At 47.9% G+C, this 72,089-nt stretch overlaps 1 protein-coding gene across 1 annotated transcript; it reads left to right on the top strand.

Moving 5' to 3' along the window:
* Window positions 1–17,010: 17,010 nt before the first annotated feature.
* Window positions 17,011–65,743, top strand: LOC142494381 (secreted frizzled-related protein 2-like). Its single transcript, XM_075598929.1, has 5 exons — window positions 17,011–17,344; window positions 62,418–63,001; window positions 64,161–64,330; window positions 64,678–64,770; window positions 65,211–65,743. The coding sequence occupies exons 2-5, from the start codon at window positions 62,718–62,720 to the stop codon at window positions 65,516–65,518; spliced, it is 855 nt and encodes a 284-aa protein (XP_075455044.1). The 5' UTR covers window positions 17,011–17,344; window positions 62,418–62,717; the 3' UTR covers window positions 65,519–65,743.
* Window positions 65,744–72,089: the final 6,346 nt, after the last annotated feature.

Raw genomic sequence — 72,089 nt, 5'->3', positions numbered from 1 at the left:
ATTATTAGGGGGTATTTTGTGTATAGCGGGGGGTTATTATATAGTGGGGACACTATATTGTGTGTATTGTCGAGGGGGGATGTTATTGTGTGTGTATTGTGGGGGGGAATTGTATGGGTAATGAGGGGGGTGGGATTGTGTGGAATTGTAATTGTGTGTGTGTGTGTGTGTGGCCAGGGGAAAAGGGTGAATGAGTGGGAGGAGGGGGGGATTGATGGAGATGGATTAAGTTACAGGGGGAGTCAGATGTAAGAGAGGGGTAGGTGGGGAAGAGTAAGAGATTGAGGGCAGGAGAAATACATGGGAAGAGGGGGTGAGATCAAGGAGATATGAAAGAGGAGGGGCTCGCAAGATTGCCGATAAGTGGTGTGAGGAGAATCGGTGGAAACTCAAGTCCTGGGCCGTGGGAAAGCTGTCAGCGGCCCTGATGAGACACTCCAGTCCCACCTCCAATGTTTTGAATGTCTGGGTGAGTACCTGTAAGAATAAAAGTCTATTTTTACCTCTGGAAATATATCCAGTGATATTTTGGTTTTTCAAGTCCTCTATGGCGTTCTATCCCAGCTAGGAGATGTTCTATCCCAGCTGGAAGGAGATGTTCTATCCCAGCTAGAAGGAGGTGTTCTATCCCAGTTAGGAGGCGTTCTATCCCAGCTAGAAGGAGGCGTTCTATCCCAGCTAGAAGGAGGTGTTCTATCCCAGCTAGAAGGAGGCGTTCTATCCCAGCTGGAAGGAGGTGTTCTATCCAAGCTGGAAGGAGGCGTTCTATCCCAGCTAGAAGGAGGCGTTCTATCCAGCTGGAAGGAGGCGGTCTATCCCAGCTAGAAGGAGATGTTCTATCCCAGCTAGATGGAGGCATTCTATCCCAGCTGGAAGGAGGCGTTTTATCCCAGCTAGATGGAGGCATTCTATCCCAGCTAGAAGGCGGCGTTTTATCCCAGCTAGATGGAGGCGTTTTATCCCAGCTAGATGGAGGCGTTCTACCCAGCTGGAAGGAGGCGGTCTATCCCAGCTAGAAGGAGATGTTCTATCCCAGCTAGAAGGAGGCATTCTATCCCAGCTGGAAGGAGGCGTTCTATCCCAGCTGGAAGGAGGCGTTCTATCCCAGCTGGAAGGAGGCGTTCTATCCCAGCTAGAAGGAGGCGTTCTACCCAGCTGGAAGGAGGCGGTCTATCCCAGCTAGAAGGAGATGTTCTATCCCAGCTAGAAGGCGGCATTCTATCCCAGCTAGAAGGAGGCGTTTTATCCCAGCTGGAAGGAGGCGTTTTATCCCAGCTAGAAGGCGGCGTTTTATCCCAGCTGGAAGGAGGCATTCTATCCCAGCTGGAAGGAGGCGTTTTATCCCAGATAGATGGAGGCGTTTTATCCCAGCTGGAAGGAGGCGTTTTATCCCAGCTGGAAGGAGGCGTTTTATCCCAGCTAGAAGGAGGCGTTTTATCCCAGCTAGTTGGAGGTGTTTTATCCCAGCTGGAAGGAGGCGTTCTACCCCAGCTGGAAGGAGGCGTTCTACCCCAGCTGGAAGGAGGCGTTTTATCCCAGCTAGAAGGAGGCGTTTTATCCCAGCTAGAAGGAGGCGTTTTATCCCAGCTGGAAGGAGGCGTTCTACCCCAGCTGGAAGGAGGCGTTCTACCCCAGCTGGAAGGAGGCGTTCTATCCCAGCTGGATGGAGGCGTTCTATCCCAGCTGGAAGGCGGCATTCTATCCCAGCTGTTTCTGGCTTCCATAGAGGACTTGAAAAAACAGAAATATCTGTAGATTTAGTTCCTATTTTTTGTATTTTGTAATAAACAGAAAGGAGAAAGCAATACAAAACCATGATATTCCTTCATCATTTTTATAAACAGCACCGTGTGTATACTGTCGGGGTTCCTGTTCCACTCTCCCTTGGAGTAAACACGTCTGGAATTTAATATTTTCCTTATTTAAAATGTAATCAGTAGCTTTCACAAATTTGGCTCTAAACTCCATTTTTAATTGCCTCTGCGTAAAACACCCGGCAGATTGTAATAACCTATACACTGCATAGTCATGAAGTGATTCATCAGATACAGAAATGAGAACAGCCCTCGCTTGGAGTCCTGCAAAATCTATTTTGCATGCACACAAAACTGAAGTGGCGTAAAGCAGATGGACCGATTTTTTATTTTAGTGTCAGATCCTTAGGCAAGTCCCATTTATCTCCTGTGCCGCAGACATCAGAATTGGACTGTAATCTCTGCAGAACAGGGATAGCCATGTACACTCACGGTGTAAGATTGAATTGTACTATTATTGCTGTAGGATTTCAAAACAAAATCCAATCTACAAAGTACAAGGAGGGGGACAACAAAAAGGGAAAATATCCTGCAACACAAGCAATCCCCCCCCCCCCCAAAACGTAACCCATTATCCCCAAAACAGCATTAACCATAGTACTCAAAAATAGAGGGGGTTCTAAAAACAGTGAAAAGTACAATAATATTATTAATCACAAACATTCTAAAAAACAGAGATGGAAAAAATGTGATTTAAGTTTCCTAAAAAAAGAATTCTTGGTTCGAAAATGATATATATTATCCCAAAAATGTGAAAGTCTTGATCAAGTGGTCCCATAGTTCCCACGGTTGCAATCACACCTGTTCACAAATCTAAAGTGATAGGGCAATTAAAGTGCTTTTGCTTCACAGTCATTGAATCCCATGGAAACTGTGATTATTCTGTGTTATTAGTAAGCAAAATAAAGCTGCCCATTTCTGTAACATAACAACTTAATAACCGAACAGTGTCGGACTACCCATGACCCGTGATCCCACCTTTCTGGCGGGATAACCAGCTCAGCAAACATGATGGATTCCCAGGACACCTCCTCTCCCCAAATCACCAATGCATTAAACAACCAATGTCCCAGGCCCTCGGCCTGGCTACACCTCTTAAAACCCCTGTAAGCTAATCACCCCAACCAATTCCGTACTTTACCCCCCCCCTTTTTTTCTTTTCTTGTTGATGCTCTTTCCTTTTTTTTTTATTCATTGAGCTTGCTCACCATGACCAAATAACACCTGCTCACAAACAAAGTTTTTTTGTTTTTTTATTTTTATGGATTACAAAATGTAAGTAGTTTCAGGGAGTCTTTGGCCCTTAAGACTGTGGAGGAACCCAATGTGGCTCGGGTAGGGGTGTCATTTTATTCATTAACCCCTTGAGTGAAAATGAGGCGTCCTGGCACTCAAGGGGTAAATGGCTAGTTGATGTATATTATAATATGTATTTTAGTAATCTAAGTTACGTTTTATTTATATTTGTTCAATGGCCTACAGCCCTATTGGGTAGGAATATATGAATCCATTTAGTATGAATAATACAAAGGTATACAGAAGCACTCTCAAAAATGATTACAAAAACAAGAAAAGACTAAACGCCGGTGCAGACGCGAGCCCATCACTGCCCCAATGTTCCAAATTGAGGCCAATAATAGCATCATATGGAAAAAGATGGAGGCACACGAGTAATAATGCAAAATTGCTGTGGTTTACAGCCTATTACTACTAGTAAACCACAGCATTTGCATTATTGTAAGGCCTCAATCTTTTTCCGTATTATAAATCCATTCGTAGACCTTAGTGGCCAGCTAGCCATTGGTTGCCTGTGACAAGCTGGCTACTTAAGGGTTAATACATTGAAATGCTGTCAAATATTTATATAATGTACTTTTTTTTTGGAGAGGGGGGGGTTGGTTTAGGTTATCTTGACTTTGTATATAGTGAACGTTCTATACATAGGCGAAATGGGCTTAATAGTTGATAACTCAACAATACTTTGAGCGGTAGCTGATGTCGGGTTTTAGCATGGGGAAAAAGGATCTTGGGCTTGGTCCGAACTGGCTACTGCAGCGCCCGCTATGGCGGGGACAAGAGCCGCCCCACAATGGGGCCGGGCTCGCTGCGAGGGGCGGCCGCCGCGCTGAGCCGACAGTTTTTCCAGGAGTCAGGAAAATTGAGATTTGACATAGCGACGGAGAGCAAGGCCACGCCACCTGGAGGTTCAGCCAATGAGGGAGAACCCGCCGGGTGACGTCACGGCCGTGCCCCCCGTCACTCCTCAGCCACGCCCCACCTGTCTTTCCGCCTGCAGCTCACTGCAGACCGGGGAACTCGGCTGGACATGCCGCCAGCCTAACGGGCGCGTGTGCAGCGCAGGCAGCGGGGTCGCAGCCTTAAAAATATCGCTGACCTTATTGCTGTGGTAAAAAAACTGTTATCGCCACTTTACTGAATAGGTCATTAAATATAATTGATGTTCAACACTGATAACGCCAATTTGTTTTTTCATTTATCCACCCTCAGTGAATTTAGGCTTATGTGTTCGACAAATCGAAGATTGTCACGGGTGCCAACTCCTAAGACATATTTCTTCCCATCACCAATAAATAAATTGGGTTTCTAAATACCTGTGGAGCAGGGTCCCCCCTGGTCCCCCTTAGGGTGAGGTCCCAGTCATCACTGTGGACGCGCGCCCGGCGGGGGGGGGGCCGCAAGTGCAAAGCGCTAACCGCGATCTGCGGTGTGAGGGGAGAGAGGGAGACTGCAATGGGAGGGGGCGTGGTCGGGGTTTTGCGGGGGCGTGGCCATGACCTCACGCGGCTGGTTCACCCTCATTGGGTGAACCGCCGGTGGGGGCGTGGCCACGCCTCCGTCGCAAGTTCCAAACTCAATATCATTAAGTTAAACAAAACTGCCAGCACGGCGCGGCTGCACCTTCAGCGGGAAGGTGCGTACTAGGCCCAGCCCCATTGAGGGGCGGTGCTTATACGCACAGCGCACGCCTCGGCATGCGCTGTAGCAGTCCCTGGGACCGCAGCCTTACCCTTGCTCCGGTGGGGGCTGCTGTTGCGGGCGATCGCGTCGTTGGGGGCTCCCGGCGGCGTCGGAGGCAGGGCGCCGCCATCTTGGTTGTGTCCGCACATGCGCAGATGCGGCGGCCATTTTGGTGTTGGAGAAGTGGCAGCAGAGGCGCTCCATACTGCAGGGACGGCCCACTGTCGCGCATGCGCAGTTGGCGGCGGCGGCCATTAGAAGTTCGCACATGCGAAGTGCAGATCGCGCACTCGGCCCCAATGCTAAAGAGGCCCCTGGGGACCTACAATTCCCAGCAGCCCCAGGGGCTGGAGCACATGTGATGCAACAGTAGCCAATAGGGCTTAGTGCTTCCCCTGCAGGAAAGGATATATTGTTGTGTGCTGCAGTGAGTGAGTCAGTTGAAGCTGGGTCACAGACAGGGGAGGGTGGGTATGTGTATGGAGCCAGTGGCTCATGCACTAGGCCACACATACCCCTTAGGCCCCAGGTCACCCCAGCTTGTGGTTACTACAGGGACTCCCCTTAGATAGGGACAGGGTCCTGTAGAACCCAGACAAGTGAGGGTCCAGCCAGGAAGAGGAATATTCTGGCCAGTGATTGCACTGAATCACTCTCTGCAAGCGCAGAGACCGTCATATCCATCCGGGTGGGATCGCCCCGGAGGAGCGTCGTGGAAGGCATCGTGTCTGCGGGGCCTTTGCGAAGATTGTCTGCTGGTCCGAGTGCAGGAGCGCTCGGCAGGTAACCCTACACCTAAGTGCACCATCTATAACATCCTCATACTTATGGGCCGCGCGGCCACCAAACACTTGGGGTTTGGGTGTGGGACAGTGAACACAGTGTGGGGACACGGTGGAGGGTTGCGCCCTGCGTTGGCGCTTTGGGTAGTTGTGCCATTAGTATTATAGAGTTTATAGAGTGAGAAGTGTATGCATATTGTTACAGTAAAGATCGTTGCTATTTTACATCAAGTGTATGTGTTCATTTGAATGTGTCCTGTGAGGAACAACTCCCGCTCTGCTGGGAGCCATCGCAGCTGGAGGCGCTGCACCATATAGTATTGTTCCAGAGTATATACCCCAGGCTCTCACTGGCGGAGGCTCAGGCCTCTTGTGAGCCAATGTAACGCTCGGCCTGCCCACAAGCCAGACGAGACCCCAGGACTGAGGTGGAAAGGGTAAAACCACACACCTAGCAGCAAACGGGGGCACGGCCGGAGAGTGGTAGTAGCGTAGGTGGTCCGGGTAACAAGAATGTAAATGATACCGTACTTGACAGCTCCGGCGTAGAAGGGTTAAGTTCGTATGCCAAGGGTCGTGGATTGGAGAGGGCAGCGTAATCGATTGTCCGTAAGCCTGGGTCGTGGAGTGGAGAGAGCAGCGTAGTAGTTTGTCCGTGTGCTGTGTCCAAGGGTTGTAGAGGTCTGCAGCGTAGAAGTCCAAAGCAAGGTCCAAAGGGTTCCAGAGAGCAGCGTAGTAGAGTTCAAAGCAAGGGCCAAATCCAGGGAGGTCAGCAACAGCAGACAGCACCAAGGCCAGGCAACAGCAGACAGCACCAAGGTACAGAAGCTATGCAGAGCAAAGAGAAAATAGAGAAGAGGGATTATATAGGCGGCTGGGACCAATCAGAGAAAGGGGAGTGACGCAGGAGCGGCCTGAAGAGGAACTTAATAGGAGAGCAGAGTGAGGACGTTTGAAACCAATGGGAGTGAGGGGAGGAACAGAGGAGTGAGCAAGATAAGGCCCAGATAGAGGAGAGTTGCTAGAGGCAAAGAGAGTGGTCAGAGTAAGGGGAGGGACGGACAAGGGAAGGGACAGAAGGGAAGGAGGACCTGAGAGGCAAGACAGATGGGGAAGGGGCGTGCCGGGCATGTGCATGATGTCCGAAGAGGCGGAGCATGGGGAAGGTGAGTGAAAAAACGAGTGACGCCGCGGTCACGACTCCTCTAAACAGCCAAACGCATGTAGAAAAGTAAAAAAACTTTATTGATCAAACAAGTGAACAGCCATAGTCATCCTCTGACGCGTTTCGTCCGTGTCACGGACTTTTTCAAAGGGGCGTGCCGGGCATGTGCATGTGCCGGGCATGTGCATGATGTCCGAAGAGGCGGAGCATGGGGAAGGTGCACCGGAGGATCCAGGAGCACAGAGAAGGGGAGGAGCAGAGGGACGGACAGGTGAAGGGTCAGGTAAGAAGGGAGAAGCAGGGAGGCGGAGCTGACGGGACCTGAGCGGCGACACACAAGGAGCGTGTTCCGCGCCAGCGGAGGCGGAGTCAGGCGCCAACCAATGGCGGCTTGGGTGCGTGTGCCCGCCCGTAGGGCTGACGCGCGTGGGCAGGAGGTGCAGGGAAAGCAGCCAGGAGCGGGGAAAGCCGCCGGGGAGCCTGAATGGCCTGAGAAAAAGGTAAGTATGCGCTGGACACGGGTATACCCGCAGCGCGAATCCTTACAGCCTAACAGGTAAAGCACCACACCAGGTAATACATATAGGATTTCCCTCACATGCAACCTATCTGAAGTTGGGGGGGGGGGGAGGGAACTGTGTTACACCAATAAATAGATATTTGTAGAATGTAAGTTCGTATGTATTCTAATACAGTGTTAAGCTAGATACCTACATCATACCTATTTTCAAAATAAAATTAAAATATAGTAAATGCTGCCTTAATGGAACTATCTCCATAACTTTCTAATAAATGTGATAAAGATATCGGCGCGCATTCAGACGTATCTCGGCTAGAGAGCCTTGGGCCTACGTGTTTGGGCCAAGCCGGGACTGTCCTCAGGAAGCCCAGAAACGCGTAGGCTAACGGCTCGAACTGAATGTTATAATTTAAATGTTTAAATAAAGTATATTTTTTAAGATACTTCTGAGTGTCCGCTGATATTTTTATCACTTTTTGCATCTAGACCACTGGGAACTGATACTTATCAGTGCGCCATCAATGTAAAATGATTTATTTTTTTAATAAAAGAGTGCATTAATTCTCACGCTTATTGTCTGATTTTCAATATCTGTGCAATGTGTCCAACCCCAGTAGCTAAATGTTCATTAAAAGAGTAAAATGACTGTGCATCTAATTTCAAGTAATAATACACCTATTAAACTAGAAGTCAAATGTCTTTTGACCTGTTTGGAAATGTTTAAACAGTATTTTTAAAATAACTCCCCTTTAAAATAAAATCCAGTAGTAGGGTTTACTGTCTGTGCGTGTCCTAACTCAGGCTGCGCTGAAAAGCTGTGTAATGCGGCAGGCATACGCTTATGTAACGGTGTTTCCCCCACCCAATCTCATGTTGGCCCTATCATGGGGAAACTGACTCTGGTTACGTATGGTATAGTGTGGTGCACCTGCTGGTTTACAGGACTCCTGAGTCTCCCGCTTGATGGTGTTATGGGGAAGGTCATGACAGGCTTCTGGGGTTGTTCCCCAATTGTACTTACGGTGGCTGCGCCTCCATCTATTGCAGGCCCCAGGGATATGGTGTGGAATCCCTGCAGTAGAACTTCCCTCTCAGGGATGAGAGATTCTAGTCTCACACAGAGAACAGTCTACCATGCCTCTCCCAGAGGGAGGGCCTCAAGCTTGCCAGATTCCTGACAGCTCGGGTGGGTAAGACTCGGCTCCTCTCAGGGTAGGAGCTAACTAACTAGATACAGGAAATGCAGTTCATGAAGACAGATCCAGCAAGAGCCTGCCCCTGTCCCGTATTGGACACAGGCCTGACTGCACTGCCTTCTCTGCCTCACTGATCTGCAGTGAGTGGGGAAAACCCATGATTACTCCTGGCAACCCGCCCTTACCAGGGATTACTGCACAGGAGGAGGACAGAATAATAGCCCAAACCTATCAGCGCTACACTTATAATAAGGCTCCCTATTGAAATAGATTTGAAGCAAAGGTGACACAGTATGCTCATTTGCATGTCATTTCCCAGAATCCCTGGCTGCAGTGGAAGCATTTTGTGCTAAGAGATAATGGTGAAAGGAGGGTTGCAGACCTGTCTGAGACAAGTGAAATTTTTATTTGCTAGTTTTCAGTAAAATCTTTGGTGCAAAAGGCAGCTCAGTAAGATACGTTGCTTGGGTGTTTGTCCTAAGGTGGTTTAAAGGTATTGAGATTGATACCCTCAGCCGGGGAGGAGCCGGCTGTCCAATAGGAAAGCTCCTGGTCCGGTCACATGGTTCCCCGGCTCCCACTGGCATCAGCTGTGTGCGGTATTCCTGCTGCTCCCGCCGGCTGAACACGGATCTCTGCTACTGCCCCTGCCACCTGGACGTCCGCTGCTGCTCACAGATGTAGCCGCGGTCTTTCTCACCACCTTCCGTCGCCAGCTGCAGGTAAGTGTTGAAGTATTTTCAGCTACTCTGAAATTACCCGGTGCCAGTTCCGACCCGGTGCCAGTCCCAGCCCCTTGCTGCCGGGTCCAGGTCATTTCTGAGTAGCTGAAAAAGCACCGGGTACTGGATACTTTCCGAGTACTCGGTACATCACTAGTATGGATAGTACAGTTTTGGACAACAATGTAGTACATAACTAACTACACCAGATGGCGCTAAATCCTAAATCACACAATCCTTTGTGAGAATAGCACCACCACATTCCAACAGTATTGAATGGAAATTCATGCATTAAAAAAAGCTACCTGTACCCACTTTATCTCTTTCAGTGCTCTGCTATCGACTGCTGGTGAGACACTGAAAAGTAAACCCCAAACCAATGGAGGATTTCTCCGTGATCCGGGTTAAAAAGGGCCAGCTAAATAAAACTGCAGCTTTAATTCCCCTTGCCCAGTAAATCTGAATGGTTATGGTGGTCCCAAACACACTAGGGGTGGTATGTGCCGCAAATGTGTTAAAAATTCACTTTATTCAGCTCTCTAATACAGTTTGTGGCTTTTTCTATCACTGGCGGCAAGTTTTACTGGAGCAAGTAAATGGCTGTATAAGGCAAAGGGAGATGCAGAGGAGCTAACCGATCTACGTGATTCAGTCAATTAGGCAAAGGCCCCAGTCACTGCGTGCACACGAGTGCCAGAGCGCCAGGTGCTCATGTGCACCAGTTTCAACCGCGATCTGTGGTCTGCGGTTGCGCTTCCACTGAAGAGCAGGAGATCCGACGGGGTGGGGGGGCGGCCATGATGTCACGCGGCTGGTTCATCCTCATTGGCTGAACCACCGCCGTGATGTGGCCAATGTTCGACCGCCGCTCCAAAAGACAAAATTCTTGTCTTTTGGCAAAGGCGGTCGTGCATAGTGCGCCCACGCACACATGTCGACTGGGGCCTGCTTCATAGAGTGCTGTACCTTGTGTGCAGCGCGCGTGCAGCCGCGGCCACCGGGACGAAGCCTAGGGAGACGTCCACAGGGCTGCTGACGGGGGAGGGAGATAGTTGGGACAAGTGTGCCCGGCCCGGCATCTGAAAGTGTGGACTAACTTCTGCATCGGGGCGCCGGGGGCCTCTGCAGCTCACAGTGTCCCAGCTCTCCTCGGCTCCCCCAGGTGCTTCTAGCTGGCTTATGTTGCAAGTTTGGCCTGGTCGGAAGTCCGACCCAACTTCCGCATCTGGCCACGTAGCCCCAGCTCCCCTTCGCTGTGGGGCTTTTCATGAGTGGAGGCCTTCCCCAGGTAAAATTATTATAAGGGGGAGAGTGCTGAGTAAGTGATTAGGGGGAGAAAGGTAGAGGGGACTTGTGGGGCTGCCGACAGTGGGTGACCAGGTGGAGACTCTAGACCTGGTCCCTGGAAGTCAGGGAGGTTTAGTGCATAGGGAGTCAGTAGTGTCGGTAAATAATGTAATAAGATGCTTCTTTTAGGTGAATTTTGAGCTGGTATTTAGAAGCGGAAAGAGAAGGTGTTTGACGAATATTGAGTGGGAGAAAGTTCCATAGATAGGGAGAGAGACCTCCAAAAACAAACAAACCCCAAAGCATGTTGTACAGCAGGGGAGCGCACACGTTTGGAGCTGCGCCCCCCTGCCTGGTCCCCCAGGTGCTCGTGCGACCCTTACTTTTTTACCGGCGTCAAATGATGCCGATGGTGACGTCACATGACCCCGTCACCATGGCAACGTGGCACAACAAGGCTTCTGAATCCCGGTAAGTAGGTTACAGAGGCTGTGCGCGATCCCCCGGCATTTAATTTAAATGCCTTGGAGAAGAGTGCGGGGCCTCTGCAACCGCCGCGCTCCCCCCCAAAAAAAAAATCCTGCACACCCCTTGTACAGTATTGCTCTCTATCCTTAGCATAGTAGCATAGTTTAACCTTTCATTTAAATACTTTGTAATAAATACATAGAGAGCATGTTGCAGATCCCTCCAGCACCCAAACTGGATAAAGGCGCCGATTTACACTCGTACATAGCCCTGCAATAAAGTCTAAGCAACGTTATTGTACGCGCTGGCGTGTCCCCACAGCTGAAATAGTGCGGCCGCTGTGCTCGTTTCTTGCGTGTGGCCGATGGCCGCTTCTCCCGCTGGTGCGCTGTGGCCGTCTCGCTGTAGTGCACCCGTGGGAGTGATAAGATTGGCTACATCTGTTGCTCCGATTCACCTGTGAGTGAGATTTCTAACTTGTAGAAGTGCAAATACATGGGCTTGCATGGGCTTGCATGGGCTTGCGAACTATGCATAATGTGACTTTAATTCATCAAAGAAAAATGCGCACAGTTTGAAACTTTCACAAGCAGTTCGCCCAGTAAAAGACAAACTCCATTCCATCACCTGAAATAGGGTTTTTGCGAGCGAGAGAGACCGATTTCAGGGTCTGGATGTTGATGGAATAAAGATTTGATGGTAAGATTCATTCATTTCAACTTCCAAATAGGGTTGCCAGGTGTCCAGCATTGTCAGGTATTTGGACACTCTGTCCAGTAGAAAAATGAGAGGTAATACTGGACATGTATTTGTCTGGAATTACGTCTCTGGACATAGTGACCTGACCAGCATGGGGGGGGTCGCAGGATTTCACTGATCAGAGCTATTGCTAGGGGCTGGACAGCTTCCGCCATCCTGATTGGCTGCTGCTGCGTCATGCAGCCAATCGGGAAGAGGTGTCAGGAGCCTGAGGGTGGGGCCAAGGAGAGGAGGAAACAGTATGGAGCGGAGAGGGGGGGGGGGTGTATCAAGCATGTTGCACCTTTCACAATTGTGTACAGTATTTTTGGAGAAGCCACCTGGCACCCTATCCAGGGAATTGTCAAAACGTTTTGGTCAGCAAAATTTGAGGAAACTGTTTGCGAATTTTAGAATGTTAAAGTTCAAGTAAAAGTGGGGAAGAGAGTCTCCGTAAGCTCGCAAATCTCTTATATTTAGGTGTAGCACCCCTATTCGTCCATCCAACCCCCCCCCCCCCCCACCCCCCTGCCCGGCAGCAGGGATAGGGTGTACAGGGAAAATGAGGGAGCTAATACAGTCTCTGTGAGTGCTGACAGGGTTTAGACCTGTTCAAATGGGATTAGCTCAGCGGTTACCTTATTCTTCTGAGGGTCTTGTTGGTGAATCAGTGCCAGCTTGTGAAAAGGAGTTAATCATTGGAAAAAGGGCGGCAGGAACTTTTCAACTTGTGTTTATTGAACAGCAGCATTATCCTAGACAATCAGGACAGGGTTGAAGGCAGACAATACACCGCATCCATCGCTGGCATTTAGACGTAGTCTAACCCTGATCCCTACATAAATCTGGGGATAGCACCTAGCATAAATATACTCCCAGTCCGTACTTACATTTGGGAATAGAAATAGATCAATCCCACTCCCAGGTCCCTACTTAAACCTGGATCTGGATTGCTTCCTGCACAAATGCTTCTGTAACTGGCACCTATCCAGGGCCCTGTACTATGGCCCACGACGCGGGGTCCGTCCAATTCTCTCTCTCCTTGCCAGAGGCGTCCGCCTCTTAAGGTAGCTGCAGCTGGAGTGTCTCCCTTAAAATCAATGTGGTGGCTTGTGGTCTGAGCACAGGCCGCAGAAAGCAACGTGGCCGTCTGGTCACCACTCACTATTGCTGCCGTGTGCTAAGGGGAGTGTCCCTATCTGGGGTCTTCCCTACAGTACAACAATCTATCAGGGCTGAGGGGCCTAGCTGGGGCCTGCAGGGGAGATCTGACCTAGTTCAGGGGCGACTGGCACCCTGAACACGTCCTCGCCCCATGCCGTCCTGCTCCTGACTGATCGCACGCTATCTTTGCGCCAAACTGTATCTATCCCAGCCCCAAAGGCTCCTGGGACATGTAGTCCCTTGCGGAGCCTTGGGTAAAATGGCCACTACTTCTCTTCACTGCGCATGTGCACGCTTTCTATCGCGCATGCGTGAGCACCCAAGATGGCAGCCCCCTCCTAAACTGACGTCTCGCGCAACCCGCGAGGAGCTTTACAGCGTGCGCTCCCGCAGGAGCTTTCTAGACGTCGCGGAGTCTGGCTCCGCTCCCTGCTTGCGACGCGCACACGTGACGCATGTGCACCGCTCCCAAGCTGCGTGTCAACTTTCTCTATCGTGCCTACCTTTCTCCTGTGTCTCTCCTCCAATCCGTACCTCCACTCCGCCCCCCTCTCTCATTGGTCATGCTCTCCTATATATGCTCAGCTGTGCCACTTGCACTTTGGCTGAGCATAGTTCCAGTTAGCGCTGTTCTCCCACTTCCTGGTTCCTTGTCCTGCCTTGCCTTGTCTCCTGGCTCCTTGTTTCAGATTGACATTCCTATGTACCGACCCGGCTATTACTTTGGACTCCGCACTTCTGTCTTACTGACACGGCTTACCTCTGACCTTCTGCATCTCTCCAATCCTGACCACGGCATACGGACCTCTACGCTCCTACTGGCTCCAACACCTGACCACGGCTAAACGGACACTGACCATTCTACCGGCTCCTACCTCAGACCTCAGCAAGTACCTAACCACTCTACTCTCTCCAATCCCGACCCGGCTGCCTGACCATCCGCACTCCAGACATGCCCCCGTGGCTGTGGGTGGCGTTTATACCCATTCCCACCTCAGTACCGGGGTCCCGCCTTGTTTGTGGTGAGCACAGTGTTACACCGGCGCTCCGATACCCCGCAGCCGTCCCCCTCCCCGGCACAGAGGGTAAGGCTAAAGCCCCGGTAACTCCGCTGCAACGCGCGCCCGCGAGATTGGCCGCGCGTGCAGCCGATTACCTGGTCTGCAGGGAGCTGCAGGAAGAGAGACCGGGGGGGGGGGCGTGACGGGGGCGCGGCCATGACGTCACCCGGCAGGTTCGCCCTCATTGGCTGAACCGCCGGGGGGCGTGCCATATCGCTCGACGCGAGTCCTGCTCTCAATTCTATTGAGAGCAGGAGCAGCTCTCGCCTCAGCGCTGCGGCCCCCCCCTCGCAGTGGGCCTGGCGCCATTGAGGGGAGGGCTCAGCGGACGCTGTAGTAGGCAGCGGGGTCAAGCCCTAAGAGGGGACCCGGCTACATCTATATATAATAATTTTTCCACAGGTTCACAGTGCTGCTTTCAATTGTGTGAATAGTTGTTTCTAGTTAATTGTAGTTAGTTCAAAGTTCTAGTAACTAGACTGGATGTGGAGAAATGTAGATTTGTTAAAACTCGTGAAACCTTTTAATCTATCAATCATACAGTATAATTGTATCTTTCATGAACTCATGTTAGTCCATTAAAAGTTATTACTCCGTACACTCGGATTTTACAGTTACAAAGAGTTAGAATCGCAAACCCACTCCCCCAGAACAGAGTAACCTGCTCCTGTGCCAGGTTATTGTCCCTGATAGTGCTGATACAAATGAAGTGATAAGTGACCTTCTGGGTGGGATGCTGGCTGTGGCTGCCCATGTAGTCCCGTTGTCTCTGATGATTGCTGATACCTGCAGGACTGTAGCTGCAGACATGTTTACCCACAGTCATTTGTGTTTAAACACATCTGATATGATAAAGGAAAAAGGGGGGGAGGACGGCAGGGAAAACAGCACAATCTGAAGGGAGATGATCTTCCGTAAATAAATCATATCAGGGAAAGGCAAACTTGAAATTTGCAGAGCCTGGAATAAAATACTCAGTACATTGAACCACTTATCACTTCCAAACAGCAGGACAGGCCACAGTAAATATCACCTTAGTCTTTAGTATCCTGTGCTGATGCAATGACTGTGGTCACACACTGTTTTATTTCATGTCTGCAGTCAGATATCCAATGTCCTGTTGCTGGATTCTTATTTTTATAATAAAAAGTGCATTAATTTGACCCTTTTTATTGCCAGAATGATCCAATTTCTGAATTCCTGGTTGCTTTGCATTTTTGCCCTTGTCCTTTTTTGATATGTAAGGCCAGATGAGGTCCTAGGTTGCCACGGTGGTGTTGGCAATAATTAAGTAAATTGTGGCTAATGTGAGGGAAAACAATGTCCCACTGTTATAATGTTAAGCTATGTAACATTATACACTCTACTGCTCTGTAGTTAGGGATATAAGGTACTATACTAACGAGTCGTTTTTATTTACAACACGTATTTATGTTAAAGTTTTTGCTCCACTTATGCAGCCCCATTTTTTCCCCTGTGGAAAATGCCTTTAATTTCCCTTATTCGTAATTATATAATTGTTTCGACTTTTAAACTAGTTACAGGCATACCCCGCATTAACATACGCAATGGGACCGGAGCATGTATGTAAAGCGAAAATGTACTTAAAGTGAAGCACTCCCTTTTTTCCACTTATCGATGCATGTACTGTACGGCAATCGTCGTATACATGCATAACTGATGTAAATAACGCATGTGTAACAGGCTCTATAGTCTCCCCGCTTGCGCACAGCTTCGGTACAGGTAGGGAGCTGGTATTCCTGTTCAGGACGTGCTGACAGGCGCATGCGTGAGCTGCCATTTGCCTATTGAGCGATATGTACTTACTCGCGAGTGTACTTAAAGTGAGTGTCCTTAAACCGGGGTATGCCTGTATATAGTTACATAGTAGATGAGGTTGAAAAAAGAGGTACGTCCATCAAGTTCTAAACATATGATAAATTTAGGCAACAGATACTTTATCCTATATCTATACTTACTTATTGATCCAGAGGAAGGCAAACAAAAAACCCCATTAAGGGGAAAAATTAATTCCTTCCTGACTCCAAGAATTGGCAATCGGATTATTCCCTGGATCAACATCCTTCCCATGTTTACTTATTTGGTATGTCCCTGAATACTTTTCCTTTCTAAAAAGATGTCCAACTAACCATTACTTAGATATTATTTATAACTTTGATCTGAAGAGATGAAATATGTTCTCATCCCAACTAATCAGTAATACAAACTATAGCTGTGTATATGGTATAGTTTGATGATATGTGACTGTACTTTTCGCAGATGTAGTTGGTTTGAATGTCACCTTGGTCACTCATAGTCCTGCTCTCCCGGCAAGCCACAGGACATGTAAAATACTAAATGGAGTACCGCTGGCAATGGGATGATGCTTCCTCTTCCGCAGGTATGGGGACATTTAAATGGTCTACATCAGCAGCTTCAATTATATATTTGAAAACAAATTAGCGGTGCTACATATCTAAGTCTTTTTTCATAATTCAAACCATCTTAAGTGTAGCCCCCCTGCTATTCTCCCTAGCCAGGCTCATAAGTCCTGGTAATAGCAGGCAGTGCTGGAGTTAGGCCCCTGTTATGTAGGGCAGCGGTGCGCAAACTGGGGGGGCGCGAGACTGCCGGCGGGGGGGCGCGGGGTTTACAGAGGCCCCGCGCGCTTCCCGAAGGCACTTAAATTAAGTGCCGGGGGAGCTGCAGGGCCTCTGTAAACCTTTACTTTCCTTGGCTCCGGCAGCTTCTTTCTGCGTCGCCATGGTAACGCGGCGTCATTCATGTGACGCCACGTTGCTATGGCAACGTGATGCCGGAGCGCAGGTAAGTGGGGTTTTGGGGGGGCGCGGGAGTGAGGGGACTGCCTGCAGGGGGGCGCAGGGAAAAAAGTTTGCTCCACCCTGATGTAGGGCATGGCAGCTGCTGGCAGTGTTGGGGTTAAACTCCTTGCACAAGGTCCTGCATGTGAGCAGTCCCAGAGACAAGTTATATTGTTGCAATATCCAGGCACATGCTTGTTTGGCAGGGCCTGGAGAGTTCTGGTAGGTCATGTGACCAGTGAGGTGACTGGTTAGCAACATCCAGTTTTGCCCAGAGACTGAGAGGGGGAACGGTTTACACCCCCTGGGTATAAAAGGTGGGGACCCACCCTTGAGTGAGGGGTTCTGTTCTGTGCTGGGTCAGACAGCCCTAGGGCTAGGAGCAGGCCACAGAGGTTCCCATGCTACAGGGAGCAGGGCTATAGCCCTGGTTTAAGAAGGGAAGAACTGCATGCAAGAGGGAACTGTTCATGAGAGAGATACTGTAAACCGGTCCTGTTTATGCTGTTGCCTAATGCTCAATAAAGCAAGCATCCTGTTAAAAGTTCCTGGCACCCTTTTCTACTTATTCTACTCCTCCCTACAAGCCTTGGCCAGGATCCACCAGAGAAGCCCTGGGACTAAAGGTAAAAACTGACAGCTACGCTACGCTGAAGCAGGTAGAAACCCTGTCTGCAGTGCAAAGAGAGACTGAATACGTGTACACCCTATGTTCTGCAGCCGTGGGGGGGGGAGGGTGTAGAGGGAGGGGTGTTACATAGATATGATGCTATAGGATGTCATATAGTTGATGAGGCTGAAAAAAGACATACAGGCATACCCCGGTTTAAGGACACTCACTTTAAGTACACTCGCGAGTAAGGACATATCGCCCAATAGGCAAACGGTAGCTCGCGCATGCACCTGTCAGCACGTCCTGAACAGCAATACCGGCTCCCTACCTGTACCGAAGCTGTGCGCAAGCGGGGAGACTATAGAGCCTGTTACACATGTGTTATTTACATTAGTTATGCACGTATATGATGATTGCAGCACAGTACATGCATCGATAAGTGGGAAAAAATTAGTTCTTCACTTTAAGTACATTTTCACTTTACATACATGCTCCAGTCCCATTGCGTACGTTAATGCGGGGTATGCCTGTACTTCCATCGGGTTCAACCTGTGTTAAATTTAGAAATTTAGACGACAGATACTTGGCCTATATTTGTATTTACAATATTTTGTTCCAGAGGAAGGCAAACAAAAAACCTCAGTGACACATTATCCAATGATGTCTCAAAGGAGCCCTTCTCCAATTTTGCCCAAGGTAGCACAGTGGATCTCGAATTGCAAATTGCAGACCACTTATTCTCACCAAAGACTTCAGTGGAGGACCATATAACCCCTTGTAATTGACGTCAGGCACTTAAGGGTAGAATAGTCTGCTCTAAGAACATATTAAAAAAAAAAAAAAAAAAGAAACATAGTTTTAGTGATTTTAACAAGCCTTTGTTGATGTCTAGTTATTTTGACCTATCGTTATTGTACTGTTTGACTGTGAGTTTGACTGATTTATTGACCTAAATGCACTTTCTGAAAGCCTTCCTTTTTGGTCCTTTATATCCCACTCATTTTAATACATGCACAATACAGTTACTAACACTGAATTGTATCATAATAAAGGAAAATGTTGGGATCCCCTAGTATAACGCACACCTCTGGAAAATTGAGCTCAAGTAATTCAGCTTCCCTGAAACGTGAGACAGTGCCTCTTCTTTTTAAATGACAGTTGGCAAATGTCTATCAGTGTTTTTCAACCAGGTTTTCTAGAAACTCTTAGGCTTTGCCCCCGCTGCCTACTACAGCGTCTGCTGTGGCGGACGCTGCACGCACGAGAGCCCTCCCCGCAATGGCGCCGGGCCCACTGCGAGGGGGGGCCGCAGCACTCGCCCCAGAGCTACTCCTGCTCTCAATAGAATTGAGAGCAGGACTCGCGTCGAGCGATACGGCACGTCCCCCGGCGGTTCAGCCAATGAGGGCGAACCTGCCGGGTGACGTCATGGCCGCGCCCCCGTCACTCCTCGGCCACGCCCCCCCCCGGTCTCTCTTCGTGCAGATCCCTGCAGACAATTAATCGGCTGCACGCGCCGCCAATCTCGCGGGCGCGCGTTGCAGCTGAGTTACCGGGGCCGTAGCCTTAGGTTCCACGCGCATCCGTAAAGGGATCCCTGCAATTTTCAGGTCATTTGAAAATTGTACCAAATACAGAAGAATTTACAATGTATCTGACCTTAGACGCACTATTAGAGAGGGTTGGGGTTCCTTACAATTTATCTGATCTCAGACTTGCTATGAGACAGTGTTGGGGGTCTGCAGAATTTCCCAATATAATTATAGGATTCCTTAACCAAAAAAAGATTGAAAAACCACTGGTCTATATTGTATATTAATTGAAAGCAGAGTCTGCTTTTGACAAAAATCTTAAACCACAAGTAAGTGCAAACGGAGTAAGAGGTATTCGTCACAGAGTGCTGTTAAAATTCTTCATTTAATAAGGTGATATTTCATGTGGGTCTTGAAGATGACAAAGACTGAGGAAAAATAAATCATGAAAGTGAGGAGAATGGACTAGCCACCCTTTAACCCAGGGGTGCACAAACTGCGGGGCGCAAAATGTTCTGGGGTGGTTGAGGGGTGCAGCGCTTAGAGGCCCCCCGCTCTTCCCCACAACATTTACATAAAATGCCGGGGGGGGGAGGGCGAGGGGGTGCCAGAGGCCTCTATATGTCTCTTACCTTCTCTCTGACGGCTCTTGGCGATGCATTGCCATGACAACGTGGAGTCAAATGGCAACGTGTTGCCATGGCAACGCAACATCACATGATCACGTGATGTCAAATGATGCCAGAGAAAAGGTGGGGGGGGCAGGGCGCAAGCTGGGGTGGAGAGCAGGCAGGGGCGAGGCGCAAACAAAAAAAAATGTGCGCACCCCTTCTTTAACCCCATAGAAGTGGTTTTGGAATGTAAGGGAACATGTTTATTATTTTCCAGGCAAACAATGTGGTGACTTACATGATGCACACTAGTGTCACAAAGTAATGCAACATTACTGGCTTCACAGGGTGGTTTTTTTCCCAGTCAAAATCACTTCATACAGTTAGTTGTTCATTTATCATAGGTTGTGATAGCTTTCAATAGACCAAAAAGAGGATGGTCTGTGAGATTTTGAGAGCTCTATCTATACATGTTATATAGCCTGTGTATCAAAACACAGAGAAACTCGTTTTGCTAAAGGCTAACTGCTTATGTGGTGTTCACAACCACTAACCTCCAAAATCGCAACCAAAGCGCGCCATGGCGAAACGTTCGTCGTTAGAGGCTGGCAAAGTAACAGGCAGCATCACTCTTAGTCTATTATATCTTTTAGCTGCTATAAATAAGCTTAATGGTTGCGATTTTGCAGGTTAGTGGTTGTGAACACCACATAAGCAGTTCGCCCTTAGCAGCCAGCACAAGCATCCCGGTAGACATAAGGTTGTGCGTATAGTGCCCGTCACCCGTCGCCGATAGCAATAGTTATATTTCGCTTTGCGGTGGCGTCGCGGGCGTACTGGCATTTGATTGGTTCAGGGGCTGTCACATGAAGCGACAGTCCTTGAAAAATCAAATATTGCCAGCTACCAAAATTCGCGACGTGACGTCGCTCCGCCACATTCTCGCCATCGCGCTTACTATAAGCGCACGCAGCAGCGGCAATGCATTTGTTTTTGGGCGACGTCGCGTCACCATCGCCAGTCGCGGGCACTATACGCGCGACCTAAGACTGGGAATTACGGCAAGATAATTGAACTCAGTATATATGATACTATCAACGCCGAAACAATCATTTAACAGCTGTGAATGTTATTAGTGGTTCATAATACCACATATTAACGATTATTTTGTACATATCGAGCACTGAATCCAGTACAATTATTATCTGGATCTTCCTTGTTTTATAACTGACCGTTTTCTGCCAGGGTGTAATATATCTGGATATTCGCTAGTATATAGAGCCGGAGATGTAGCAGATCACTTAAAGTACAGTATTGTGGCAGTATGCAACATTTTGTATCAAATCTCACAAACATTAAAGGGGAATTTCCAATAAAATACTCCCAGTGAGCTTATTTATGTGTTAGCATCTGACCACTCCATGGCAACATTAGAGTTCAATAATCAATGACAACTTCGTAATGCAACTACAGCAAGAACAGGGCAAATACCGGCACTCTGAACTCAGATACAATATGTCAGTCCCCACATGAAGTGAATCATTTGTGACTGATACTTTTTGCTCAAATATTGGCTGACTAATACTGGCAATGTAGTCATTTCCCACAGACTGGGTGGAATACTGTATTACTATATACTGTACCTAGCCTATTTTATCCAGGAGAAACCATCTATTTGACTATCCGTTAGGTCCCATGTTTGTTATGAGTTTGTCTTTTTTGCACACTTTATTTTAACTAGGATACTATTAAAGATTATTTTAAATATAATTCATAAACCTGACATCTGGCAACCGTGTGCTCTTCAAGCTGAGTTCTTTTTCTCTTCTGTAGATTATTAGTACATACTGTATATCTCAGCCCAGCACCGTACCCACTACACTATTCAATCCTATATGGAATGCAGCTGGGTATTAGGGGTATTACCTTTCCTTACCCTCCCACCCCCCCCTCCACCTCCTTTCCACCAGGTTTATTCACATCGTAGGCACCAAGTTTGTTGCTCCAGGTTTTGGCGTCGGTTTTTAATCCAGAACAGTAACGCCCCCTCGGACCTGGCAGATTGAAAGGAAAAGAAGTGATGCACAGAAACACAGCGTTTAATATATCTCTTTATTATTGTTGCATCATGTAACATCTCCCTAACTCTTTCTTATGAAACTTCACCAAAAAAACAAGCTTGTGCATATGGCGCAAAAACTGGGGCAAAGTCGTTGATACGCTGACGAAAAGAGGCACCACGGTAAAATAATGCAATCTGCGCCAAATTCACACAATAATTGCCTTCGTGCCCCGACCCCACCTGTTCCATATCCGAGGGAGCCTTTTGTTGGTGCATTAAAAGGAAGTCTCTTCCATTCCAATGATGGTCGCAGCTCTCTAAGCAATCAGCCCCAGATAAAAGCAAAAATAAAAGGCATGTAGGTAATGTCCTAACGAATACTCCTTACATATGTATCTCTCTGTATGCATAATATATATATATATATATATATATATATATATATATATATATATATATACACATTTTTATTGTGTTTACTTTTCTTATGTATGTTAGATTTGCCATTATTAATGTGGCTCATTAAAGATGCACAATAAGTTGTACAATTTCCCATTATAATTGTGCTCAGCCAAGCGGAGGTGAGCCTAGGTAGAATGGCTTGTTAAAGCCTACAACAAGCAGGGCATCCCAAATGAAACATATAACAATAAAGTATAAGTGTATGGGTGTATATGAATATGTGTGCGTGTGTATGTGTGTGTATGTGTGTATGTATGTATATATATATATATATATATATATATATATATATATATATATATATATATATTTTGTAGGCATATTTAGCCAATCATAACGATCCACCTAGTTGCTCCACCTTTTCATTTAGCCTCTTCTACCATACAAAAAATAATAATACTTTAATAGTAGGTGATGCCTTTTTTATTATTTGAACCTATGTAAAATGCAGCACCTAACTTGAATTGATTTCCCCTAATACAGTATGTACCCGTGTATTAGTGGTGGTTATATTCTTATCGTACAGCCCTAGGTATGTTGTCAGAGCTGCACAAGAATAACATGCTTGCAATAAATAAACCAGACAACAGAAAGTTCCCTTACAAGATTAAATTGGCCATATCGGGAGACCATTTTCCAATACTAGACACGGTGGAGCTTTCCAGCTCAGAACAAAAGGCCCTCAATTTGTGCTATTACATTTATCACGGTATTTATTTATTTATAAAATATTTTACCAGGAAGTAATACATTGAGAGTTACCTCTCGTTTTCAAGTATGTCCTGGGCACAGAGTTAAGACAAATAATACATGGTTACAAATACAGTTACATAAATGAACAAGGTATACATTATATACAAGACATTGCATGCACAGTTAAAGAAAAAATATATTATGGGCGTATGAAACAGTTACAGACCAGACAGTACTTTTCACACATTAGTAAAATATTGCCCGAGTCCAGACTAGCAAATGGGTTGTGGAGTCACTAATTTCTAATACTAGCCCAGAGGCTGAGAGGGCCCCATTAGTTTACTTTAACCTGAATGGGGTCTAATCATTAGGGTGGAGACATCTTTATCAGTGAATTTCTCAGCAAGATATGATAATGGGAACCAATTGTCCCTTTCTTTGATGTGAACAAAAGAAACATGTGGGACACAAGTTGCTGAGCAAAAGGCACCTATCCTTGCAGCCGCTTATCCTTTCTACTAAAGCAATGTATGTTAGTGCTACTGGTATTATGCGAGGTGGGGAAACAGGGGACTTTTTCATTGGTTTTCCCACTGGGAAAAAGAGAAAGTAAAATGTTTAAAAACAACCAGTATTAATTTGCATGCATGGTACGTTTGGCATTTCTGGGATTTTTTTGCTTTTTTTAAAACGTAGGTTTATATTTTAATGTTGCTGACTGTGCACGCAGCCCTTTACATTATAAGAGTACAGACTATGTAAAATATAGGGGAACGCAGATACTATACGCAGGGACAGACTTTAAAGTAAGATTGTTTTTTTTAGGGCATATGGGGTGCACTGGATGTGCATTATGGATCTCAGTATGTAGCAGAGAGTGTTGGCAAGTGCATTTTGGTCTAGGACGTATGTCGTGGCCGTTTCGGCGCCAAGGTAAGTCCCTAACCTTAGCCCTTACCCTAAACCCCTCTAACCTTAACCCCTAATACTAGCTCTCCCTCTAAGGGGGGGTCTTTGATAAATCAGCTGCTGTTCTGCGTAGTCTTAGAGGGAATCCAAGCTGGCGATTTTCTTGCATTTTTTTTAACATAGGATTGAAGTAGAGGGTCTCTGGAGCTGAACCCCGTTCATTTAAGCTCCGGTTACCCTCTGCTTCTGGAGATACTTACCTTCGTAGGGGGTGCCGGTAGCCGCTTGGCTAGTAGGGTTAACGTAATGGCGGAGTTTGAAACTCTCGTGCCCTGCGGCCAATTGGAAGCTGTGACATCATCAGGTTTAGCTTCCCTTTGGTCTGCATCATGCAGGAGCTTTAAACTTTGCAGTGATACCAGCACCCCCTTTGGAGGTAAGTATCTCAGGAGGCAGGGGGTCCCTGGAGCTGAAATGAATGGGGTTCAGCTCCAGAGACCCCCGCTTCAAACCACCACTGCCGTAAATGACCACTATAACGCCCATGTTGTCTGTACCTGTGATGCACTTTGACGCCTTTTTAATTGCCCCAGCCCCTGAGAAAGTCGCGCATCTGGGACGCCAGGTTTCATTTAAAAAAATGATTTCTTACTGTTTTTTAACTACTCCATCCTAATTTTCCACTCATCTCAGATGAGTGCACAACACCATTTTTCCCGTCGTGCTCATTACTATGGTATATACTCTTATTCTTACTGACAGGTGAACATATATACTCTCACTAACATATACATATAAAAGACCAGGACAAACATGCACTTACTAACTCCTATATACAAACTTACCCACAGATACATCTATACATATACACACACACACACACACACACACACACACAATGCAAAGAAACCTCAGGCTCTGGCCTGAGAGCAACAATAGATATTGCAGTTTAGTGGATACATCCCATAAGTTGGAGCAGAAAACTCACAGGTGCAGTATGTATGTATACAGTCACCAGTAACTGAAACAAGAAATACTATCTGCCCCATCCCCCCTCTCAGTTTTCTCCATAGATGGGCCTCCTAATGCCAATATGGACCTGCCGGTACCCTGTTCCCACTGCTAATATTAGGACTGGTACTCCATTCCTGTGCGTTCTTGGTCCCCTCTAGTCTTAGGCTAAACCCATGAACATGAGGAGAACTGTTCAGCAAGTTATGGAGTAAACACCAGAGGGGATAAGGGCATTAATGTAATGTAATATTGAGAAAGGCGGAGTCCCTATCCTAAAGAACTTACAATCTAATTGACATGTGGAGAGACAAACAGAAACAATAGGAGTATATTTGAGTGCATTGGTTAAAGTGCTCATAAAACATGCAGTAGTTGGAGTACTGTTTATCCAGGACTAAGTAAACATTTAGTTGGGCAAGTAAGTTTTCAGATATGTTTTAAAGTTAGAGATTGAGGTGCTTGGTTCCAGAATAAGGGTGCTGTATGTGGGTAGGGTTGCTCGTTAGCTTCTCCAAAAATACTGGACACAATGGTGAAAGGTGTGACGTGCTTGAGAGACACACACACACACACACACCTCTACACTTCATGATTTTTCCTCCACTCCTTGGCCCAACCCTCAGACTCCTGACATCTCATCCTGATTGGCTGCTGCTGAGTAATGCAGCCAATCAGGATGAAGGAAGCTTCCCAGCCTCCTAGCAACAGCCCTGCTCAGGTAAGTCCCGCTGCCCCCAAAGCCGGTCAGGTCACTATGTCCAGAGAGGTAATACCAGACCCATACATGTCCAGTATTACCTCCCATTTTTTACTGGACAGAGTGTCCAAATACAGGACATTCCGGTTCAACACTGGACACCTGGCAACCCTAGACTTACAGGCATGAGAGAGCTGTGGTGAACTTAAGGGGGTAGAGAAGAAAGGCCTGAGAGTGAGTTTTTATAGCAAGAGATTAAAGCTGAGCTATAGGGATGGGCAGAGGGGAAGATGGCCTTGAAGGACAGTAGAGAAAAGTTGTAGTGAATGCAGAATTTAAGAGGGAGACAACTACAGAGTTTTTAGGAGAAAAGAGGCAGAGACTGTTCCAGATGAGAGGGAGGTTATCCTCGCAGCGGCAATTTGAATATATTGTAATGTAGAAAGCTGCTAGGCAAGGGGGCCAGTGGTGAGAAGTTTGCAGTAGTCCAGACGGGAAAGAATCAGGACATGCATTAACATTTTTTGTAGTAGAAAAATAGAGAAAAGGTATTTTAGCAATGATATGGAGAAAGATGCGGCAAGATTTAACAATAGCATTATTGAGGGGAGAACGAAAAGGAAGAGTCAAATGTGACCACCTAAACAATGGCACAGGGAACTGGTCGGATTGTTATTGCCTGTGATGGTAAAAGGCACATATAGTTTCTGATGATTTTTATATATGTATATTTTTATTTGTACAGCGCCAACAATGTATGTAGCACTTTACAAAAGAAACAATGGAATATAGGGAATAAAAATACGAAACGTCCAACAAACATACAATCGGAGGTTAGGAGGAAATACCTGCCCCGGAGAGCTTACAATCTAAGTCAGGGGTGCACAAACTTTTCAGTCTGCTCTCCCCTGCCTGCTACCTCCCCCTCCCCCATCCCCTCCTTACCTCGTCTCCGGCGTCAAATGATGCAGCGTCACCGAAGACAAGGTAAGGGAAGTTGCAGAGGCCAAACGTGATCCCCCAACATTTAATTTAAATTCCTTGGGGGAAGAGCGTGGGGCCTCTGTCACCCCCCCCCTGGAAAATCTTGTGCCCCCCAGTTTGCCCACCCCCTGATCGAAGTGATTTTAACATTTGCTGTAGATATTTGATAAAAAGCAACAGACTCCATTCCCTGTGTTCAGATGAGAGATATAGCGAAGTATACGTGAAATCAGGCAGGATAACAAAAGATTATGCAGTTAAACAAATATTTTACCACCAAAAAATATTAATTGATGCATGTTTTCTAGATATATCTTAACACAGTGGTTCCCAAACTTTTTCCGCTCAAGGCTCCCCAAGGCGATCAGGATTTTTCCGCGGCACCCAAAGTAAAAACAAAGTTGTATATACATACCTAACAGTTGCAGTGCGCAGTTGGTGTCTATCTCAGACACACTCTCTCTCTCTCAGACACACTCACACACACACTCTCTCTCTCTCAGACACACTCACACACACACTCACACACACACTCTCTCTCAGACACACTCACACACACACTCTCTCTCTCACACACACTCTCACACACACACACACACACACACACACACTCTCACACACACACTCTCACTCTCTCAGACACACACTCTCACTCTCTCAGACACACACTCTCACTCTCTCACAGACACACACTCTCACTCTCTCACAGACACACACTCACAGACACACACTCACTCTTTCACAGACACACACTCTCACTCTCACAGACACACACTCATTCTCTCACAGACACACACTCTCACTCTCTCACAGACACTCTCACTCTCACAGACACTCTCACTCTCACAGACACTTTCACTCTCACAGACACTCACTCTCACAGACACTCTCACAGACACTCTCACTCACAGACACACACTCACTCTCTCACAGACACTCTCACTCTCACAGACACTCTCACTCTCACAGACACTCTCACTCTCACAGACACTCTCACTCTCACAGACACTCTCACTCTCACAGACACTCTCACTCTCACAGACATCTCTCTCACACACACTCTCTCTCACAGACACTCACTCTCACAAACACTCTCACTCTCACAGACACTCTCACTCTCACAGACACTCTCACTCTCACAGACACTCACTCTCACAGACACTCTCACTCTCACAGACACTCTCACTCTCACAGACACTCTCACTCTCACAGACACTCTCACTCTCACAGACACTCTCACTCTCACACACTCTCACTCTCACAGACACGCTCACTCTCACAGACATCTCTCTCACACACTCTCACTCTCACAGTCACTCTCTCACAGACACACACTCACAGACACACACTCACTCTTTCACAGACACACACTCTCACTCTCACAGACACACACTCATTCTCTCACAGACACACACTCTCACTCTCTCACAGACACTCTCACTCTCACAGACACTTTCACTCTCACAGACACTCACTCTCAGACACTCTCACAGACACTCTCACTCACAGACACACACTCACTCTCTCACAGACACTCTCACTCTCACAGACACTCTCACTCTCACAGACACTCTCACTCTCACAGACACTCTCACTCTCACAGACACTCTCACTCTCACAGACATCTCTCTCACACACACTCTCTCTCACAGACACTCACTCTCACAAACACTCTCACTCTCACAGACACTCTCACTCTCACAGACACTCTCACTCTCACAGACACTCACTCTCACAGACACTCTCACTCTCACAGACACTCTCACTCTCACAGACACTCTCACTCTCACAGACACTCTCACTCTCACAGACACTCTCACTCTCACACACTCTCACTCTCACAGACACGCTCACTCTCACAGACATCTCTCTCACACACTCTCACTCTCACAGTCACTCTCTCACAGACACTCACTCTCACAAACACTCTCACTCTCACAGACACTCTCACTCTCACAGACACTCTCACTCTCACAGACACTCTCACTCTCACAGACACTCTCACTCTCACAGACACTCTCTCTCACAGACACTCTCTCTCACAAAAATTACCCCCACCCCCCCAATACATTTAAGAATTACCCCCACACCCGCAATACATTTAAAAATTACCCCCACCCCCCCCAATACATTTAAAAATTACCCCAATACATATATATATATTTACCTTGGGGATGATCTCCTTGGGGATGATGGTCAGGCCGGTGGCTTGGGGGGGGGGACAGTGGGGGGCGGCGGCATGCCGGTGATGCGGGGGGGAATTCTGCGGGGTGGGCAGACGGCCCAGTGCTGCATGGGACGGCGGCAGCGTGGGGTGGCTGAACGGCCTGGTCCCTGCACGAGGTGAGGGGAGGGGGGGGTCAGTGCTGCGGGGGCCTGTGCCACGTTGGGGGTAGGCCGGTGTGCTGCGGGGGGAGGGTGATGGTGCACCGATGCTGCCGGGGGGGTGGCAGTTTTGGCCGAGGTGGTGGGGTGTTAGTGCTGCTGGGAGACATCTGTCTCCCGGTGCTGCTCCTCCAGCGCGCGTAGTGAGAGCCGGCGCCGGGTTCAGCGTTTTTTAATTAATTAATTTATTTTTATTAAATTTACTGGCCCTTGTTTCCCGCTGCTGGCAGCCCTGATCACGGCGCCCCTCTAGCCAAGCCACGGCGCACAGTTTGGGAACCACTGTCTTAACATATATATTGTTATGCACAATGTCTGCAATGTTTCTATTGACCATGATGCTGAAGATTCTGCTTGGTGGGCAGCTTCCAAGTTCTAAGGCACAAAGGCCAATATTTACTAAGCAGTGCTACTCCATAAGATAACTTCAAGACTGAGCCTCTGATTGAGCCACCTATGCTGAAGCAGGGACTGATTGAGCAACCTGTACTGAAGCAGGGGTATACAACAAAAACAAAGAAGCCCAAAGCTACATCCAATATGACAAAAATACTCAGTGAAATACCTATATAGCTTTTGGAAAAGGGTCATTTAGTTTAACCCTTTGGCCAAAGCGTTATAAGCCTGCTAGCTACATCAAGGCATGACCATTAGCAGGTCCTAACACTAACTGGATACAATTCTTATTTGCCTCTATAATTAGAGGAAGAATGATCACATTGGATCTGTCACAACCAGCTGCTTGAAAAGACTTGTATATTTGGCGAGTGGGGAGGGGCAAGCTTAAACCCTGGGGGGGGGGGGGGCACTAACCTACACAACAGCTAAGACCAGCTGGACAAAGTTAATAAACACACATATACCCAGCAAGCTCTAAGAAACCCCCCAAAAATGTATTGTATACCTTTAGCCACGCCCAGTAGCACTCCAATTGATACACATATATATATATATATATATATATATATATATATATATATATATATACACATATAGATATATATTACAGTATGTGGTGATTTTTGGGATTTCTTAGCGCTTGCTGGGTATCTGTGTTTATTAACTGAAGCAAGGGTATCCTGAAAACCTGACCTGTTGGGGGGGGCTGGGGGGGCTAGCAGACTGGAGTTGAGCACCCCTGCTCTAGAATACAGCATTTGTGCTCACGACAAAAACACAGTAAAACGTAAAAAGTGTAATACCAGTTTGATAAAGACATTTTAAACCAGCATTTTACATTTGGCACAGATTATTAGTCAGAGGGATTCGTGCAACTTCAGATATGGAGTTTTTATAAACTAAGAAATAGAAAAATAATGGAGGATAACACAGAATTTGATAGCTCCCATTTTAATGTGGTCTGTAACTGTTACATACGCCTATAACTTATTTTATCTTGAACTGTTCATGCAATGTCTTCATATATAACGTATAACCCTGTGCACCTAATGTAACCATGTATTTGTAACTATGTATCTGTTGTCATAAACTCTATGCCCAGGACATACTTGAAAACGAGGGGTAACTCTCAACGTATTATTACTTCCTGGTAAAACACTTGATAAATAAATAAATATGTACACTGGGTGGAATTCCCCTAACACTTCCCGAAACTTCCACCGAGTCACATAACCTGTCAAACAGCCTCAAAGAACATCACTTTAATGGCAAAGACACCCTTTTCCAGCTTGGTATGCGACTCCAGTCACCTTTATTGGCTTACTGATATAGATGCAGACATTCAGAGCCACGCGGGGGCTTTTTCTTGCTGGGCAGATATGCTGATTGGGGGTTGCTTATGTTAAGTAATAATATGATCTCTGCTAAAGACTCTCTGAGATAGGAGTGAGAGAGGCTGGTAGGTGACAGCTGCCGGCACTCACCTGAGCGTTTAGCACAGACAGTGCAAAGCGACTACCTCCAGTAACAGCCACAGGCCAGACATAATGAGCAGGCCCTGAAGTGCTTTGTCTTATCACATTCATCAGTAGCCGACTACAAAACACAGACAAGAGTCACTGGGAGCAGACAAGATGACCCTGTTTACTTTTTCAATGGTGTACAAACAATTCTTATGTACCTGACATTTACTTTCAACCAAATGAATTGATGCGTGGGCTTAAGTGCTTAAGTAGTAACTACTTTTACTTTAACAAGGGATTGTTAAATACCCCAATACACTTTCCTTCACTGATGTGCAGTGGTCTCTTCAAACAATTCGTCACCATTTAAATGTTCTTCAAACCTCTCAGTCCCTCTAGTAATTTTATCCTTTTGGATCAACCCAGACAAATATCAAGCGTTTTTACCACTCGTTACAAAAGTGCCACTGCTTATGTAGCCTTTGTTTTTATATCCGAAGAAGGGGGTTATAGAAATTCCATCATTTAACACAATTGCTGCGTTCAACTTGGAGAAAATATCCACAAGGAAAGAAAAAATATATATTTTTGAATGATCGTATACACACCCTGTGAAATTTGTTGTTAAACTGGTATTTAACAGTGAGAATCCCCCCTCTCCCCCCCCCCACCCCCCTCCCAGACTAAGCAGAGTCTGCAAATTACAGCCATAGAAGGGTTAACAGGACTATTAGGAAATGTCTGCACTTTTTGTTCGGGAGGCAAAATATATCCGGTGCCCGTCACCTCCTGAAAATGAACATACTGTAGTGCTGCTCGCGCCCCCCTCTGACCTTGTCTCCAGCATCAAATGATGCCGCAGGGTCATGTGACTTCGAGTTGCCATCGGAGACGAGGTAAGAGAACTTACAGAGGCTTGCGCGGTCCCAGTCATTGAATTTAAATGCCTTGCAGAAGAGCACGGGGCCTCTGTAAGCGCCGTGTTCCCCCCAAAAAAAATCTTGCACCCCCAGTTTGCGCACCCCTGCTGTAGTATATAGCAATGTGGATTTGTTACTTTACATTTACAGGTTTCTCAAGTCTCACTCAATAGGAATTAGTTGGATGGCAGTCATACTGGGAGAGACATAGGCTCTTACTCTACAACGTGCGATCGCATCCATCAAACAAACGAACATAGACTAATGGCCCCATGGTCCACCTAGTCTGTATGTTTCCGGCCTGCTGTGAAACCTCCGACCCTTCTTGAGCCTTGGCTTTCTTTCCTATTTATGACAGCTGTATGTCTGTCCTACGCCTTTTATTAATTTCCTGTATTAACCCCGACCACCTCTGTTGCAAGGTTGTTCCACACATCCACCACCCTTTCTGTAAATAAGCACTTCCTCACATCTCCCCTTAGCCCCCACCCTCCAGCTTCAGAGCATTGAACTCCAGGGGCCTTTCGCAGCGGATTGACGTTATCGCACTTTACAGAATAAGGACCATAGAAAGCCTCAGATCCCATATGGTTGCTGGCTTTTTCCCATATTATGGATATTCTCATGTCTATCCTAAGCAGTTTTGAACCCATTTACTGGATTGACCATGAACATCGCTGTTGGGAGGCTGCTCCATGCATGCACTACACTTTTAGTTGAAAAAAAAAGTATTTCCTTTTGTTCCCGCTTGGATTGCCACCATTCAGCATTAAAGAATGAGCTAAAGTTTTCACATTTCTCTTTCGTAATAAATATAATTTAAAAAAAAAAGCATGTTCGTAATATGCTGCATTAATATTCTGCTGGAAACTAAAAACTTCTATCATACTCCACTCTCCCTAATTTCTATCACATATTCAGGGCACATTTTGTATGGATTGACAAATAATCGACAACACCGCCCCCTTTATTTTCCTTTACTGTAAACCTCCATGTATCCCACATTAAATATTCTGCAAACAGTCTAGCAGGAACACCAAACAATAATTCATATTAAATGAAATAAACAATGATGATCTGATAATGATCTAAGGAACATTATCTGCAGCTTTTGGTCTATCTATGGATTGTGCAGCAGAAGTAGGGATCCTTATCCTATCCTAAGGGGGTAGGCAGCCCATAGGCCCAAAAAGAAGAAAGTGTTCCAGCAAGTATGACTGAACAGCTGGAGAAAACAAGGGGATGAAAGGGGGAAACAAGGGACAAAGTGAGAACAAAACAGATGCAGTAAACAAGGGGGGCAATGTTTTGGGGGAGAATGGCCCCCTTCTTCAGGCCCGTTCCCATGTGTGGTAACGCACGTGGTACTTCCCTTTAAATTCTCTTGAGTGGAGAAAAAGAGTCCCCAATAGTACATGAGCAATAACAGCAAAACTTCCTCTGATGTAGCAAACAGCCTCTAAATGTGAGACATATACAACCAAATGTTGATTATTTGTAAGCCAAATTAGCGTCTGCAATGTTTATGAAGCAAAATAATGTCTTCCAAGTTTCAACTATACGATGTTCTTCTGAAATAAGAAAGGTATATTTCTCCTTACCTTTGGATAGCTATACATACATTTGCATAGTATGCTTTGTGTCATGAGATTTCGATCTTCAGTTCCTGGTGAAACATGGGAGGTAAATAACTGATGCTAACACTTCTTTGACACTTTTAACGAGTAGCTAATAGCTGGAGACCAGACATCCAATGGAGGGGGCTTCAGGACTTTTCAGCCATGAAGGAGATTGAAAAGATTACATCCTAAATAAAAATCCACCTTTACATATTTGTGAGGTTTACAGTTTCACACCACATGTCCAACTACACTTTCAAAAGGACTACTCCTAATTCTTTTGTAGGAAGATGCATTTAAGTAGATTTTTGATCTTTGTTTATTAATGTCGTTTGTACACAAGCTTTTGAAACATCACAAACCTACAAGAATCAAGTTTTCCCAAGAAGCACCAAGCCTACTGCAACTCAATACTCCAACCGCTCCACCAAAACACAAATATGAAGCCACTCACTGCATGTACTCCGGGAAACTGCTCTCTGTAATAGTGCTAATAAAACATAACACTTCAATAACTTATATATCTCAGAGCTCTGATGTGGTTTATTGCACCTGATCCGGCGCTAACTGCCAATGGCAGCTAACGGCAGATTGGGCGGGTTTGTCCTTAGTCCAAATCCCACTTCTGACACCATGAAAATATTAGTGCCCTTTTGTATTCTCCAACGTCTTAGCGTGAAAATACACCGTCTGCCAGCTCTGGACGACTCCAACCTCCGGAGGGTTTACCACACTCTTATAGCGCTGATGACCTGGGAAAACAAAATGGCGGACGAGCTCGGGAGAAGACAGTAATTGAGTCAGACAACCACCAAGGAAGCTTTGTCAGAAAACTGTTCTCTCATTTATTGAAGGTCTACAGCCGGTTTATATAGCGAACCTGAGCATAGAAAATAACACAGATATGAGAACATACTTCCCCTTTTACTTCACAGTCTGTCTATCTCAGCAAAATGACAGTTAGACAATTTATGGTCTGAGAAAGGGGCTCAATACCGAGTTAGGGGGCCGCTAAGGAAATGGCAGTATATTGTGAAATGCATTGTTGTGTAACTTATGCCCGGTACGGCTGAAGACAAGTTCCTGTTTTCTACAGGGCAAAAATAAGTCTGAATAAGTCTGAACAAACATAGTTCATCTAAAGATAATTAGGTGACAGGTCAAGTCACATTTCTCAGACCTGCCTGCACAGCACAATTACATGTGGCATGTGATTAGTTCCTGAGACTTAAACGTTAGTACAGAATAGTTATAGAAAAATGGTTATCCAGCAATCAAAATGGAGTCCCCCCTTATATGCACATTTACACCATGAATTCATAGAAATATGGTAAGGTACACCCCCCCCCCTTTATTGGGAGTACTGTAGGATGAATATTCATGAGTAGAACGCAAACATTTTCTGGAAGATCCATCCTAAATACCTCTCTGGAGGCGTGGGTTCGAATCCCACTTCTGACACCATGAAAATATTAGTGCCCTTTTGTATTCTCCAACGTCTTAGCGTGAAAATACACCGTCTGCCAGCTCTGGACGACTCCAACCTCCGGAGGGTTTACCACACTCTTATAGCGCTGATGACCTGGGAAAACAAAATGGCGGACGAGCTCGGGAGAAGACAGTAATTGAGTCAGACAACCACCAAGGAAGCTTTGTCAGAAAACTGTTCTCTCATTTATTGAAGGTCTACAGCCGGTTTATATAGCGAACCTGAGCATAGAAAATAACACAGATATGAGAACATACTTCCCCTTTTACTTCACAGTCTGTCTATCTCAGCAAAATGACAGTTAGACAATTTATGGTCTGAGAAAGGGGCTCAATACCGAGTTAGGAGGCCGCTAAGGAAATGGCAGTATATTGTGAAATGCATTGTTGTGTAACTTATGCCCGGTACGGCTGAAGACAAGTTCCTGTTTTCTACAGGGCAAAAATAAGTCTGAATAAGTCTGAACAAACATAGTTCATCTAAAGATAATTAGGTGACAGGTCAAGTCACATTTCTCAGACCTGCCTGCACAGCACAATTACATGTGGCATGTGATTAGTTCCTGAGACTTAAACGTTAGTACAGAATAGTTATAGAAAAATGGTTATCCAGCAATCAAAATGGAGTCCCCCCTTATATGCACATTTACACATGGTGTTAAACACAAGTGTTTGTTTTCTCAGATTACTACTCAATATGTTTGCTGTTCCAGCACCAGTTGCACTTATTCAGACGGTTTCTCATAACATTCATGCGCACCTTCTCATTTAAAAGTGTGCCCCTCCAAATAAAAAGGAGGTGTTGCTCATTATGAACAGCTACTATAGTTAAGGTTCAGCGTCCTCAATGTATAACCTTTTTTTTTTTTTCTTAAACTAGATACACTTAATGATATTTTTGCACGACCTGTTTTTCCCAGTTTTGCAACAAGGAGAGCTTGATACCATAAGCCACTGCAAATTTCTAAAGTGTAAAGTGGCAATTAAACCATTGTTAGCAGAAACCATCCAGCATAATTTCAATGTATTGTCATACAGCATATACATATATACTCTGTGTATATGTGTGTGTACAGTATACATATATATATATATATATATATATATATATATATATATATATATTTTCGTTTGTCACATCGTATTTCGAGGATTTCCAATAATCAGCAGTAGATAGAAAAGTAATTTCGTGAAATAATGTCTTTGTTTAAAGGTAAATTCAAAGGCAAGTCAATATATCATTAGAACTGTGCCGTTTGAATGAGAACCTATAATATAACTCTATCCAACCCCTATTCAATATGCTGTGATTTCCGGGCTGGCAAAGATTTTAGTCTCATTCATTTGAATGCAGCTAAACTAGTATTTTCCCCAAGGAATAGTATATGACTTCACAGCATATTAGACATATTAGGGCTTCTGTCTCTGTGAGACTCCAATGCATTGCGCTGTTATCTGTAAGGAATCGGGGGCCACGTCCCTTGCGGCGTGACCCCTCCTTACCCACTACCAGTACTGCAGCAGCTGCTGCCCCCGCCTCCCGACGCTACCCATGCCGCTGCCCAGCACATACCTTGAACTCCGCCACGGCCGCCATCTTGGATTCTGGCGCTGGTGTTACAGAGCGCGCGCTTCCTTCCAGGATTTATAGCGCGCGCATTATGCCTGTCTCCGCCCCTCGCTCGGCGTGGGAGTCTTCACCACGTCTCCAGCACTCTCAGCTGTGCTCCACTACTTCCTGGTCTCTCAGCCACTCACGAGCAGCTCCTCGACACGCCCCCGCCATGTCCCTCGTCCGGATTGGTTATTGCCGCTTTAAATATCCTGCTTTGCTTTCACTTCCTTGCTCTGCATAGCTCCTTGCTACCCGTGTTGCTGGAACCTGTGTCGTGCTCTCTTTGTGTTTATTCCCTACAGCTACTGACCCGGCGCGTCTGAATACCCCCTCTGGCTCCTGAACTCGGCTTTCCTACTGACTACTCTAACCTCTAAGACCCACAGACTCTGCTACGGATTTTGACTACGGAACTTTCTATATCCTCGGACTCGGCAAGTACTTGACCAATCTTTATCTACATCCAGGCCTGGCCACGCTACTACGCCACATCCCGGACACGCCCCCTCGGCTGTCGGTGCGTATACTCTACATCCCACCTCGGTACAGGGGACTGGTCTGGTCTGGGGGCTGCACTACGTGACATTATCATTGTAATTGACAGTATGCTTCTTTTATTTCATATTCTAAGCAAAGATTGTAAAATTCTTTACATTTACAGGAACCTGTATCAAATAGAATTTAATTTCTGTCAGACCGGCTATTGTACCGTGCAAGAACAATTACGGCTTACAATAAATATGTATACAAACAAAGTGAGCTTTCTGATGTCTCGTCGTTGCTAAAGCAGATTGTGGACTTGGAGGACTCTTGGCCTTTCTGGTAAATCTAGTCAATGACTTCTGCCTAATTCCCTTCTAGCTTCCAGAGTGCAGTCGAAGTAGCTGTGGGTCAGTCTCCAGTGGCACATCCACATTATCATGGTCCATCAGCAAGAGACTGCTTCAGCTTGGCCATGGTCAATGTAGCCTGCAGCTAACATAACAACCCCTGCCATCCACTCCCAAATCTAAAATAAATGAATTGTCGGATTATTTACCCCCTTGAATGTGAACCATATTCCAGAAATCTCGATTATTTTCTAACTTTGTTTTGGAATAAACATGTTTTATTTGTCCCTGTGAGGGTTTTTGTCCTTCACACATCACAGCTCCTTACATTCTTTCCCGTGATATCAGCAACACATTGTGTTTAGACTGTTAGCTCTTCATACCACAAATGTCCTTTTCTTATATTATCTGCATATTGCAACCGTGAGACTTTAGTACATAACCCTAATGTACCAGAAGGATACTGTATTTTGCACATTGCAAGCAGATACTGAACAATTACTGCTCTACGCAGAGCTGCAGTTGTGATACTTAGAACCCAAGGGATGAGTCACAAGAGTTCTATAGAAAGAAATATACACCATTCACATATCTAAAACAAAACTTCTAATTCTAAACACAGTAAACTGTTTCAAAATGATTGCTGTACATAAATGACAGTGTGCATTACAGAAATCACACTTACTGACCCCTATTGTCTTCAATGTTAGGATACAAATGCAAAGTTTGGTTGTCTGATTGAGACCAGTTGACCTTAGAGGCAGACAATGGTTTTGGAAATATACTGCACAAGCTCATTACACCATGGCATAGAATTATTGTACAAAACATTACTTTATATAGCATTATTTCTACCTAAAAATCCATCGGCAGGTTTATAATAGTGACAAAGCCCCTCAGAGCAGGGTCATTAATCTGCATGGAGAAACCCCGGGAGGCCAAGTACCATGGCACTTTGAACCCTGCTGGTTCCATGCAGCTAGTATAGGCTTTGCTTACACAAGCTTCATTTATTAGTGATTAATGGAGTAGTAATGGGGGCCTTCACTCTGTGCTTTTGTTTTCCTATTCTATTTACTAGTTCAAATACAATTATCACTTGTGCACACATTCACATCTCAGACAGGCCTGCAACCCTGTCCTACCCCATTATCTCCTAGCATACAATGCTTCCACTGCAGCTAGGAATTCTGGGAAATTACATGCAAATGAGCACACAGTGTAGTGTAGGATAACTACTTCAGAGTAGCAGATCCCTAAAACACTGATGAGGTTAAGATCCTTACCTGTCTAGTGGGTGATTAATATTCTTTTTCTCAAGGAGCCATGGACAGATCATAGAAACGCTACTAGAGATGTGCGAAAGTCTTCACTTTCACTTGAGCATAATGTTTTCACTTCTTTTTTTCTCTTAAATTTCAGTTTAAATCGACAAAATAAATCGACAGTTTTGCAAGAATTAGGACAGAATGGTGCAAGAATGGCAGTATATTAAGTGCCTGGTGACGATCCACACTGACTTTTAATCATTGGCGAATTCTGATTGCGAAGTATTACGAGTGTCGTGAAACGTAAACAAAAAACATAGACAAATATCGTCTGGTTTTGAACTTTGGCAAAAGTTTTGCACATCCCTAATGCTGGTACCCCGAATGTCATAAAATATTGTCAAGCAATCCTCAAAAAGGCAAAAAACCCTAATCTATTATACTGTTTTGAAATTGCATGTTTTTTGTTAGTCGCCTGTCACTAAAACCTTTCCATAACGCGCTGGGGCATTGCTAATGCAGGAGACCATGCCCCCACTCGCTCTCGTGCTGCGGCTTCCCCCAGTGCACGTGCGCAGTCTCCTCCGTTCCGCTGTGTAATAGGATTCACCTGCCTTGTCTCCATCAGCCAACCTAAGCCATGCATACTAGGGAGTATGCATCCTCCTCATTGGTCTGTTCTTCCTATAAATGCTCAGCCTGCCCTCTGGCACATTGGCTGAGCATAACCTTGTTTATGTGCACGGTGTTCACTGCAGTCCTGCCTCCTGTTTGATCCTTGCCTGTCTTGTCCTGTGTTGCCTGACCTTGCTTGTTCTTTGGATTCCGCACTTCTCCGCTTTTGACCCGGCTTACCACGACAATCCGTACCTCTCCGCTCCTGACCCCGGCTTACCCACAACAATCCGCACCTCTTCAATCCCGACCTTGGCAAAAGTACCTGCAATGATTCGTACCTCTCCAATCCAGACCTCGGCAAGTATCACTGACCATCCTGACCTCTCCTACCCCGACCCGGCTACCTTGACCTTTCTACACTCCAGACGCGCCCACGCACCTGTGGGTTGGCATTTATCAAATTCCCACCTCAGCCTCGCAGTCTCGCCTTGTTTGTGGTGAGCGCATCGTTACACACAGGAGCAGGTAATGGCATATAATAGCAACCTCCACATAATGCACCATTGGTACACCAACAGGTACCAGATTTTCAGGGTTCACATGGGTCACACACACAATAGGGGTGACTCTTTTGGTTATACTACCCATCTGGATTTCAGTGGACACCCCAGGGGAATCATTTGTCAACTGGATGGGTGGCCTAGTTTCTATCTGAGAAGAGGAGGATATGCCACTACCGGTACTTCTACACGCCTTTCTTCAAACTCGGACTCTGGGTGCGACCCGTTGTCTCGTTCCTCTACCCTGTGGTTTCTTTCACAACCCGGGAAACTTGGCCAGTCTCCACCATTTCCTTGACTGAAGGTGTCTAGAGGAATACATTATCACGTTATATAGTGCCGGGCACGTGCGCAGATTTTTAGTTGGCTGACGTCAGTCAGCCTTTCTATAGAAGGGCCGCGCGCGCGCACGGCAGGGAGAGGGGAGCCGACAGACAGCGGCGAAGATGAAGAAAAATATGAAGAAATGAGGTGTCCTTGACTGGCGGACTACAGGGATTAACCAAGGGGGACTCATAGGGCTGACCCGCAGGGGTTAATACAGAACAAAACTCAATTGTTAAGTCAGGCTGTGCCTGAGAATCAGAAAAAGAGAAGCTAGACTCCGAAAGTGGGGTAATAGGGGGTTCAGCCTCTTGCCCTAGAGACCTAACATTAGTCTGTGGAATACAAGGGTTAACAATGGGGGCCTCACAGAGCAGACTAACAAGGGTTAAAACAGAAATAACCTCGGGGACAGAGCTTAGAAATTCTGGGTTAGAAAGAGAGGGCAAACAGGGTTCATTCTCTGGTGCTAGGAGAGAGACACTGACCTGGGGAATGCAGGGATTTACAGTGGGGGACTCGTAGGCCTGACTAGCAGGGGTTAAAACAGGAATAACCTCGGGGTCTGAACACAGGGGGGTTAACACGGGAGTAGGAACCATGGCAGCTTCTTCCTTAGCGGGCAGCGACAGGGAGATGGTTTGGCCATTCTTAGGAGGGGGTAGTACCCCCACGGGTTTAGTAACAGGGTTGGCAGAAAAGAAATTGTGATTAGAAAGTGCGTAGGCAGCGAGAAGAGGGTCTCGCTCACTTATGATTAGGTCAAAATCTTGGTACAACACACGGGCGGCATCTAGAATCTGATCTAGAGTCTTTCTATCGGAGGTAGAAATAGCAAGGTGCATCTGGGAGGAGAGGGCCTGTTGAGACTTTCTTTCCTCTCTAAATTGCTCAGCTTTAGTAAGGAGTTCTTTACAAATCAGTCTTTCCTGAGTGGTTAAACCTTTATACATGAACGCACTCTCAGGCGGAGGCAGTCTCTCAAACAGGTATGGTCTTCCAAACAGGGACTGGTCCGCAGCCTGGGACATAGGTACAGTAAAATATTTACCAACCCCCGCCACGGCGCGGTCCGGTTTTGTGGGGCCGATCATACTGTTACGATTGTGCTGGCCACAAACCGGGACCGGATCGCGGGGCTGAGGTGGGGTTATATAATCACCGACCTTAGTCCACGCAGACTGATCCAGAGTGCGCAGTTCGTAGTCGTACATAGCAGGGTCAGGATTGGAGAGGGCAGCATCGTCATTATTCAAGCAGGAGTTCGACAACAGGTAGTCAGAAGTTCCCCGCTTCAGCTTAGGAGCGTTAGCGCGGGAGTGGCCTCTGTGCAAGGAGCGGGCTTGGCCCATGACGCCGGTGTCAGCAGGGGGAGACAGCAGGCTGGCCGAAGTACACCGCGGGGCAGCGTCAGGGAAAACAACGCTTCAGCACAGAAGTCCAAAGCAGGCTCTGCGTGGAGAATAGCAGCTGACCTCAGGAAACAAAGGGTAACCTCTGCTAGGGGAGAATGCAGCAGGTACCAGGAACCAGTGCTGGCTAAACAACGCTTCAGCACAGGAGTCAGGATCCGGCCTCTGCGTGGAGAGTAGCAGCAGACCTCAGGATACATAGGAAACACAGGCCTCTGAATGGAGATTAGCAGCAGGCCTCCGGGTACTCAGGCCTCTGCATGGAGATAGCAGCAGGCCACAGGATACTCAGGCCTCTGCATGGAAAATAGCAGCAGAACTCAGGAACTACTAACGAGAGTAGAGAGGTTAGTACACAAGGAGACAAGCCAGGCGGCTTGTGGCAGAGACAGTAACGTCCAGAGAAGGATTATGCTCGGCCGAGAGGATTATGGGAATGCAGTACTTAAAGGCCAGCGGGCCAATCCCACGAGGAGGGTGTGAGGGCACTGCTCCAATGACTGAGTACAAGGCTAGGTTGCAGTGATAGCCCACACAGCTGCTGTTGATTGCAAAGAGGGAATTTAGTGAGAACAACAGCACCCTGCAAGGCTACGAGAAAAGCCAGGAGTGGATTCCTCATAGCTATGGCATCGAATTTATCCACATACCTACGTTAGTACCCAGAAAACCCCAGGAAAGAACTGAACAAAGTTAATTGTCTGGGTCTTGGCTAGGAGGCAATTGCTTCCAGCTTTGAAGGGTCGGTGGCAACCCCTTTTTCAAAGACAATATGTCCCACATAGGTAACCAAAGTCTGGCAAAACTGGCATTTGTCAAGGGATAGTTTCAATCCACACTCACTCAACCGGTCCAGCTCTTTAATCATCCGAGCATCGTGTTCCTTTAAGGTTTTCCTGAAGACTACGCAGAGATCTAGGTAAACTAGTACCTCCAATAGGTGCATATCCCCCTCCCATTCACTCCATTAACTTCTGAAATGTGGCGTGCGCCCTGGACACTCCTTGGGGAATATGTTCGAATTGGGAAAACCCCAGGGGGCATATGAAAGCTGTATTTTCTTTGTCTCTCATATGCATGGGGGATTTGATAGTAGTGACTTCAAAGGTTGAGGACTGAGAACCACTTACTTCCAGTGAGTTAGTCTAATGCATCTTCTATTTGGGGCATAGTATACTGGTCCAGGGTGGTCCGTTAATTAAATATATGGTAATCTATACACATCTGCACTGCTTCACTCTTCTTTTGGACCACCACAATTGGGGAAGCATAGGGGTTTCTTGACTCTGATATTATACCTGCGGCTAGTAACTCCTGCAGGTGATGCCTCAAATCTTCAACATTGGCTGGGGCTCCGTGACTTTTCTCTAATTAGATGGGAATCATGTAGACGTATTCGATGATCCACTCCCTTGGCATGTCCCACTCTTGGGTGGAGAACACTTCAGGTCTTCGGGCCATCTTCTCCCGGCACCGCTTCCACTCCTCAGGGCAAGCGTTGTCCTAAAAGTCAAACGTATCCTGTGTCACTCTCCCCAGGCTAGTCTTCCTCTGCTGGGCTCGACCTACTAATTTGGCTTTGTACAAGTTAGCCATCACCGTAACTCTTTTCACCAGCACATTCTGAGTAGTTTCGTTCCTTAACTTGACTGATATCCACTTTATCTCCTTGGCAGATAATGGCATCGCCCCATCCTATTCTAACAATCCACTCTGGAATCCTCTGTGGGAGGGACCATCTATCATCATATTGGGCCATCATACTGCTCTCTTTGCAGATGTTTTTATCCTTGGGGCTCTCCGGGGCCTTTCTCGTCGATCAGTCCAGGCTTCTTCTTCGGGCTGATCCGCACTTCAATCCCCCTTTTGAGCATTCTTCCACTCACCAGACCTCGGCAGTACTCTCTCCTGACCCACATCGCCTACTATCTGAAATGCTCTTGTTAATCCTATGGCCACTGAGTGTAAGGTCAATCTGCCTTTTCCTTTCCCACAGTCGAAGATATAAAGTCATCACGTCCCCAGTAGGGACCCCTCCCATCAACCTTTCCTACTGGGACCCCATTTTTTCATTCCACCCTCTCGATTGCACTTTTAGCCTCCATTGGAGTTCTGCCAATTTCTCTCCATCTTGTTGCTACATTCCCCTAAACTGGAAGTAGAGGTCTTCCCTGCTCTCTGTGGCTCCAAATGTACTCTAGTGCCTGCAAGTACTCAACAGGGGTGACAGCTTATACTCTTTATCTAACTGCTTGTATAATAGCTAAAGCTGATTCTTTAAGGCTCTCGGTGATCCAGACTTTATAATTGTGCTCTGATCCCTCATCATTACTGCACCATTTGGGTGGCCTGCTCTATCCAGCTCTCAAAATCATGCTCACTGCCTGGGGGTGGGCCTTACTCCTGAGAAAGTGCATAGCCACCGATAGTAATTGTCCCCCTTTCGAGATTGCATGGACTTCTCCACTAGCTTCCCCATGGCCGTCATGAGTGCCTTGGGAGACATTGTGGGATTTTCAATAGAGGATGTGGGACAGCGGGGCACATTTCACTTTGAAAAGGTTGCATTGTTTTTCCCTCTTTGGCTAGAAACTCTTTGACCTTATCTACTGGAGCCCTGTTCTCCCCGTCCCCCCACCCCACCCCAAGTGAGATCTGGGGGTAGGCTGTAAATATGCTACTGGTGCTACCTTTACCTGTTGGCTCACAGGGGCCTGAGCCTCCGCCACGGGAGCCCGGGGTGATATAAAATAGTAATGGTGCAGTGCCTCCACCTGTGAGGGATCCTAGCGTAGTGGGAGGAGCCCCTCACAGGACCCAATCACAATAATCACACGCTTGGTATAAAACAACAATACCTTTACTGTCAACATATATCTTAACACTCTAATATGGTTACTAATAATACAAATACCCACACACCTCGCCCGGTTGTAACCCACCAATAGTCCCCACTCTGTCCACAGTCCCCAAAGTACCATATGAGGCCTTCAGGCACTCTACCTCCCAAGTGTCCACAAGGATAGCCCCCTCCCCTTAGGCGTGATCAGCGCCGTTACTGTACAGTGTGTTGGTGCACTTTTGTGGAACGGTACCTGCCGGGTGTGTCCACACACGGGCGCGCTGATGAAGGAAAGCAAGGGGATCCGCCGATCCACGATATCCTCCGCCGTGTGGAACGCCTTCCACTGGAGTGACCACCACAGTGACATCCTCTCTCTCAGTCCAGTAGTCTGGTCCCAGACTATGGGCAGCAGGTTGCTCCGCGAAGCAGCTGTGGCCCTGTACTTACTAGCACTAAAGAGCAGGTCCCTACCTAATGGGCCTGTCCCTATAGCAGCCACAATCTAAAGGTGAGCTGGGCCTAGCTGGGGCTTAGGGGATCTCTGTCCTAGTGCAGAGGGTCACAGACCCCTGCACCTATACACCGTCTCCTATCTGTGTCCCAGCTCCAACTAATTATCCTTCCCCAGCACGCCAAATGTAACTCTTTCCTCAGGGGAAGCTATAAGCCCTATTGGCTGCTGTGGCCTCACATGGTTAGCAGCCCCAGTGGCTGCTGGGTGTGGTAATCCCCGCGGAACCTATTTACCATTTGCGCTGCGTGTGCGATCTCGTCTGCGCATGTGTGAGTCTGCAATGGCCGCCGCTGCACTCATATGCGCATGCGCAATCTTGTAATGGCCGTTGCGCATACTTCTGCGCATGCACGAACACTAGTGCCAATCCCAACATGGCCGCCGGAACTCCTGGGGCAACATGGCCCATGCGCTAGCCCAACAAACATTGTGGCGCCCTGGAGCAGCTGCCACTGAGAGCTCCCAGCCACGCGATCGCCCCCGCAGCTCCCAGACAGCAGTGGAGGTGGGGGTAGGGGGGTAACTGGAGACCGGGGGACCAGGGCTACACTACTATAGTGACATTAGCGGGGTTGCTAGTGTAGCCCCCTTCTAAAACCAGGCCCGTTTTAGCATGCAGACTAGGGCAGCACTCTGGCAGTGTATGGGGTTAAACCCATTACACGTGATCCTACATGTGAGCAGTCCCAGGGATAGGCTATGATGTTGCAGATCCCAGGCACATGAGGCATGACTCCGAGCTAGGAAAGTTCTGTTAGGCCATGTGACTGGTAGGGTGAGGCCTTTGTAATATCCAGTATTGCCTAGAGACAGAGAAGGGGTATGGTTGACACCCCCTGGGTATAAGAGGTGGGGACTCACCCTAGAGAAAGTGTGCTGGGGCAGACTGTGCTAAGTGCCCGACGCAACAGAGATTCCCATGCTGCAGGGAGCAGGGCCATAGCCAGGTTTAAGTAGGGACCTGGGGCTGAGCCCACTCCACTCCTATCCACGGTTAAGTTGGGTCCTTTGAGGAACTACAGGCAAAGGGGGAACTACTGCATGAAAGAGATACTGAAAGCCTGTCCTGTCTATGCTGTTTGGTATGCTGATCCGGCTGATAATAAAGCAAGCATCCTGTTAAAAGTTCCTGGCGCCCTTTCTACTTATTCTACTGCTCACTTCAGCCTTGGTCTGGATCCACTGGAGAAGCCCTGAGACCAAAGGTAAAACTGACTGAGCTACACTACGCTGAAGCAGGTATAAATCCTATTTGCAGTGCAAGCAAGAGACTGATGGTGTGTACACCCTACCTTCTGCAGCCGGGTGGGGGTAAGGGTGTTACATTGGCGCTGCCAACGTGGGGCTTGAGGAGTGGATTACCTTTGTGCACTGGCCAGAGGAGTGAAGGAACTGTGGGGGTCCGCGTTTGGAACTTTTGGGACCCAATAATTGTTTTACCATGCTGGGGCTACCTTCCAGGCAGCAGGTTTATCAGTGGGCACTGAGAAGCAAGCTACCTGTCATCCACGCCGTAGTCATAGGTCAAATTCCGCTAAGTTCCAAGGAAAATGATATACGCATAGAACTTAAGCAGTTCCCAAGTTTATCCAAAGCCAGGAAATGCGGAGAGTTCTGGGGATGTAAATGGAGTGTTGTACTAATTAACGTAGGCTGTGACTTATGGGAAGAGGAACGCCCCGTGGGTCTGTATTTTGATGGAGCTATGCCTGGAGGATGTCCCCTCATATATCCTGAGATTCCTGTACCACAAGGGTTAGATGCCCTGCTACCGTCGCTGATGGCGCCCCTACAGAACCCAGGGGGAGAACAAGGTACCTACCCTTCCTATGTCCCCCAGTAAAGAGGCGGTTGCTAGGCTGGATTCATCCATCGCAGAATGCCACGCAGAGGAGGACGCCGTGCCACCAAGGACACCTCATCTGATCAAGGATTCTGCCGTTCCTGTTCTTCTCCTTGTGGAAGCTGCTGCTGCTGTCCCAGAGTAGTCCGTCGCAGAGGGCAGTTTACCTGTGATGATGGTGCTGTCCGAGGCATCACCTGTTTTTGTTCCAGTGAGGATCCTGTCTTTGGTGTTTCAGCGGCGCTGATACGGATCCGTTTTTGTTGCGGTGCAGAGAGCTCAAGGAGGCCCGTGAGCCTGGCGCTGGTGTCTGCAATCCCAGAGGACAGATCGCAAGTGAGTATGAGAGCGGGACAGTTATTGCTTGCTACGGCTGCTGGGACTGTGTGCCAGGACTCTTTGGTTACTCTGGCGCTGGAGGCAACCGCACCCTCGGAGAACCAGGACATTGGTGAGCAGGACAGTCTTGGTAAATGTAAGCCTGATAAAGTAAATGTGTCCCATAATGTGTCCCAGAAAAATAAGCGTGTTGATGAAAATGTGTTCCCCAATGTATCCCAGCAATGTATGGTTAAAAACATGTCTGCTGATTCTATGCCTGATGCCAGTGAGACAGGGATAGCACTTAAATGGTGGGATTCCCAGTTCCAAGGTTATGTTCCCCTTTTCATAGTAAGGCGGGGAGCTAGAGTACAACATTGGTGGGAGAAAGGTAAATTTACACCTGACCAGGCTGCAGCCATTAGTAGCAAAGGTACAATGAGTGTGGGGAAGACAGAGCTGTAACCCCAGGGAGTCAGGGTAGTGTTGAGCCAGACAGCTCTAATGACTGTAAACCTGCTGCAGTGGAGTGAAGACAGAACTGCATCCCCTGTGTTAGGTGGGGTGTGCAAATCTTTAACTCCCATACTGTCAGTGCCACCCATAGAGTTAGTGACTCAGACATGCATTGATGAGGATGTACCTATTGAGGTTGTGCTTAGACCTAATGTGAAGAAATTGGGTGAGGCTGTATCCAAGCAGGAGGCTGAGATACTGTGCCCCAGTATTAAAGGATGTGAGAGGGACAGAGATCTTTCTTCAGGTCTGAAAGAAGCAGTTCCTGAGGCTAATGTTATAGGTGAGGAGCCCTTGTGCTGGGTGCTGCCAGGACAAGCCTGTACTACCAACCTAGCCAAACCTAGCAGAGCAGACAACGTTTTCATGCAAAGGAATAGAGGATTTCATGGGGATGATTTTCAGCATTTGCCAGAACCCTTAATGCTGAAGGATAATGTATGTGCAGGGTTGCAGAGTGCTCTTTGTAGGAGGTAACAGAATTATCTGTGATCAGTAAAATTGTCCCTGATTTGAAATGGTGGGAGCCAGGAAAATCACCTATGTGTTTATTACCAGATAAGGCCCCACTAGTCTGGGGGGGATAGTTAGGAAGCACTATCCTGTTACCATGTATATGCTTCAGCACCTGGTATGTGGCTGTATACATTGGTTTTTCTTTAGAGAAGGGACCTGTTACATAATGTGATGTTGTATCTTTGTATTATGGTGACTGTATTTTTATTATATACTAGCTGAGAGACCCGGCGTTGCCCGGGATGTAAATGCGTAATAGGTAGTATTATTTGTAAATCGTGGAACAATAGGTGAGTATTTGTTGTAAAGGTTGGATAATAATGTTGAAAAGAAAGATGAAAAGGGGAGCGGAGGGCGGGGGGAAAAGGGGAGCGGAGGGGGGGGGAAAGGGGAGCGGAGGGGGGGGGAAAGGGGAGCGGAGGGGGGGGGAAAGGGGAGCGGAGGGGGGGGGAAAGGGGAGCGGAGGGGGGGGGAAAGGGGAGCGGAGGGGGGGAAAGGGGAGCGGAGGGGGGGGAAAGGGGAGCGGAGGGGGGGGGAGAAAGGGGAGCGGAGGGGGGGGGGAAAGGGGAGCGGAGGGGGGGGGAAAGGGGAGCGGAGGGGGGGGGAAAGGGGAGCGGAGGGGGGGAAAGGGGAGCGGAGGGGGGGGGAAAGGGGAGCGGAGGGGGGGGAAAGGGAGCGGAGGGGGGGGAGAAAGGGGAGCGGAGGGGGGGGGGAAAGGGGAGCAGGAGGGGGGGGGGAAAGGGGAGCGGAGGGGGGGGGGAAAGGGGAGCGGAGGGGGGGGGGAACGGGGGGAGCGGAGGGGGGGAAAGGGGAGCGGAGGGGGGGGGAAAGGGGAGCGGAGGGGGGGGGAAAGGGGAGCGGAGGGGGCGGAGGGGAAAGGGGGAGCGGGGGGGGGAAAGGGGAGCGGAGGGGGGGGGGAAATGGGAGCGGAGGGGGGGGGAAAGGGGAGTGGGGGGGGAAAGGGGAGCGGGGGGGGAAAGGGGAGCGGAGGGGGGGAAGGGGAGGGGGGGGAAAGGGGAGCGGGGGGGGAAAGGGGAGCGGGGGGGGAAAGGGGGAGCGGAGGGGTGGGGGAAAGGGGAGTGGGGGGGGGAAAGGGGAGCGGGGGGGGAAAGGGGAGCGGAGGGGGGGGAAAGGGAGCGGAGGGGGGGAAAGGGGAGCGGAGGGAGCGGAGGGGGGGGGGGAAAGGGGAGCGGAGGGGGGGGGGAAAGGGGAGCGGAGGGGGGGGGGAAAGGGGAGTGGGGGGGGAAAGGGGAGCGGGGGGGGAAAGGGGAGCGGAGGGGGGGGAGGGAAGCGGAGTGGGGGGGGAAAGGGGAGCGGGGGGGGGAAAGGGGAGCGGAGGGGGGGGGGAAAGGGGAGCGGGGGGGGAAAGGGAGCGGGGGGGAGGGGGCGGAGGGGGGGAAAGGGGAGCGGAGGGGGGGGGAAAGGGGAGCGGAGGGGGGGAAAGGGGAGCGGAGGGAGCGGAGGGGGGGGAAAGGGGAGCGGAGGGGGGGGAAAGGGGAGCGGAGGGGGGGGGAAAGGGGAGTGGGGGGGGAAAGGGGAGCGGGGGGGGAAAGGGGAGCGGAGGGAGGGGGGGGAAAGGGGAGCTGGGGGGGGAAAGGGGAGCGGGGGGGGGAAGGGGAGCGGAGGGGGGGGAAAGGGGAGCGGAGGGGGGGGAAAGGGGAGCGGAGGGGGGGAAAGGGAGCGGAGGAGCGGAGGGGGGGAAAGGGGAGCGGAGGGGGGGGAAAAGGGGAGCGGAGGGAGCGGAGGGGGGGGGGAAAGGTGAGCGGGGGGGGGGGAAAGGGGAGCGGGGGGGGAAGGGGAGTTGGGGGGGAGTGGGGGGGAAAGGGGAGTGGGGGGGGGGAAAAGGGGAGTGGGGGGGGGGAAAGGGGAGTGGGGGGGGGAAAAGGGGAGTGGGGGGGGGGGGAAAGGGGAGTGGGGGACGGGGTGGAGAGCAGTGGGCATATGTATTGTCATAATTTATGTATGTGCATGTCCCCCCCCCCTCCGTGCGTCCGTCCCCCTGCTGGTTCGGCTGGTGGCCCCCCCCCCCGTTCCCCGTGACTCGGTCCCCCCCCCTCCCCGTGACTCGGTCCCCCCCTCCCCGTGACTCGGTCCCCCCCTCCCCGTGACTCCGTCCCCTCCTCCCCCGTGACTCCGTCCCCTCCTCCCCGTGACTCCCCCCCCTCCTCCCCGTGACTCCCCCCCCCCGTTCCCTGTTACTCGCGGCTCACCCCCCCCCCGTTCCCTGTGACTCGCGCTCCCCCCCCCCCCGGCGCCCGCTTTGTCCCCTGATGTGCCGTCCGGCAGAGTGAGGCGTGCAGGCGGCGGCAGGAAGCGCCTTGTGTGGGCCTGTGTGGGCCTGAGGCGCAAGGGTCTGGCTGAGTGAGGCGTGCAGGCGGCGGCAGGAAGCGGCCTGTGTCGGCCTGAGGCGCGAGGGTCCGTCTGAGTGAGGCGTGCAGGCGGCGGCAGGAAGCGCCCTGTGTGGGCCTGAGGCGCAAGGGTCTGGCTGAGTGAGGCGTGCAGGCGGGCGGCAGGAAGCGGCCTGTGTCGGCCTGAGGCGCGAGAGTCCGTCTGAGTGAGGCCGTGCAGGCGGCGGCAGGAAGCGCCCTGTGTGGGCCTGTGTGGGCCTGAGGCGCGAGGGTCTGGCTGAGTGAGGCGTGCAGGCGGCAGCAGGAAGCGCCCTGTGCGCCTGAAATAGGAGAGTTACTGGCGCCATAAGCTGAGACGGGACGCGCAGTGCTGTGACTTACCTGAGGGGGAGGTAGCGCCGGGGAGGTAGGGAGCGGCTGGGGTAGGAGGGCCGCGCTTCCCGTCCGGAGCCGGTGCAGGGCGGCGCACGTGATGGGGGGGGGTGTGTGTGTGTGTGTGTGTGTGTGTGGCCCGTCACTCTGCCTCAGGCCAATGAGAGGTGTGCGGGGGCGGGCGGCCCAAGGGACCAATGAGATTTCCCCTAGGGACACCGGACAGGCAGGCAGGCATACAGTGCTTTCACTAATATAGTAAGATTTGTGCCTTGTTGGTATCTTTTGTGATGCTATGCCAAACGTTGCCTCGCACGCGGCCGGCGAGATTATTTGCCCTGGGGAGAGTTTTGCCCCCCTACTAAAACCAGGTCCATTTTAGCATGCAGGCTAGGGCAGCACTCTGGCAGTGTAGGGGTTAAACCCATTACACATGGTCCTGTATGTGAGCAGTCCCAGAGATAGGCTACAATGTTGCAGATCCCAGGCACATGAGGCATGACTCAGAGCTAGGAAAGATCTGGTAGGTCATGTGACTGGTGGGGTGAGGCCTTTGAAATTTCCAGTTTCGCCAGAGACAGAGAAGGGGAAAGGTTGACACCCCCTGGGTTTAAGAGGTGGGGACCCACCCAAGAGAGAGTGTGCTGGGGCAGACTGTGCTAAGTGTTCGGCGCAACAGAGATTCCCATGCTGCAGGGAGCAGGGCTATAGCCAGGTTTAAGTAGGGACCTGGGGCTGAGCCTACTTCACTCCTATCCAGGGTTAAGTTGGGTCCTGGGAGGAACTGCAGGCAAAGGGAGAACTACTGCATGAAAGAGATATTGAAAGCCTGTCCTGTCTATGCTGTTTGGTATGCTGATCCTGCTGACAATAAAGCAAGCATCCTGTTAAAAGTTCCTGGCGCCCTTTCTACTTATTCTACTCCTCACTACAAGCATGGCCTGGATCCACTGGAGAAACCCTGAGACCAAAGGGAAACCGACTGAGCTACACTACGCTGAAGCAGGTAGAAATCCTGTTTGCAGTGCAAGCAAGAGACTGATTGTGTGTACACCCTACCTTCTGCAGCTGGGTGGAGGTGGGTGTTACACTAGGGATAACGGGGGAACTATGCCGTGTAATGATATTCCACATAGCATTTTCTTCTGGCCCTGCTACACTGTTGGGCACCCTGGGAGGATGAAGACTTTGAGCACACACAGTATAAATGTATCTCTGATATCATAGCATAACACTTTCCCCTTTACTTGTGTCCTTTCCCCACAGTTAAACTGTTGCAAGCACCTCATTGGTGGCCATGTCATCAACTGTGTCAGGGATCCATGTTAATAGAAAGGCTTTATCACAATTGAAGCCTTCCCTGTTGGGCTGAGTCCCCACTGGTGCTGACCTCGCTATGCGCTTGGCTCGCTTACCTCTGTGAATGGTAATCCTCCCGCTCACGCTGTGCACTCGTGCGTAGGCACGCACGCTCTCCCGAGCTTTGTGCTTGGGGAGACAAGAGAGCTATACTTTTGGGCTCAGAGCAAGGTCACATGACCCTGCTCTGACCAATGGGAAGAGAGAGGGCGTGTTCCAATGTCCTGTCACTTCACAACATGGAATTTAGCGGAGGGGGAGCAGAGAGAAGTGGAAGGGGGGAAACGGAGGGAGGAGGAGGGGAAACGGAGCGAGGAGGGAAAGGGAGAGGGAAGGGAGAGAGAGGGGGCAGGGGGAGAGGGAGGGGGGAGAGGGAGGAGGGAAGGGAGAGAGGGAGGAGGGAAGGGGGGAGAGGGAGGAGGGAAGGGGGGGAGAGGGAGGAGGGAAGGGGGGAGAGGGAGGAGGGAAGGAAGGGGGGAGAGAGAGGAGGGAAGGAAGGAGGGGGAGAGGGAGGAGGGAAAGGAAGAGAGAAGGGGAAGGGAGAGAGTGGGGAGAGAGAGAGGAGGGAAGGGGGGAGAGAGAGGAGGGAAGGGGGAGAGAGAGGAGGGGAGGGGGGAGAAGGGGGAGGGGGGAGAAGGGGGAGGGAGGAGGGGAGAGGGAAGGGGGAGAGAGAGGAGGGAAGGGGGGAGAGGGAGGAGGGAAGGGGAGAGGGGGGAGAGAGAGGAGGGAAGAGGGGGAGAGAGAGGAGGGACAGGGGAGAGAGGAGGGAAGGGGGGAGAGGGGGAGAGAGGAGGGAAGGGGGAGGGAGGGAAGGGGGGCGAGGGAAGGGGGAGAGGGAGGAGGGAAGGGGGGAGAGGGAGGAGGGAAGGGGGGAGAGGGAGGAGGGAAGGGGGAGAGAGGAGGGAAGGGGGTTAGAGGAGGCAAGAGGGGAGGGAAGGGGGGAGAGAGGAGGGGGGTTGGGAATGAGAGGGGCACTGGAGAGAGAGGGCACAGGAGGGCGGGAGAGAGAGAGAGCAATGGGGGGGAGAGAGCAATTGGGGGGGGGAGAGGAGGGAAGGGGGTAGAGAGAGGAGGGGAAGGGGTAGAGAGAAAATGGAGACAGAGAGACAGAGACACACAAACAGACACACAGAGAGACAGACACAGAGACAGCCCTATATAGCCATGCCACCTCCATAATAGCCACGCCCCCCTGCTCCTGCTCTAAAAATATTGCAGGACACCCGATTGCTCATACTTGGAGAGCTGATGACGTCACCGCTCTCAAGCATGAGTGAGCTCAGCGGCAGCGTGGCCGCAGCCTTACCAGTCACTCAAAATGGCCGCACTCATCGTGGCTAGATACTTTATATAAACAGCAGGGGGCGCTGTGTTGTGAAAGTCTCCTTAGTTAAGTCAAGAACATTCCAGAACCATCTAGAGTTGAGTGGGGGTAAATGTGTATCTTATCGTCTGACCTTTACTATTAATGAGGGCAGGATTTGTGTGTTAGCTACTCTAAAAGAGAATCTCAGCAGTGCCTCCAATGTAACCTCTCTTTATTTCCCAAGATGTATAATATCTGTACACTAGGAAGTGGGCCCGAGTCCACGCACTGTATACCATAAGAGAAACTGTTCAGCCAGCCAGAAACCAGGCTGGGGTCGGACAATGTAGCGAGATACGGGTATTTAGAATAACAACACTTAATATATGAGAAGCACATAAATCTCTCACCGTGGCCCTCAGAATCGGAGGGCCATAAACAACACTTATGGCAGTCACCCAGAGAGAAGAGTATGCACCTCTCTATGCAATTGTCACACAGTGTCTCTTATGCAGTCCCATGGCTCAGGTGCTAGCTAATGAGCCAATGTTGGTGCCGACACAGTGTCGCAGCTCCTATGGAAGTATTGATGTATTTATAGGTGCAGGCCTGTTACTTCGCAAACAATGGCAGTAGCTGTGTATGTTGCAAAAGGATACTGAAGTGCCATAGGGGTGATCCCATGGAGGTGTTTTCACTTGGTCTACACTTTGCTACGGGACCCCGCGCTTACACGGGTCCCCTTATACACAGATGATGTATTCACCTGGATCGTACCAGCTACCTGACACATGATGTTGTGATAGACTAGGAAATCTGTGCCACCGTGCTGTATCTCTCGCCAGGCTCCTCTGGAAACATGTTCTCTCTTTCTCTCTCCTTGCGGGTCTCTGTCCTGCTCCTCTCTACCTATATCTCTCCTAATCCCTCCTTCCGTAATGTCATCTTCTTGGAATCCTATCATCTCAATCCTTTCCTTGGTTCATAGTCATTGGCTGGAGGGCATGTCCATCAACATATTTGTGTGTTCATATGGGTGTTGCATTATGATTTTTCCCTTTTGGCAACCCGAACACTTAAAGCAGCAATCCCTCCCAGAAGCCTATGAGTATAATGCCTATACTGTTAGTGTCTTGTCCTCTGAACATGACCTTCTATTCTTTAATTAATATATATATATATATAATTTCTGGGTATGCACCTTAACCCTGGCTGTGCTCAAAGCTGTGACCATGCAGCAAGCTTAAGCCTATAGGGAACCATGTTAAAAATGGTTATTGAGGCAAAAAGTGACACTGTGTTCTCATTTGCATGTCATTTCCCAGAATCCCTTGCTGCAGTGGAAGTGCTGTATGCTGGGTGATAATGGGGAAAGGCGGGGTTGCAGACCTGCCTAAGACATGCAGATGAGCATACAGTTATATTTGCATATATATATATATATATATATATATATATATATATATATATATATATATATATATATATATATTCTGAGGTAACCTTTAGACTCCAAAGGGCTGGGCTCTCTGGGGAGAGCTTAATTTTAATCCCCCGGTCACCTAATATTTAAAAAAACATATATCTTGAATAAAACATCAGATTAAAAAAATAAAAATAGATTTGGAAAGACAAAGTAAAAAAATGGCGATCAGCGCAGACTGCTGCTTTAACATGAGCATGGCCTCCTAGGTTTTTATCGCCAACTAATTATAATCATAACTAGATAGTCAGAAATAGCAGCAGACGGATGTCGGCTCATTTGTTACTGACATTCCATGCACCTCATTATCTTGTCAAGATGTTAGCATAAAGATTGATGTGAAGTGCTGTACAATCAATTTTAAGCAGTAATATGCCGTTTTTAATGATTGCCATTATGGCAATTATTTGAGCTAAAGCAAATTATGGACATCACTTCCAAACTGTGAAATCAGAGCTGTGCATCCCTTCATGGATGAAGCCTTCCAAATGCATATTCATTTAATTAGCTGTTGGAGGAAGCAAACTGAAATAGAACAAAAGTACATAAGTTTTTTTTCCATTAACACTGGTGTGTGTGTGTGTGTGTGTGTGTGTGTGTGTGTGTGTGTGTGTATGTGTGTGTGCGTGTGTGTGTCTCTCATTCCGCACACACTATTACTCCGGGGAGTTTACAACAAGTCTCACTTGATGAAGATTCCAAAAATAGCACACAGATTTAATCCAAGAAGGGTCAGAACTCCCCCCCCCACAAAAATGCACTCAATGCCAATATAATCAGTGTTCTGGCACAAATGGCCCAAAAAGTAAATACCTCCTATAGGTCAATACCGTAACCACTGAGGGGTAGATAAAATAAGAACCAAAATAATACATTTTTATTAACATCAAATAATTAATACTAAATATGATTGAAAAATATCATTAAAATTCCCCGTAGTGGAGTAGTGGTAGAGAACAAAAATTAGTATAGCAGGGTTCCCACTGGGCCCCCTTACCTCCACTTGCGTGTGCGCACCCAGATGAGGTGCGGGCGGCACTGCGGGGGCTGTAGAGCGGCGAGTGAATCACCGGAGGCTCCAGCGGCGCCCCTTAAAGAGCGCCGATTTCTTGATTGAGATGGCGCGCATGCACAGTATAGGCACACAAAGTGGCCATTAGAGCAATAGGCTCCGCAAGGGACTACAAGCCTCATAATGCATAGGGGCTGTAAGACACAAGGCGCAAACCCGCTGTGGCAGGATGACCGTGGTTAGTGAGGAGACAACACGACTCTTCTGGTGAAATAATATGCTGGTGGATTTATTTGTCCAAAAGTGTAGCCAAAGCAATGGGTACTCTGTCCCTTTAAGTGCAATAAACGTAAACAAAAACCTATCCCCGGTCGGGGAACTGACTAAACAAAAGTGCAGGCTATCTACCTGGCTGGCTAGCTAACCTAGTCCAGCCCAACAATGTTCAACAATACCAGTTGGCTCCTTACCTGGGAGCTTTATTCCCCCTTGGGACAGGATCAATCCGAGCAACCTGTGTCTGTCTGTCAATACTCCTCTGTCTTCTCTCTGTGCCTGAGAGAGACTGCTGCTCCAGAGGCATTTCCTCTTCCTGTTTTAAAGCAGGTGAGCTAGCTTAATTTGAATCACCTGTGGACTGCTTAATAAGCTGGGTTAACCCCTCGTTTCATTGAAAGCAGGCATACTGCCATCCTACTAATGTATACAGAGTCAATGACCCTGTCACACCGCCAATAGGGCTGTAGCATTCTCCCTGCTTCCAAGAGATACATTTTGCGCGCTGAGACCACGCCAGCAGTCGGAGCTGGGACAAGAAAGGGGTAGGTTGTGTGTGCAGGAGTCTGTGACACATGCACTAGACCAGATAACCCCCTGTTAGGCCCCAGCTAGGCCCCGACTCCCACATAGCTTGTGGTTGCTATAGGGACTTGCCCGTAGACAGGAAAACTGCCCCACTTAGCACTATCAGTGTCAGGGACACAGTGAGAGGCTGCACGGTGCATGCGATCCAGAGCCAGACCATAGAGATAAAGCTAGGATGTGGGTGCGTTGGCCTTAGGTGATCTGGTACCAGATCACCCATCTATACAGAGACTCTCTTCATGGTGGGACAGTCCCTGCGGGATCCACCCAATGTACAGGCGGAGGTACTGTTCTCTAATCCTGCAGCCCAAAAATAATTTTAAATTGGAATCAATCATGCGTATAGAACTTTCCAGAAAATAACGATCTCTGATGCAAGAATGTGACACATCTCATAACAAACATCTCTCCCTATAACCACTCCCCATGTTACCCAACTCATGCTTGGGGCATTTAATATCTCGCAACAGAGCCCCCTAAAACTAACCATACTTTGAAGATAAACACAAAGTGCATTTGTGTGGGCTATCCTTCCTCTAAATTACAATTCCCGGCACCTACTTAATGTCGCCCAGCCACTCCAAATATTAGCATAGCTCTCCCACACTGCATTCTTACTTCAGGGAGTGGTAACATCAAGCTAAATCAGCGTTAGCAAGGGTCTCCCAGGTTAACTACTTTAAGGGGCAGTCACTTGTAGTCAATGTCAGATCAACTGGCTTGTTTGTTTTTTCTTACAGTAATTCCAAGTGTCTTGTTGCATCCAGTGGACAGATCTGTACATTAGAACTGCAACCATTTCTTTTAACTGAAAGCACATGTTGTGATGAAGTTTACATCGGTTTAAACTTTAACCTAAGAGTGAATGCATATTTATTTTATTTTTTAAGGTTTTTTTTTTTTTTTTTTACTTCAAAATTCTTTAAAAAAATATTTGTGTTTTCAGCATAAGATTCATGATTTGCGTAGAATAAGGTCCATAAAAGAAACTCCAGCAAGGAAAACCAATGTCCAATTTTGAATTCAGAGCATGAAGTATCAAAGAAATCCTTGCTTTTTTATAATGTGCCATAGTCTCATCCTCTTCATGTTTCTGCTTCCGGACACTTGTTAATACTACGACCTGCGTGTAGCATGGAGTAGTTAAGTACTTGGTTATAACGGAAGATTTCAGAATTCCACTTTTCCCTTGATTTCAGTGATTAAGTGTATGTGATCAAGCATTTCAAAGAATCACAATAGCAACCATGATCAAGCAGACTCAAAATATTTATTTCATATGAATATATTTATTATTTAGATTTAGGTTGTGATACCCTTTGGGGGATCATTGCAGTTCCTGGTAAAAGAAATTCTGTACACTATAATTTCATGTCTGACAAACGCATGTTTGTCCCTTAAACCAGCGGTGCGCAAACTGGGGGGCGCGTCCCCCAGGGGGGGCGGGAGATTTTGCTGGGGGGGGGCGCGGGCAGTTGCAGAAGCCCCGCGCTCTTCCCCCAGGCATTTAAATGAATGCCAGGGGATCGCGTGAGGTCCCTGAAACTATTTATTTACCTTGCTTCAGCCGGCTTGTGTTGCGTCGCCATGGCAACACGGCTTCAAATGGCGCCACGGGACGTCGCACGCGTCAAATGACGCCGCGGGTCCCTTGATGTGACGTCACATGACCTGCAGCATCATCTGACGCGGATGAAGGTAGGCGGGGGGGGGGCGCGAGAGCCGGGGGAGAGACAGGGGGGCGCATCACTAAAAGTTTGCGCTCCCCTGCCTTAAATGATATCGCAACCTAAAATGAATAGAATTTCTCCAGGGTCAACATGTCATCTAGAAGTTTGAACTGTTGTTATGTATCATTGTTTCATCCATTGAAAGGTTTTGATAGGAAGCATTCAACTGATAGAACATGTTTGGTGTAAGATAATGCATAGAAAGCAAAGCACTCTGGGGCTCCCGTATGTATCAGTCTCTCAGTTACTAAACTGGCCCCAAAACCAGCTGTCCCGTAGACTTCAATTGAATCTCAGTGATACAAAAATATTGCTTTCCCACTGCGATCCCACGTTGGTAGCCAGGTCCCCCAAATAGGGTTGTCAGGTGGCTTCTCCAAAAATACTGGACTCAATGGTGAAAGGTGCGTCAGGTCACTATGTCCAGGTAGGAAAATACCGGACACATACATGTCCAGTGTTACAGTAACTCTCATTTTTTACTGGACAGAGTATCCAAATACAGGACAGTCCAGTTCAATACCGGACACCTGGCAACCCTACCCCCAAATCTCACTGATTTGGGGCTTGGAAGTTGACATCTCTGCAAAATAAGTGAACCAGATTCACCAAAGGAGAAAACTATTCCCACAGATATTGAATTTATTTGCACCAGTTTTTCAGCCCTGGAGACCTATGAGGAATAACCTCCTTTTTCCAGTAGAGTAAAAAAAAACTACCTTCATGTAGCAGGAGAGGTGAATGTGAGACCATCTACCTACGCTTGATGAACTTGACAATGAAGTGTTAATGGATGGGTGTTTACCCGTAAAACTAATCGCCCTGGTGCTTGTCTCCTCCTAAACGAGGCCAGGGAGACAGGCTCGTCTGCTGTCAGGACAGGTGCCTGTCTGCAAAGTCGCAGCAAAAAGGAATTTTATGACGTCTTCAAAAAATAAAAAGAGATAGTTTTCTTACTTTATTTTTTTTTTAAATTTTTATTTCAAGTGTTTCCTTTGAACAAACCAGACAGCCTTTAAATTGGCAGTCCACGCCATTATTTTTTAGTAGGTCTTTTCTTGTGTCTTCCAATGCTGTTTTAAGTTTAAAAATCGAATGCTCCATTCAGGAGATATAAGCATTATGTGTCCGGAAGGTTAAAATAAAGCTCTCCTTAGAAACTCCATACAGTCTAAGGCCACGGCCATGTTAGATGCGTGCTGGCGGAAGCGCGCTGAGGCGCGCTCCCGCTCAGCACTGAGCCCCTACAGCCGCAATTAGAGCGGCTTTAGTAGGGGCTCCCCTGCGCTTCCGCGCGCTTGCGGAAGCGCAGGTCTTGGGGGAATTTAAAATTCCCCCGCTTGCCGGCGAGACAGGCCGGTCACGTGAGCGATCGCCCAATGAGGGCGAACCAGCTCCGTGACGTCACTGGCCCGCCCCTGGCCAGTGACGCGCCCGCCCCCGGCCCGCCCCCTGCCTGCCCCCTGAAGGCCCACTGACGGCGCGTGCGGTAAGCAACCGCAAGGCCAGGGAAAGCACCCGCTTTCCCTGCGCCTCAGCGAGCCAGCAGGCAGCATGGACTCGGCCTAATGGTTACTGTGACAAGACGCTAGAGCAGTGGCATTCAGCCTTTTTTTTGTTTAATAAACTCTATAATTATATTGTGACATTCTACAGCGCGTCTGAGATCACATGCACTGTAAGGAACCCCAACCCTCTCTAGTAGTGTGTCTGAGGTCAGATGCATTGTAAAGAACCCCAACCCTCTCTAATAGCGCGTCTGACATCAGATGCATTTTAAGGAACCCCAACCCTCTCTAATAGCATGTCTGAGATCAGATGCATTGTAAGGAACCCCAACACTCTCTAATAGCGTGTCTGAGATCAGGTGCATTGTAAGGAACCCCAACCCTCTCTAATAGCGCGTCTGAGATCACATGCATTGTAAGGAACCCCAACACTCTCTAATAGCGCGTCTGAGATCACATGCATTGTAAGGAACCCCAACACTCTCTAATAGCACGTCTGAGATCACATGCATTGTAAGGAACCCCAACACTCTCTAATAGCGCGTCTGAGATCACATGCATTGTAAGGAACCCCAACACTCTCTAATAGCGCGTCTGAGATCAGATGCATTGCAAATTCTTCTGTATTTGGTACAATTTTCAAATTACTTGAAAATTGAGCAGAGCCCCGGTTGAAAAACACTACGCTAAAGATTAGGAAGATCCTGATAATAATACCAATCATGATTATCACACACAAAAAACAGGACTTTCTCATGAGGCAAAATATACTAACATATGAGTACAACTGATATAGACTTCTGGGGGATGGCTGATTTAACAGAACTGTTTATACAACAATGTGTACAACTGCAAAACCAGTAAAAATACAGATAACCCCTTCAATGCCAGAGTTTTTGAGCAGTGCAATGCTTTACATTACAATTTAACCCTTCGTTGCCAGCTGGTCTCTGCAGTGAATGGGTTTACAGATGCTGCGGCTGTTAGTCGAACAAATCACAGAGCCATTTTCGTGTGCGCTGCTATATTCCACGTGGCATTAACGCGGCCAATCGTCCCAGGCACACGTGTTTATCGCGGTTGCTTTGTTTGAATTTCATGGATTCTGTTTCTTTGTATGAAATGAATGAATTGTAATGTGTACAGTACTGTGCTACTGTGTCAATTTCAGGTGTTTAAAAACCAGAACACCAAAATGCCATGTCCTGCACTCGCCTGCACTCGCATCTAAAGGCGGTACGGTTGGAAGAAATCATGCGCCATGACATAGGTGTTCGAATAATGGCCGCTGCATCTGTACATGATATTTTAAGGTGTCCGACTGGGACTTGCTCTGTATTATATTTGTCCTATTTCCGTGGCAGAAGTCAGCAGTGTATTGCTCTGCATTATATTTTAACTCCCTCAAGGAAGCTGCAATGTATTACTTTGCATTGTAAATGAACCCAGTTAGTTTAGACAGGGCCTGCAGTGACCGGTCCTGCATGATATATTAACTCCTGTGCATACCTAATTTAAGAATCCACCCTTTCCCCCCCCCCCCTATTATTACATAATGTTTATCAATTGCAGTCATTCATTTTGACTAAAATCTATAAAAAGAGAAATTGTATGACAACAGAATGCAGAATGTTAATAAAAGAATGCTTTTTGCGAAATTTATTTCTAAAGGTTTGCTACTATATTTGATGCTTTCGTTATAGATCTGTATTTTCTTACATTTTGGGTTTTTTTTGGTACCATTATGCATGTGATTCATTCCTTTATAAATATTATTGCTAATGATGATAGTAATTGACTATAATTCCTTTCATGCCGTGCATATATTCAGACACAAGTGCTGAAATGTATGTATTTATTTTATTTATAAAATGTTTTAACAGGAAGTAGAAATACATTGAGAGTGGCCTCTCGTTCTCAAGTATGTACTGCGCATAGAGTTAAGATGACAAATAATACATGGTTACAAATACATAGTTACATAAGTGAACAGGGTATACAGTATATACAAATGTCACTTGCCCCAGCCCGGTATATACAATAATTCATTTATTCATCTACTTATTCACTACCCACAAGATCAACATCAGCGGAATAATTGCAGCAGTCTCATATGTATGTTATAATAATAATAATTATAGCATGTTCTTGTATAGCGCTGCTTTTTTTACGTAACGCTTTACAGAGACATTTTGCAGGCACAGGTCCCTGCCCTGTGGAGCTTACAATCTATGTTTTTGGTGCCTGAGGCACAGGGAGATCAAGTGACTTGCCCAAGGTCACAAGGAGCCAACACCGGCAATTGAACCAGGCTCCCCTGCTTCAAACTCAGTGCCGGTCAGTGTCTTTCCTCACTGAGCCACTCCTTCTCTCCTAATGTTCTGGGAAGATGGCTCCAGACTCAAAATTGTCCTAGTGCTACAATACTGTCTCCTTGATAATATCTAGCCCCATAGAGAGAGAGCCCATAATACATTGTAAAATGTAGAGAGACATAAGGCAATTAGCAATAACAAAACATTTTCACTTGATAGTTCAATCTTTAACATATTTTCTGTCAAATCAGCAAAGCCACCAGCCCCAGGAGACGGCCGGTCTGTCCACTGACATTTTTAGTATTTCTCTCTCCGTGCCGTTTAGCATATACATAACAAGACTCCAATTTGTCCTATTTTAATATCCAGGTCTCCATGATGCAGCATAGCCCTGACAGTTTCAAAGTGAAGACATCTTTTATGCAAATGTTACTTTTAAGGAAAGTCTGCCATCCCCTGTGTCTCCACCTCTTTAGTTATCACAACAATCACTTGAATGGGCAATGAGCCGAAGTTGTGTCTCAAGTGTTTTGATAAGCCATTGATAATGAATGGGCTGGTGAGCTGCCTTCATGTATATAAGGCGTTCAGACCCCAGGGTTTCCAGTATCTGAGCACTGCAGAAAGACTTGACATCTCACAGCATCCAGCAGCCTGATAGAAGGAGAGATGATTCCTCCCCAAGTATTTCTTCTCTTCTGTGGCTTCGTTGTGGGAATGAGCAAGGCGTTTGACATTGGATTATCCACAAAGTGTGTCTCCATACCCAAAGAGATGGGCATGTGTAGTGATATCGGCTATTCAGAGATGAGGCTTCCCAACCTGTTGGGACACACCAGCATGGCAGAGGTGCTGCCAAAATCGGCCGAGTGGCAGCATCTTTTGCAAACTGGCTGCCACCCCTATGCCAGGATGTTTCTGTGCTCCCTGTTTGCTCCAGTGTGCTTGGATACGTAAGTACATTGCATCCTATGAATGAATGAATGTCTTATATAGCGCCATTAATGTACATAGTGCTTCACAGCAGTAATAGTTACAATCATATAAATAATAAGATATAAATAACACAAAGGGAAGAAGTGCTCAGACATAAAAGTTACATTTAGGAATGTAATTGGTTGGTAGGAAGAACGTACAGAGACAGTAGGAGGGACATTACTGTTTCATTACTCTTAGCGCAACAGCTGTTAGGCCTACTACACACTGCCTTGCCCTGCTCAGTAGAAGCATCTAGCCACAAAGATGTTAAAAAAAAGCTCAACTTATTTGGTAGAACCTTTATAAGTTTTATGAATCTCCCAGAAACTGCAATGTCGATTTCTTGAAGCCATATTAGTCTGGAGAATACCAGCTGTTCTTGCAGGTTTGGCACTTTTATTTTACATACACATTGTTTTCAGAGCACAAAAAATATATTATCTGGGGCACTGACTTGAGTGGTTCGAAAAGTTTTTGCATCAAGGATTCCTAGACAGGAATCATTGAAAGATATTACAAAATGTTAATGTTTTTTTTTTTAACAAACATGCCAGTTGGTTATGTATGCTGTTGTGTAAGTTATTTCAAGACACAAAATTCACCTCTTCAGACAGAAAATATCTGTAGCATGTAAAAGCTTGTGCACAACGTTGTGCAAATAAACTGTCTAATAAGTGAAATACAAGTAAGCACAACGCAAACAAACAATTAGCAGTGGCACATTTCACATCTACTGTTAAGTGTCTGCAACATTTTGCATTGTGTTATCTGACATCCTCAGCTATGTCATTTTGTGCTTGGCAACCTGCATCTCCAATTGTAAGAGCTTAAACGTACATTCATTACAAGAAAGCCCAACAATTGTCTTGTCCTTTCCACTCCATCCTTAACAGCAATTAGCTTTCATACTACTGCCCCCTAGTAATTAAACCCCTGCTTCTTTTTTTCAGAGGGTTTTGCTGAATTCCATATGGTAAACTTAGTTGAATGCATTTCCAGCACAGTTAACATTGCTCAATTCGGCAAAAGAGCAGCCAATTATAGCTCCTAATCTCCAAATATTATTAATAACATTGAATTGTTGCTGAAATACGTATTGGCAGGATCAAAATGACTGACACATTTCTCTTCCAGGTTTATTCAGCCTTGCCGTAGCATGTGTGTTGCTGTAAGAGATACCTGTGCCCCGGTCCTAGCCTGCCATGGACACTCTTGGCCTGAAAGCTTAAACTGTGACCGGTTTCCGGCCGGTGAAGATATGTGCCTGGCCACACTGAGCAAAGAGTACCAGTATACTTACAAAGGTAAGGAAGAGTCTCCTGTTTCTGACTAGGGTAATTAAGAATAACAAGGGTTTTATGAGTTCCTTCAATAATCTAAAAAAGCATAATGGTTATTAGTATTACTTATTGTTAGAAGTTTAAATATATATAGTGCTATTGCATAATAGTTGCCCAAAAACGTAGTCTAATTTTTGGCAAAGAGATACCTATTTGGAGACTGGGACTAGATCTCTTCAGATGCCAGGGTCAATTATGTTAGTGCTCTAGTAACTCTGGCCCTGTTGATGTTCTTTTTTTCAGTGTGAAAGGTCAGAAACACAATACACCAAGAAAATGAAACCGTTGTATATTTGTTTTTGTTTTTATAGAATTGCCGAAGCCGACATGCCAGGGCTGTCCGCTAATTGAAGAATCCTTTTCACACAAGACAGTGCTGGAAGCTTTCTGTGACAACAACTTTGGTAAGTGTGGTCTCATGTGTACTCTTGGCTTTGAAAGTAATTTATGTGATAAAAAAAGAAAATGCTTCAGATCACTCCATCACTGGACTGGCTACAACTGCATATCAATAAGTGGTCACCCTATAGTTATAACAAAGCAGAATGACGCTTTGCAGAGCCTTCTGACTCTGAAAGTAGTTCATGTGACATTAAATGGAATATGCTTCAACCTCAAGCAACTAATGCATTACAATAAAAAGACCTGCCACACAGACCTCAAACTATAATGTGATTACAGTTGTTCCAAGTCAGAATTCCACCATTGAAAATACATTTTCTACACTCTTTAAAGTCTAACTACTGTAAGTCCTTGACATTTGTGATTATGTAAATATTTGTACAAAATGTATATTGCTGCAGCGATGTAAATAACACAGGTGTGTGTCTTCTTGTCCCCTCAGCTGTGAAAGTGAAATTGGCAAAAAGGAAGACATCATCAGGACTTCATGAATACGAGACAGAAGGCCAGGTTGAGTTTATTAATCAAGGACTGCTCCTCCCGTATGACACACGGAACATGATTCAACAGTGGCTGCTTATCAATGAGAATTGCGCCCAGAGGCTGACACGTAATACTAGATCCATGGTTTACATCATCGCTGGTGACATACAGCAGGGCAAGGTTGTGGTCAACAGGATCTTCCACTGGCAGAAGAAGGACTCTCAGCTGACATTGGCCACTAGGAAGTGGAGGCACCATAAGTGTTGATATCATTCATTATTGATATTCTAATTTGTAAATATTCAATGCACTCTTTTCTACCAGGACACAATGTAAATAGATATATATTGTAAATGTAAAGAGTTATTATGACAGGCGGCGTTTGTGGTTTGTGAGAAATGGTTATGTATTATGCACACACATATCCACTGCCGTATGCAAAATGACCAAATTGTAGCAGATTACTATATGACGTGTGTAAATTGTGAAAAATGTGACTAAAAAATTATAATATTTATCATTGTTGTTTCATGTGTTTTCAGTTTGGGCATGGTGGGATTACAGTGTGCAAAATGTCTTTATATTTTCACAGCTGCATAAAATAATTATGCATTCTGGCTTTTGACACACAAAAGAAACGTTTCTTGTCCCGAGTATTACTTACCTTCACAAATAGTAGATAATTGGTGGTTACATCAAATACGTCATTCTTTTCAAAGAGATTGCATGTCATTTCTTCTCTCTTTCTACTGGAAATGTCCTCCTCCTGGTGTTATCCTATCTCTTGGTGTTATCCTATCTTCCAACTCTCTTAGCTTTGCTGCCAGTATTTATCCAAAGGAAATCCCCTAGTCAGTCTTACTATTCCCAGCACCATGACCGAAAGTTGCGTTACATGTGTCCTTTACATGCTTGGTTTATCTGGCATGATGTCACACCTCCTTATTATACATATAAGGAACTACTCCAGCTATTATCATATATGGTTGCATCATCTTACCAACAGTTGTTTGGTGCAACTCAATATGACTTGCTGCCTTTCAGATAACCCAAGACTGCTATCATCTAACAATAAATCTAAACACAATCTATCTCTTTTGCTTATGTAGCCCTCTTTCCCCCCCCTTAAGTGAGATTGAGGTGGGTAGGTGTGTCTGACTACTTATCAGTGTGGTGCTATACCTGTTTGGCAACCAGGAGAGCTGAGCTTCCGCCACGGGGAACCTGGGGTATGTACTTACACTCGGTGCAGCGCCTCCACTGATGAGGGATCTCAACGGGGTGAGAGTGTGCCCTCACCAGAACAACCATACAGTAAATACACACCGTGTGAATAAACAGTATTTACTGAGCATAACCTGTAACTCCAATAACACCTCTTTGCATAACATCAAAACAATATATCAATAACAGTGCATCACTCTGAATGCATACCATCCCCCCCACCCACATGTCCATCATCACATTCCCCGCAGTCTCTTGAGTGTCCCCAACAATAAAGACCAGTGTGAGTGTGAGGGATAGCGCTTCCCTGTGTTGGGGCCCGGTGGTGCACTTAATATATACTACCTCCCTGACCAGTCCTGGTCAGGAAAATCCTTGGAACTCAGCAACACCGCACAGTGATCCCACGGCGTGCTGCGCTGCTCCCTGCAGGAATGGATGCACATGCTGCATCCACAGGAAAGGAATCTCCAGCCGGAATGCTCCTTTAACACAGTCTCTGAACACGCTGTCAGACAGTCAGAGGCCGTCAGACAGCATCCCTCTTGCTGCTCTAAATATGGTGAAGGAGTCCCTGTCCTAAGGCCAACCCTATATCATACAGCTTCCTCTGGTGTCATAGGGGACTAACTGGGCCCTGGGGTATACCTCTACCCTAGTCCCTGCATGCAGAATAACTCTCCCTGTAACTTCTGTCGGATCCCAGACTCTGGCAGCTCACCACGTGCAACTGGCACTGGTGATATACACACACTGAACAACTAGCTCCTAACTCACTTATCCTAACGCGCCTGCAGCCGACACACAGCTCTCAGTCAGCCGGCAGACAGTAACACACGCTGCACACACACTGCACTCAGTACAGGCAGCGTCACATGCAACACTCCACACAGCAACCTGGAACCCTAACACTAACACTAACAGCTACGCACTGCAAACTTCTGGAACGCGTACAGCAACTTGCTGCACACTAGCACTATGCCTTCTTGTCAGGCCTCACAGCACTGCCAGCCGTGATCCTGACAAGACAGCACACACACACGCACTAAGGGCAGCGTCCCTATGTGGGCCGTCCCTCAACACTTACCCACTAACCTGGTGGGGAGTTGGGGCCTTACTTGGGATGTGGGGACCTTACTCGATGCAGGAGCTGCATATGCTCTCTGCACCCTTCCTTCCCTCACAGCTCCCCAGCTCCAACTGACAAACGTGCTGCAGTCCAAACAATGTATCCACTTTCCTTGCCTGGCCTTCCTAAGCCCTATTGGCTCCCTGGTGTCACATGGGGCATACAGAGGCTCATGGGACTCGTAGCCCCTGCTCAGAGTCTTCCCTGGTAGGCTAGGGGTTCGCGGGCTTTTGTTACCCTCCACTGCGCGTGTGCAATCTTTCCCGGGCTTTCTCTCTTCTCCCTGAGCTGTCCCTATGCTCGCGCGAGCTATCCCTAGCTCTGGGGCTTTCCCTGCGCCTACGCGTCCACTGCGCATGCGCGAGACGGTCCTTAATGGCGGCGCCCTGCTCTGCGGCCGCCGGGACCTTAGAGACGCGATCGCGGCCTTAGCAACGGCCCGATCGCGTCCCCGGCAACCGGCCGCAGGCAGGGGAAGCCGCGCTGCTCCCTGCTCCAGCCCCCACCCTTGGAAGCAGCCGTCGGGTCTTTCGGCACCCGCGATCGAGCTGCCCAAGGGGAGGGGGGTCTCAAGGAGCTGCGGGAGCTCCAGGCTACACTTAAAATACTTTTGCCATGTAACAATATCTTCTAAACATTTGCTAACCAAATTATTCTTGTGGCATCCTGTCCTTGTACCAATTTATACAGTTAATTACACAATAATGATAATATATGAATGGCCATCTAACACAGCGCCTCATTGAAAGCATTTTGGGCTCCTGTTTCCTAAGCTGTAGAGCACTTTTCGTGGTTTTGCCCAATTTAGCTGGCACTGTATTGGAGGACACCATGAAAATGAACATGTTTAACATTGCACTGAAACAGAGTAACTACAATTCAACTCTTTTGCCACAAGAGTCTAGATGGGAAGTATCCTTTTCTTCATAGGCCTTGATAATGGTTCTAGCACTAAGTTTGCTACTTGGCCAAAGGTGAAGAAACGGTCATAGTCAATGATGGCTTTTACACTGGGGTGGGAAATGTAAGAAGATGCCCTTTTAATTGATTTGAAAACAGCTCAAACCAGTAGGAACTTTTGAATATTTCTCTCCTGGATAAATAATAATAATAAAAAAAAAAGAATTTGGCCATATTTACTATTCTATTATATAGGGGGGGAGGCCGAATCTTCAGAACCCTGCAGGCGGTACAACATTCCCGGCCTCCGTGGGCGATTTCGTCAGGTAAGCGAGTGCTCACCTACCTCACAATGGGCGCACGGAGGCCCGAAACGTTCTACCACCTGCAGGCTTTTAAAGATTAAAATGCTGATATTTGCTTGAAACCACTTCAGTTTGTGGAGTTTCTTTCCTTGCAAGGGTTAACTAAAACAGCGAGTCTTATTGATTGAGTGCTGCCTTCTACTCTGCCTTATTGTTGCTTGTTTTTTGTGTGGCCACATATTTTTGGGGGGCAGGCACCTGTTACCCTTTATACATTCTTTGCCATATAAAGCATCTTTTCTATTTCTCTTTCTACTCTATAAGACACCTTCCTGATTATGTAGCAAATGGGCTATTTTATTAATGCATACATTTTGTCTCTCGAGTTATACAGTTTTGAAGAACCTTAGCATAGTCTCTGCCCCCAGTGTCAGCTATATTAAATGTCTACAGAGAAAATACCCCATACCTCAGAGTGTGGGATTTTGGAGGGGAAACCCCCGCTCATGATTGTAGGGGTTGCTGGGTGGCTTCTCCAAAATATTGAACACAATAGTAAAAGAAGTGACGCGCTTGAAAAGTCGGTGGGAGGTATGTTATTTATAAATAATTGTCCTAAATAGAATATGAAATGGTGCAAATCGGTGCATACTTGGAGTGAAATTTGGAAAAAATACATAACAGATCATTTATAATTAACATACCTGCATCTCATACTCTCACCCCACCCCCTCATCCTCACATCCACCTCCCATCATCCTTCCCATTCCCCGAATCCCTCTGATTCCTACCCCTCCCACACACATCCATCTGACTCTGCACACATCCCTCATTTCCCCGCCTCCACCCATCCCTCTCATTCCCCCCCATCTCTCATTTCCTCCCATCCCTCTCATTCCCCCCCATCCCTCTCATTCCCCCCCCCCCCCAATCCCTCTCATTTTCCCTCCTTCCTCTATTCACCCCTCATCCCTCTCATTCCCCCCATTCATCATTTCCTCCCTCATTTCCCCCCCACCCATTCACCTAATTTACCCCACCCATCCCTCTCACCCATTCCTCTCATTCCCCCCGCCCATCCCCCCTTACCCATCCCTCTCATTCCCCCCATTCATCATTTCCTCCCTCATTTCCCCCCCCCCCCACCCATTCCTCTCATTTACCCCACCCATCCCTCTCTCTTCCCTCCCACCCATTCCTCTCATTCCCCCCGCCCATCCCCCCCTTACCCATCCCTCTCATTCCCTCACCCATCCCTCTCATTCCCCCTCCCCCACCCATCCCTCTCATTCCCCCTCCCCCACCCATCCCTCTCATTTCCCTCCCACCCATCCCTCTCATTCGCCCCCACCCAAACCTCTCATTCCCCCCCTCACCCATCCCTCTCATTCCTCCCCTCACCCATCCCTCTCATTTTCCTCCCCCACCCACCCCTCTCATTCCCCTCCCCCACCATCCCTCTCATTCCCCTCCCCCACCATCCCTCTCATTCCCCATTCCTCTCATTCCCCATCACTGACCCATCCCTCTCATTCCCCCTCACCCATCCCTCTCATTCCCCCCACCCCACCCATCCCTCTCATTCCCCCTCACCCATCCCTCCCATTTCCCCTCCCCCCACCCATCTCATTTCACCTTCACCCATCCCTCTCATTTCCCTCCCGCACATTCCTCTCATTCCCCCCTGACCATCTCTCTCATTCCCCCCCACCCAACCCTCTTATTCCCCCGCCACCCATCCCTCTCATTCCCCCCTCACCCATCTCTCTTATTCCCCCCCACCCAACCCTCTTATTCCCCCCCACCCATCCCTCTTATTCCCCCCCACCCATCCCTCTTATTCCCCCCCCCCACCCATCCCTCTCATTCCCCCCCCCACCATCCCTCTCATTTCCCCCCCCCCCCCACCATCCCTCTCATTTCCCCCCCCCCCCAACATCCCTCTCATTTCCCCCCCCCCCACCATCTCTCTCATTTCCCCCCCCACCCATCCCTCTCCTTTCCCCTCCCACCATCCCTCTCATTCCCCATTCCTCTCATTCCCCATCCCCGACCCATCCCTCTCATTCCATCCACCCCACCCATCCCTCTCATTCACCCCCCCACCCATCCCTCTCATTCCCCCCCCCCACCCATCCCTCTCATTCCCCCCCGCCCACCCATCCCTCATTTCCCCCCCACCCATTCCTCTCATTTTTCCCCCACCCATCCCTCTCATTTCCCTCCCACCCATCCCTCTCATTTCCCTCCCACCCATCCCTCTCATTTCCCTCCCACCCATTCCTCTCATTTCCCCCCCACCCATCCCTCTCATTTCCCCCCCACCCATCCCTCTCATGTCCCCCCACCCTTCCCTCTCATTCCCCCCACCCCACCCATCCCTCTCATTCCCCCTCACCCATCCCTCCCATTTCCCCTCCCCCCACCCATCTCATTTCACCTTCACCCATCCCTCTCATTTCCCTCCCGCACATTCCTCTCATTCCCCCTTGACCATCTCTCTCATTCCCCCCCACCCAACCCTCTTATTCCCCCCCCACCCATCCCTCTCACTCCCCCTCACCCATCTCTCTTATTCCCCCCCACCCAACCCTCTTATTCCCCCCCCCACCCAACCCTCTTATTCCCCCCCCACCCATCCCTCTCATTCCCCCCCCCCCACCCATCCCTCTCATTCCCCCCTCACCCATCTCTCTATTCCCCCCCACCCAACCCTCTTATTTCCCCCCACCCATCCCTCTTATTCCCCCCCCCCACCCATCCCTCTCATTCCCCCCCCCCCACCATCCTTCTCATTTCCCCCCCCCCCACCATCCCTCTCATTTTCCCCCACCTACCCATCCCTCTCCTTTCCCCTCCCACCATCCCTCTCATTCCCCATGCCTCTCATTTCCCATCCCCGACCCATCCCTCTCATTTCCCCTCCCCCATCCCTCTCATTTCCCTCCCACCCATCCCTCTCATTCCCCATTCCTCTCATTCCCCATCCCCGACCCATCCCTCTCATTCCCCCCACCCCACCCATCCCTCTCATTCCCCCCCACCCATCCCTCTCATTCCCCCCCACCCATCCCTCTCATTCCTCCCCCCACCCATCCCTCTCATTTCCCCCCCACCCATTCCTCTCATTTTCCCCCCACCCATCCCTCTCATTTTCCCCCCACCCATCCCTCTCATTTCTCCCCACCCATCCCTCTCATTTCCCCCCACCCATCCCTCTCATTTCCCTCCACCCATCCCTCTCATTCCCCCCCCCCCATCCCTCTCATTTTTCCCCCAC

The sequence above is a fragment of the Ascaphus truei genome, chromosome 5 (genome assembly GCF_040206685.1).
Source record: "Ascaphus truei isolate aAscTru1 chromosome 5, aAscTru1.hap1, whole genome shotgun sequence".
In the NCBI taxonomy this organism is placed as follows: Eukaryota; Metazoa; Chordata; class Amphibia; order Anura; family Ascaphidae; genus Ascaphus; species Ascaphus truei.
Note: the sequence above shows the minus strand (reverse complement) of the source record. Positions and strands in the feature narration are given on the sequence as shown.

Coding starts and splice junctions, on each gene's coding strand:
- LOC142494381 (XM_075598929.1), top strand. CDS start 62,718: ATGATTCCTCCCCAAGTATTTCTTCTCTTCTGTGGCTTCGTTGTGGGA. Junction 63,002..64,160: donor GCTCCAGTGTGCTTGGATAC/GTAAGTACATTG, acceptor TTTCTCTTCCAG/GTTTATTCAGCCTTGCCGTA. Junction 64,771..65,210: donor TTTCTGTGACAACAACTTTG/GTAAGTGTGGTC, acceptor TTGTCCCCTCAG/CTGTGAAAGTGAAATTGGCA.